Source organism: Rhinolophus hipposideros, assembly GCF_964194185.1.
Source record: "Rhinolophus hipposideros genome assembly, chromosome: 13".
NCBI lineage: Eukaryota > Metazoa > Chordata > Mammalia > Chiroptera > Rhinolophidae > Rhinolophus > Rhinolophus hipposideros.
In genome coordinates this window covers 1,024,004-1,093,416 of record NC_138059.1, presented here as the reverse complement: position 1 = coordinate 1,093,416, position 69,413 = coordinate 1,024,004, and the positions used below count along the sequence as shown (strand labels likewise).

The following is a 69,413-nucleotide window of genomic DNA, read 5'->3' as shown; positions in this document are numbered from 1 at the left end:
CAGCGGGCAGCCAGGGGACCACTGGAAAGGCCTGCCTTCACATGGCAGGGCTGGTGGGGCCGGTGGCGCCCACTGGTCGGCACACGGAGCCCCTGAGGGAGAGCCTGGGAGGCGGGTCCTCAGCTGGCTCTCCTCGGGGCACCTGGCCCCAAGGACTCCCCAGTGGGCTTGTGAGGAAAGAATGCACCAGATGAAATGCGAGTGAATGAGAGAGTAAGCGGGTGGATGGGTGGATGACGGATGGATGGATGGATGATTGGTTGAGCACAGGAGTGGAGAAGAAGCTTGAGAAATCCACCACCAAACCTCTGATCTGCCTGCCCCTGCACGAGCAGCTCTGGACACAGGAGCCGAGGGACCTGGTATCAGGGAACACACAGGCTCCTTCGGGCCTGAGAGGGAGGAGCCCCCAGCCGAGGCCCCTGAAATGGGTCGAGGGGTGCTGTGGAGAACCGAGGTGCTCTTCCCACTCCTGGATGGCCAGGGGACCCCAGGCCCAGGGCCCCACAACCAGGGCCCCTCAGAGGTGTGAGCCTGGGGTGGGGAAGAGCATCCCTCCCTGGGGTAGGAGCCTGAGGGAAGCGGGGAAGAGTGACAGGAGAGATGGGGACTCTTCCTGCCGGGGTGGGGTATGCCGGGAGCTGCACAGGCTAGAGACAGACCCCGTGCAGCTGAGTCCAGGCTGAGAGGGGCCAGGGGAGCCCTGGGCTGGCCGGTGGTGGGCGGGCTCACCAGGTTGCCCAGAGCAGCACCCACAGCAGGCTGGCCAAGGTGCTGACCCACAGGGCCCCACGGCCACCCAGCAGGCCCACGGCGGCACTGCGGTTGCACTGGCTGCCCTGGCAGCAGGAGACGGAGAGGGCGCGGCCGTCAGAGGACACGGTGCTGTTGGGGCAGGTCGGCGCGCAGGACTTCATCACCAGGATGCCGCCAGGGTTGGCTGCGGAGAGAGGGTGAGGGCCCATGGGGGTGTGCTCTGTGCAGCACCCACCCCGCCAGGCCCGGGGCGCGGAGACTGCAGCCTGCAGCCCGGCGGCACAGCAGGCACCACTGCTTCCAGGGCCCCTGGGAGCTGGACGTGGGTGTCCCAAAGAGCCTTGTGCTGTGCGAGTGTGTGCGTGTGTGCGCGCGCATGTGCGTGCACACAGAAGGGGGTCCTTCCTTGGTGCCTGTAGGCCTGGGGAGTCCTGTGTCCATCCTCAGACCAGCTCCTCTGTGACTTGTATGGCCAGGGAATGACTCTGGGGACGTCTCTGGCAGCTGGCCCAGAAGCCAGACATGGGGCTGGAGGGGCCTATGTCCAGGTGAACACGGATAATGAGAGAGCCAAGCTCTGCGGCTATTGGGGTTAACTGAGAGCGGTGTGGCATGAATGTAAGTTGTCAGTCGTGGCCAGTCAGTCAGTAGCAGTGCCAAGGGTTGTGGGACATTGTCCTTCCCGCTGAGGCAAAACAGAAAGACAGAGACACCAGCTCCCGAAAAATGGGAGCTGCATGCGGACGGCAGAGGCCAGGGGCCCCATGTGAGGGTCCTCGAGCAAAGGCTGATGGGCTGGCTGGGGTGGGCAGCAGTCCCCACCCGCTCAGGAAGCCACCCCACCGACAGACCATCCTCCCCAAGTCTGGGGCGGCGCCATGCAAGACACCACAATGTGGTATTTCTTTTCCTCTCCCCCCAGTCCTGAATTTTCCAACGGTCCCTGTGTTTCTGCAAATAGAATGTAACAGGGGCAGCCTTGACTAAGTTTCTCGGTGTTTCTGAGTTACTGTTGACGAGGCATGGGCAGGCATTGCCGCACGTCACCACCAGCACCTGTGACATTTACCCAGCCTGGCCACCTCCCTGCTGGATGGACTCTGAGCTCTAGGTCCCTGGCCTGAGAAATGGAGGACGGGATGGGAAGGTAAACCAGGGGCTGGGCCTGGGGCTCCGTGCGGTGTAGCAGTAGCCCCTGCTGTTTATCTCACCTGCGTCACAGGTGAGAGCTGGGAGGCCTGCAGCAGGGGATATTCCCAGAGCCCTTCTCACTAGAGCCACAGAAGCCTAGGCACAGGGTGGCTGGGAGCCTAAGACCAGAGGCAGCACAGCCCCGTCCCCACCCGTTGCCCAGGATTGGCTGTGGAAAGCCAGCAGGCACTTACACCTCCCAGCTCAGGGAGGGACAGAAGCTCAGGGAGGCCTTGCCACCTGCCAGAGGCTCTTTGGGTGGTGCAGGGAGTGACCGCCCTGTCACCGCCCAGGCCTGACTCACTGTCCAGAGGGGGCTCTGGTCCCCACACTTGCTGCTCTAGGACCTCTCCTGCCTCCCCTTAGGCCCTCCAGCTCCCCCTCCACTTGGGCAGGGCCTCTGCTCACTGCTCCTTCCAGGTAGCACCCCCTCCCCCCCGGCTGTCAGCCTGGATGCCCCACGACCACAGGGTCAGGCTTGTCTGACTGTCAGCATGTCCACCGGGCCAGGAGGGTGGGATGGCACCACACCCAGAATGCACTCAGGGAGTGCTGCCCAGCTGGACAGACAGATCCAGCAGATGGTCGGAGAGGAGCAGGGGAGGTGGGATGAGGCCTGAGGAGTCTGAGGGATGGGTGTCTGTCCTGCCCAGGCTGTAAGAACTGAGGCATCAGGGGCCCGTGGGGGTCCCCGGCATGCTGGGGTCAAGGGCCCCTGGGGGTCCCCCCAGTACAGCCTCAAGGCCAAGAACCCTGAAGTCCCCCCTGGTAGCAGCGTCAGAGTTGGCACGCACAGCAGGTGCTTGGGCCGTCACGCAGGTGACTGAAAGGGAAGAGCCATTCCTGGCTGTGGCTCCTGCATGCAGGGCCCGGCCAGAAGTGGGGGCTACCGCTAGCCCCTAAGAAAGTGACAAGCTTGTGTTTCTGAGCAGGTCTTTCTCCACCCAACAGGGAGGGACCTGGAGGCATTTGGGGGTGCACACTGTTCCCTCACAGAGTCCCTGGGCTGAGAGGAGGGTGAGGGCCAGCAGGGTTGTGGGGAGACAGACCCCAGCATAGGTCCTGGCTTTGCCATGCACCCGTGGGGGTCCTGGGCCAGACACTTTGCTACCCGTAATGGGGAGGGGGCCTCTGAGTCCCAGCTGGAACGACCTTAATCATCATTGGGGTTGGATTTATGGGGCACGTTGGCCCAGAGGATGGCCTGGGCCCCCGGTGGGACTGCCTGGACACCCTGCCCTCTGCAGAGCCCCTGCTTTGTGCTAGGAGCCTGGGGATGCCGCCGGGCTCCTCAGATGTGACCCAACAGTGGCCGCAACCTGCCGGGGAGAGGTCTAGTTTCCTCACAGAAACGGACACTGCTGCCTGCCCAGGCGCCCGTCCCTCACCCTGTCACGCCTCCTTCTCCCTCACCCTATAGCAGCTCGTAGCCCCCGCCTTCATTTCAGGCTCCCAACCTCCCCTGCCTTCTTCCAGCTCCCCAGGGTCACATCCTGGCCGAGTTTACACCTCCACGCCATGACTCTTAGGGCCCCACCTGCACCCAGACCCTGCCTGTCTCTGTCACCCGCGGGCCATATTCCACATGGACTCGCTCTAATTTAAGCTGGAAAGTCCATTTTGTAGCCTTGAGTTGCTGACAGGGCTCTGACTCTCACATCAACACATGACTATTAGAAGTGGGACAGGTTCGTTCCTGCCACCTACAGCCCCGCGGCTAGACTGCGCTACAGGATTCCCGCTGGAGGGTGGTGATGTCCCCAAGGGTCTGGCCTGGGGTGTAGTGGGAGCACAGGCGGGCTTTTGGGGTAGCTAGGGGGCATGGGGTACTCACTGGCCCGCGTGATCACACAGTACTTGTCCGTCAGGGCACACTCCACCAGAGACTCACAGTTCTCGTGGCCGCAGCACACGTGGCAGTGCAGGGCCCAGGCTGGGGGGAAGGAAGCACAGGCCCATCAGTCTGGGCTGGGGTCCAGGGGCCTGGCCTGGGGCTGGGCTGAGCGCGGCCCGCTTGCCGCATGGCCACGGCCGTCCTGGCCCCTCTGAGCCTTCTCTTCCTCCCTCCCGCCCTAACCTCCTGAGGTGTTCCTGGTCCCTGGGATGGGCCGAGAGACTTGGTGTGGTGACTGTGCCAATCTGTCAGAGGAGTGAGGGTGTAGGTGGGGCGTGGGTGTCCGCAGACTGCCCCCAGGACAGAAAAGGACATGGGCAGCATGGTGCCATACAAGGAGAGTCTGCTTCAGAGGTGATCTGCATCCTACTTCTCACTGTCCCTGTCCCTCTCCGAGGACAGTGTCCTCACCTCTAAGATGGGACCTGCTGCAGCCCGAGGCAGTTCAGTCTTGCCAGAGAAAGAGATGATGCAATGCCCAAAGCCACGGGCTCCTGCCCCACCCCCTTCACCGGGGCCCCCAGGCCTGGGACTCCTGCCTGGGACCAGATGGCCGTGGACCTGAGGACTTTGCACATAGTAGGTACTAGGAGCTGTTTAGTTAACAATTTAGTTAACAGGAAGGAACGGCCTGCCCTTCACTGCCTGGGGCTCCCGGTGACCCCGCCACAGACCCATCAGGGCAAAAGGCCCTGGTCCTGACCAGTTCCTGCACCTGTGTGAGCAGCCCCAATGACAAGGTCATGAGAACAAGCCTCCTGGCCTGGAGACCCCAAAGGCCGCCCAGGGGTGGCAAACCGAGGCACAGTGTGTAACCCCGAATGAGATGGAGTGGGGAGTGTATAACACTTTGTGGGACACCTGGCTGAGAGGGCAGGGGCCATCTGGGAAGGCTTCCTGGAGTGGGTGGCCCTGGAGCTGGACCTGGACAGATGGATAGATTTCTGTTTGTCACCTGGGAAAGGACCCTCCGGCAGAAGCGGCAGCATGGCGGTGGCCTAGCCAGCTGGGCCCAGGCTCTGACGACCCAGGAGCTGTGGGGTCTGGGGGTACCTGGAGGGGCTTTCTTGCAAGGGATACCCTTAGGACAAGGCACGCCTACTCTGACCTTAGAGCCCGTGCCTGTGCAATGGGGTGATGGCACTTTCTCCACGTGGGCCCACAGATGTCAGAGCCCTCTTCCCTGCATGGAGAGTAGGGGACGCTGTGGCTGAAACACGAGCAAGCAGGAGGTTAAGCTCAGCCTCACCCCCTGAGCTCAGAGGCCATGCTTCCCAGGTCAGGGTTCTGGATTCCCCAAGAAGAATAGGCCTCTTTGTCAGGGGGTGCAACTCATCCTGGGTGCTGGTGGGGGCAGGAGACGCTCCTATGTTCCTCTGAACAACAACCTGACAGTACCTCAGTTTCCCCCACGGGGGTCAGGATAGTCCCTATGTCCTTGGGCTGTGCTGAGAATTAATGGGTTAATCTCTTTAGGTTGCTGGAGCAGTGGCCCTTCTAGCAGGTGCTGTCCTCCCAAGAAAGCTAAGCCTGCCTCTCCTACACCTTCGACTGGGACACGGGGTGAGACCTCCAGGGGCCTCCCCAGCACCTTCTGCCTCTCCAGCCCCTCGTCTCTGCCAGGCTTTCTTCGGATACATGACCTTGCCCTCTGCTGCACCCAAGGCCAGCCTTGTGCCCTTGTCCAAACGGCCCTTCCATCTGTGTTTCCGGCCTCCCCAAGCTGGGACTGATCGCCAAAATGTCTCCTTCCACCTACGGGTCCCCTCCCCATCCCCACTCCACCCCTAGAGGCTTCCCTACACAGCTGAAGGCTTACCTCGTGCACCCCACTCTCAGGGGGGGCCATGGGGCTAATTAACCCTGGGTGGTTATTACAGCCTGATAATCACAGGCTGTGTCACTCCCTCCCCAGGCCCCATTTCCGGTGGCCTCAAAAGCCACAGGGGCTTTTCTTGTTCCAAGTCATCAAGTAGGGGCAGAGCTGGGGCTGGAAGGGGGCAAACAATTTCTTTCTCTGGTTTTACCACCTTCCAGGACAACAGGACCACTGGGACCCTCGTAGGACCTCAGGCCCACTGCCCAGCCCAGAGCTCCGCAGCCTCAACCTCTCACTGGGTCTTTCACCCCTACAAGAGCCAGATGTACCAGAAACTGGGCCCAAAGGGACACCGAGGTCTCTAGATCTGATTGGACAGGGAACAGCCACAAGGGCCTCCCCTCACTCCCCTCACAGCCCCCAATCCAGGCGGATGCCGCAGACCCCTCAGACCCCGTCCAGCCCCGCCTGGCACCTGTCTGTCCCCATCTCTTCCACCCAGGTCAGCGACCCTTACCCAGGTCAGTGCAGAAAGTGGCCAGAAGCAGAAACAGCAGAAGTGGCCTCATCGTGGGGCGTCCGCTACAGGGACTGGGGCGCTGCTGTGCTGGTGCCTTTATATGGCAGGCCGGCCAGGTCAGACCTAGTAATTTAGCTGGAGACAAGCTTGGGAGAGGGGCCTGCCTGACTCAGGGCCGAGGCTTCCCTTTGTCCTGCCCCAGGGGCCCCAGGGGACTCTCCAAAGGCCACTGCCTTTCTCTCCATCCTACACCTTGGCCTCCTTTTCCCTTGTCCCATGAGGCCCCAGGTGGGCTTCGGAGAAAAAGAGGCATAGGTACTCTGGAGGCTCGGGGGACACAGCCCTGACCTAGGGCCTAGTCTGGAGGACCCAGCCTGCCCACAGCTCTTTCAGGCAGGCACAGCCATCTCCTCTGGGCCATGGCAAGCAGGGAGGCCCCGAAGCCAATTAACGGGGAAACAAGCCCTATAGACTGAAAACGTCTGCATCCCCACTGTGCACACGGGTCACCTAGGGCTCAGGTAAATGCTGGTTGGGATTCAGAGGCCCGGCACCTGAGACTCTTCGTCTAACAAGCTCCTGGGGGTGCTGGTCTGCAGGGCCAAGCGAGAATCACAGTGCCCAGCACCCAGTGGGCACTCCATCACTGCCATCCGGCCTCCAGGCCAGGCTCTGGGGACTGAGGGTGACAAGGGTGCCCGGGGGGGGGGGGGACACAAGAAGTGGGCTGCTGCCAGTTTCTGTTTTGTTTGGGGTCTGGCTGGGGTTCCAGAGACTGAGAGGTTGGAGCTCACACCTGATATCCCTGCTCCAACCCCTCCCAGGCCACGGCCTCTCTCGCCCGGTGGCTGTAGTCCCCTCCCCAGTGACCACAGCTACCTTTCTAGAAGCACCTCTGATGTATCACAATCTCCTGAGAGCCCCAAAGGAGCCCACTCTCTGCATAACTCCGGCCCCTAGCCTCCCGTTCCCTCCAGCCTCCCCACCACCCTCGGTCTCCATGGCGGACTCCGCACATCCAGGCCCTGCCCAGGCCTGGCCTTGTGCCCGGGACACTCTTCCCTCCTTTCCCTCCCCGGCGGCATTGTCTTTGTCTGGAACACTCTAAGACCCCTGCCCAGGCCTGTGCCCTTCGCAAGGTCCCTAAGAGCCTCTCCTCCTCCCACCCGAGGAGGTGGGCTGAGATGCTGGGTACTAATCAGCACGCCCAAGGGTGGCCTCACTGAGGCCAGACCTGCTTCTCGCTCTCCCCACACCCCGAGCACCCAGGTGACCGACACTGGCCTCTGAGGGAGTGTGCAGCAAACAGGCTGGGAGGGGGGGAAGAGAGAGCCCTGGGCTCTGAGTGTCCCCTGCCCCAAGTGATGAGCAATCTGTGTTCGTTCAGGCGTTGCTGAACCCTACTCAGTGCCAGGCTTGGGTCCTCGGTGCTGGGGCTCAGGGATGAAAGGCTAAGTGTGGGGGGTATGGGGACCCACATTTACAGAGAGTAGTCAGGTGACAGCCATGGGTCCTGTGCACAGCCACCAGCCTCTGCCTGCAAACTGCATGGGTGAGCTGCATTTTGAAGTAGGGGTGCTTGAGGGCCTGTTGAAAGCAGAGGAGGAGCTGTTGGAAAGGAGTAGGGCAAGCTCAGCTGGTGATATGTTCCTCAAACTCTCTCATCGGCTGGAGCTTTCCCGGCAGATACAGCTTTCTCAAATTGGGGTCTATGTTCTTGAGGGTCTGTGAGAGCTTTTTTCCTCTAACAGGACAATCTGAGAAATGACCCTCAGGAATCTCAAAGAGCCTGTCCGGAGCAAAGATTCTGAAGCCCCAGGGGGCAAGGGCCCTGCGGAGGGGCCTACCAATTTGGGAGCTCCCTCAGGAGGGGAGGAGCAGGAGTGCAGGGGCTGCCCTGGGTGGGTGGTGATGGCAGAGGAATGCGACCCGAGTGCCAGCTGCCCAGGGGCTGGGGGAGGGATAGAACTGCCCCTCGTAACAAGGCATCTGCTACTCACTGTTTTACAAGCTGAGTGCTTTCCAATTAAGGCCCAGACTCACCCCAGGCCACAGTTAACTGTGGCCCCCGCAGCCTGGCTCTGGACTCCACTTCCCAGAGTGGCTGAGAGGGAGACACGGGGCTCCCTGTCCCACAGGTGTGCTGGCAGGTGAGGGAACTGGGGCAGCAGTGAAGCCCGGGACTGGATACACAGCATGGACCCTGTCGGCCTAGAGGGGCTCAATCCTGCCCTCCAGAAAGAGACCTTGACCCTAGTTAGGAACCCCAAGACTGCCACATGATCCAGAGCCCGAGTTCTGCTTTTGCCTTCCCCTCCTTTGACCCCGCTTTCCCTCCCTGCTCCTTTCCCTCCTTCCCTCCTGAACTCATGCCCCTTGCTGTCATGCTGGGGCTGGAAAAGGGGTGCTCCTGTACCTATATATACCACGGAGGAATCTGTGCCCTGCCCCTGATTACCCTGACCCTGGTCACAGGCTGAGCCCAAGCCTTGGCCATAGGAGACTGTTCTAGTCTTCAGTCCTATGAGAAGACTGTGGGGGAGGCAAAGAAAGCTGTTTGCTCAGGGGGTCTGTCAGAACATTTTTTCCTCTAATAGGACAATCTGAGACACCTCATGGGGGCTTAGCCAGCAGCTGGAGAGATCAGCTGGTGGGACTCTTCAGGTGTCATGAGCAGAAAGTTTGGTGTTCTGAGTGGTCCTGGCCCATTGCCCTAGGCCGGGCTTGCTGCCCTCCTCACTCAGAGCCTGGCCCCTGCCCCCGGCATGCTCCCTTCCATTTCCTGTAGCAAGAACACCAGCTTCTCTATACCCATCCAAGTCTCAGGGCACAAGGAGCTGCCGCTGGGCATGTCCCACTGGCCCCTCCTGGAGCCTCCCTGACTCCTTCAAGAGGAGGAGCTGGGGCGGAGAAGGAAGAGGAGGACAATCGGGATAATTTTCTCAGAGTCTTGGGTGGCTGGTTGCTCTAACTCCAACCTGTCTGGGCAGTAGGAGCCAGGAAGCATGGACGCCCGTGTTCCTGAGCGTGGGCAGCTGGTATTTCCCGGGACCTAGGAGGTGGCAAACTGGATAAACCAGGATGTCCCAGCTGTCAGCATCTCGTAAGGCACACCTGGGACAGCCCAGCCTGCTCTCCCCTGCAGGTCGGGGCTGAGCCGTGGACAGGGCCCAACAGCCAGCTCCACAGAGCGGGGGTACAGGAGGTGGGCCAGGACGGGCGAATAGGAGCTCACCAGCCAGAGCAGGGGCCCAGGTGAACAGGTCAGCCATCTGAAGGAACATCTGCACAGGAGCGGCTCCCTCTCTGACGACGGCACCCCTGAGTTCTGTTCTAGCTACACGTCATGGAAATTGTGGCCCATACTGGGCAGATCCTAGCCGTGGAAATTTCACACTCCATTGTCTTGTTTAACCCATTGCCAAGGATCCTCCAGCTCCTGCCCTCCAGGGCCTGCTCCCTCTAGCAACCCCTGCTGGCAAAGCAGAAATGCTGGAAGCTGAGCAGAGGGAGGGCGAGCCCCGAGCCGGTAACTCCACCAGCAGCACCTTCTCTTGCAGCAGAGGAATGCACTCCTCAGGGCTCCTGCAAGCTGTGGGGAGCAGTGTGCCCTGAGACCCCGGCCAGCATCTCACAAAGGCCCTGCAGCCTGGGAGTGTCTCCCTTCCTCCCTGCTCTGTGCAGAGGCTCGGGGGCCCTGCTCCCTCCTGGTACCCTTCCTGGCATCTCCCCAATACTTCTCGCACCTGGAATCCTATCTGGGCACTGGTGTGCATTCACGCAAAGCCCTTCACACTTTGAGAGCCGCCCCCACCTTCAGCCCCCACCCATTCTGCCCTTTGCTGCTTCTCCTGCCACATTCCCACGACACACGTGCACACACACATACACACTCACACGTTCCCACTCACACGCACTAATTCATGCTGACACACTCACACCCAGTGCGCGATCCTGAACGCACCAGGCTTGATCCAGCTCTGGCTTCTGTCAAGCCGTCACTCAGCAGGGCCGCTGTCTCCTGGCCTCTTGGCTGAGTATTTCTCCTTCATAAGGCTCAAGAGTGAAGGATCTGGGGAGCGTTTGGTGCTTCCCACAAGACTGACAACAGCATGGGAAGGTGGGAGGGAGGACAGCCCACTGCGGGGTGCAGTGGCAGCGCGGTGCCAGGAAGGCTCCAGCTTTGTGGTCCGCAGACCGGCTGATCCACCTTGTACGGCCTTGCCCTTCACAGCCTTACACTCTGTCAGTAAGATGGGGTAACTGACAAAGATAGGGTAACCCCTCCCCAGGGCTGTCCTGAGGGAAAGGGGAGCATTTAAGTTTGGAAATGCTCCTCAGTTTCCCGCTGGATGCTGCTCTAGCTTTATCCCAATGTTTTTTTTCAGTTTTTTGTTGTGGTTGGTGGTGGTTTTCTGACTTTTGTTAACTATTCAATTAAAAATACTTTAAAATTTCCATTATGCTGTCTTGTTTTGAGACGAATGCCTATTCTGTGATTGTTGGGTACAGGGTACAATATACATGTATTAAATCAGTTTGTTAGTTGTGTTCAGTGTTCTTCCTATTAAACTTTCGCCTTCGGGTCTGTCCATTACTGAGAGAAGTTGTGTCAATACTCCGCTGTTTCTGGTTTGGTCAGTCTCTCCCTGTAGGTGTATCACTTATTACCTTATGCATTTTTAAGCACTTCTATTAAATACATGTACGTTTTCAACTGTTAAAAAAAGTTTTTTTCCTGGTGAATTGAGCATTTAGTCATTTATGCTTTTAGGAATTTTGCTTTAAAGTGAATTCGTCTAAAATAATGTAAGTCCACTCTATTTTTCCCCATCTTTTATGATTTTTAGTGGTCTGATGTTTTGAGTGTCTTTTTCTGGATCGACACAAAAAGCTTCCATCTGATAGTGTCTTTGAGCTGCCAATGCTTCTTCTGCGGTTACTAAGGCATGCTGATGAATTTCTATCATCAGTTATATGTCACTTGTACTTCTATCCATTTGCACTCAATTATTGACTTTCTTCTACACACATGTAGAAGGTAAAACCTCCATTTCCATCTTGTCTAAATTCTATCGCATCTCCAGCCTCCTTGTGAACTATACAAAAAACCTTCCAGTTGAATCGCCTGCCTTCTCATGCCATTTGTGTTCTATTTCTGTATCTTTTCTTTAACCTCCCAAAAGAGGAATTATCGTTACTGTGCTGGCTAGTCCGTGTTTCTTTTGATTGATCTCATGTCTTAGTCGGCTCCGGGTGTTACAACGAAACCTCATAGCCCGAGGGGCAGAAACACCAGAACAAGGTTTCCAGCCTCTGCTCCCTAGCACCTCCATGAGCCCTCATATGGCCCGTGGCGTCCAGCTGTCACAAGGACTGGAAACTCATGTGGTTCCTGACAGACGCTGCAAGGCCCCTCCAGTCCCGGAGTACTGGCCAACCCGCATGGGCCCTCCCTACCCACTGTCCCCCAGGATGGACTTACGCCTCTAGTTTGGAAGGTTCCGATGTGACAGAGATGGCCCTCCTCCATGCCTCAGGGATGGCACAGAAACCACCCTCTGCCTGTCCCACCTGCCTCCTTCTGAAGCCACTGAAACTCTTTCTGGAAGGTTCCCAGGCTGCCTTACACAGCAGTCACCTTGTGTCAGACTAGGTGGGGGCTGGTCAAGGTGTAAGGGCAGAAAGGAGCAGGTGAGCAGTGGGAGGGCTGCCCCCACACCAAAGGGTTTCCGAGAAAGCATTTGTCTTGTGAACTTGGGTCGGCCTTTTTGGCTCTCTTTGCATAGCTGCATCTCAACTCACGCAGGAAAAAAAGCTGACCCCACTGCTGCCCACCAGGCCCAAGGTTCAGATGAGGACACACGTGAGTCCACACACCTGTGCGTTGGTGGGTGAAGTCCAAATGCATTCAATAAATTCCTTGCCTTGTCTCCTGGAATCTAGCAGGAAGAGCTGAGGAAGAGCCATGGAGACTCCCCCATCCGTACAGCGGTGTCCCAGGCTGATGTCCCACTACCCCATTCAGCCTGTCTCCTCCACTGGCCCTGGGTCCCCCAAAGGTCTGGAGCCTCTGAGCACTACTACTCCCCACAGGGGTGCCCAGCTCTCCCCAGCCCACACCGCAGCCCTGGCAGGTGAAGAGGACTAGAAGAAAGACCGGCTGGCAGCCAGAGGCAGTGACAAGGCTTGATTTCAAAGAGAGACACTGGTAAACAAAACTGCCCTCAGGAGCTCAGGGACTCACTCTGAATGCAAGCTGCGCGCCACAGCCACTGGGGTGTGTCCTTCCTCCAGTCCCAAGGTCCGGAAAGGGCAGACCACAAGTCAATCAATGGAAAACAACTTTAATGGTGCGGCTGCCTCCCCCCCCCCTCCCCCGTGGTGAGTCTGCTTCACTTGTGGGCCGCCCCCAGAAGGGCCGGCCTGCAGCTGCCTGTGGCTCAGGGCGGTCTGAGGACCAGGGACGCCGAGAGGAGTGTCAGGGGCACCATGAGCCCAGCACTGCTGCTCTGCATGTCCCCCGCTCGTGCGGATTGCCTGTACCTTCCTTCTGTGTCATTGATCTGTGGTGCTTGGGTGTTGCACAGCGAACTTCTACAGCAGCTCGCATACAGGAAGGGCGTTGGCTTCACGAGCACGAACGACTTGAAGACATATTCATTTGGATGTATTATTGGACAGTACCTCGTGCACTGCCTTGAAACATAGATGTAACGTACAAGAACTCCTAATAGGAAAGACAGACAGACGAGGAGAAAGGAATCAACGTGCACTGAACGCAGCGACACCAGCATTGTTTCTGTCTGTATCTGTCCAACCCTGACCCTTCTGGTGCCCCCTCCCCCACCCAAAGGCCCACACTGAAGAGGGGTACCTAGGGGGCAGCCACCCCGAGGAGGAACAGCTGCTTCTGGGGGCTACATGATGTCAGCTGCCCCCAGTCCCAACCTGTCCAGGTGCACCCGTTTGGGAATGTGCAGGGCGCTTAGGCCTCAACTTCTCCAAGACGGGACTGCTCACGGACAGACACACAGGAGCCAGGGACTTCCAGCCATCGTCCAGGGCTGGGAGCTGACCCGCTCAGTGAGCTGCTGCCAGGGCCCGGGTGTCAGTGCTGGGGACAGGGACAGTCTTACGACTTCACCCCCTCTTCTCTTCATCGTGCAAATAGTTTTCCCCTATTGTTATAACATCCACGTGAGGCTATGGAAGCTAATCCTCCACGCAGCACCCCACACATTTTCTGCAACATGGAAGGCCCCCAGAAGCAGCTGAAGAACTGAATCGGAATTCTACAGCCCTGACAATGCAAGGGGATGGGCGCCGAGCAATGCCAGGCCTTCCAGAAGCTCTCAGGCAAATTACGGACCACAGACAGGGTCCACACATACTAAAGCGTGCACACTCCTTTCAGAACGCAGTTTATGCCTATGCCCCGAGTTATGTACACCACCTACAAGCTGTTCTCAGGGCCACTCCGGAAATCACGAAAACTTAATTTTTCTTTTAAAACTGAATGAAAAGAACTGCACTACTTTCTTCCTACACCCCCATATTTCATCTTCACCAATGGGTGACGTGCGCTCCCTGTATTGGCACCGTCCTTCCATGAGCTGGCTTGCCCTCAGCACCTGCTCCCACTCCTGGTCTCTCAGGAATTGAGTCTTCAAATTAAAACTAAATGTCATTTACATGTTTGTCATTCTCTACGGAATAAAATGAGACAGATCTGAATTTCCAAAAGTTTTCTATGGACCTGCCTCTGGAACCCAGTGTCACCTGAGAGACAGCTGACCCTTAAACAACTCGGATCGGGTGCAGCACCCCCTTGCAGTGACAACTCCAGGTATAACTACAGCTGGCACCCCGCAAACACGGATCCCAGCAGTGTAGTCCCCGCTGTAAACACAGTTGGAACTGCACAGCTCAGCTGGAAAAAGTCCCCACAGAAGTGGTCCTGCACAGTTCAAACCCGTGTTGTGCGAGGGTCACCTCCACTTACTCACGATAACAGTAGCGCAATATTCAGAGTCCTGGGGACAGTTGGTTGGCTCAGCGCACTTGACAGTATTGTACTCCTCGCAAACGTGACACCTCAGTGTAGCTGAAAGGAGGAATAAAAGACAGTGGAGTGTTCTAGTTCTCCAGTCCTATGACAAGGACCCCGCCAGACTCTCCCTTCTCCAATAAGCACCTACCGGTGAGTCCCACCTTTCCCAGTCCCCAGAGCCACCCCATCCAGAGCCTCATGAAAGCATCCACAGGGTGCATCTCCCTCACACACCCACACCCAGACACACGGTATGGACACACACACGCAGACGTGCACCACCGCACCTGACAGAAGCCCATAACCTCGGGCACGCACACACACCCCCTGGCATCTCATATTCTACTTCTTTAAGGAAGCCCCAGGGTTTCAGCATCTGCTGCCACCCACCGCACCTGCTCCAGCTCCGTACAGCCCTGCATCCTGACTCCCTAGTGTACTCACTAGTGTACTGTCTCCTAGGGCGGGACTCGCTCCCTGAGAAGGAGCCGTCACCCTCTACCAGGTTTCCTGTTCTCAGACACAGCCCCAGAAGGCCCCACCAGGACCGGGCCAGGCTTGCCTTTCAGCCTGATGTCGCCAGGAAGGCAGGGTCATCGAGGGGACAGCAGGCTGCTGGGGAGTACACCAGGGTTCCAGCCACCACCGCCTGCCCTTGGGGTAGGGCTCCCCCACTAGGTGTCCAGGTCAGCTGCCACAGTCCTGACGCTCTCATGCGCACTGATTCCTGTGCCATGCACCGCCCAAACCCACGTGGGGCCATGGCAGTGTCCACACACAAAACGCCACCCCAGGCTCTGCACAGGCATTCCGGCCTGCCGCCGTCTCCCAGCCCAGGAGCCCGAGGGGCTTGGACTCACCTTGTCTTCCAGTCAAGGTGCCGTTTGTGTCCACCCGTGGCAGGCCCACGACCAGGAGCAAAGCAAGGAGCGCTGTCATTTCCAGGGGTGTCTGGCCCTGTAGGTGAGCAGCAGTGCACGTGGTCAGCGCTGCGGCCGGTGTGCCCAGCTCCACGCAGTCCTGTGCCGCAGGCGCCGGGCCGCACACGTGCTGTCCCCACTGCGCTGAGCCGGGGAGGGGGGGGCCCTCTCGCGGCGGGTGGCCCCCAGCGCGCCCCCCCCCCCAAGGCTTTCCTGCTGCCGCCCCCCCCACCTCCCACCTCGTGCTGCTCCAGGCCCCGGCGCCGCCTCGCGCTCCGCGCTCCCAGGAGCCCCCGCAGGACCCTGCCGCCCGCTTTCCGCCCATCCGCCAGCTCATCCCACGGGCGCCCGGAGCCTAGTGGGCAGGACGGCGTGGGTGCTCCCGCCGCGCGGGGCTGAGGCCGGCGGTCTGCTCCGGGGGCCCGCGGGCCTCGCCCCGTCCACGCTGCAGCCCGGCCCTTCCGGCGGCCCCCGGACTCCACGTGGGACGTGCCCCCGTCTGCAGCCCCGTGTCCACGCCGTGGGCAGGTGGGAGGCGGGGTGGGGCCCACCGGGCGAGGCGGACCGGGGCGGTGCTGCAGGCAGGGTCCTCTCACGGGGCCAGGGCCCCCACGCGGGATCCCCAGGCCCCGCCCACGCAGCCCCGCCCACGGCCTGCTCCGGCCCCGGCGGAGGGCACAGCGACCACCGCGCTCGGGGCATCCTCCCAGGAGCCCATCGGGCCGCGCAGTCCGGGTTCTTCCCGGCAGGGCCCCTGAGAACCAGGCCCACTTCCCATCAGGCTTCGCGCACCTTCTGGAAAGTTCTGCGTCCTCCCCGGGCTGGGCCGGCGCCCCTGGAAAGAAAGCAGTTGGAGGACAGGGCCACGCCCGCTGCTCTGTGCCCTCCCCTTCAGGACGCCTCCTGCTGTGCGACTTCCGGCTCCCACCCCGAAAGCACCTGGAACTCACCTGCAATGGCCGCTCTCCCTGAATGGCCTCCAGGCCCCACCAAGGCGGAAGGTTCCAGGTCTGGGCGGTCACCGGCCGGAAGTGCGGAAGGTTCCAGGTCTGGGCGGTCACCGGCCGGAAGTGCGGAAGGTTCCAGGTCTGGGCGGTTACCGGCCGGAAGTGCGAAGGTTCCAGGTCTGGGCGGCTCACCTGCCGGAAGTGCGAAGGTTCCAGGTCTGGGCGGTTACCGGCCGGAAGTGCGAAGGTTCCAGGTCTGGGCGGCTCACCTGCCGGAAGTGCGAAGGTTCCAGGTCTGGGCGGCTCACCTGCCGGAAGTGCGAAGGTTCCAGGTCTGGGCGGATCACCGGCCGGAAGTGCGGAAGGTTCCAGGTCTGGGCGGTTACCGGCCGGAAGTGCGGAAGGTTCCAGGTCTGGGCGGATCACCGGCCGGAAGTGCGGAAGGTTCCAGGTCTGGGCGGATCACGGTATTGCGGCGCTGAACGCTCCGTGACTGGGTGTCTCACGACGTGGGTGGAGCCGAAGGTTCCAGAAGGTCTGGGAGGATCCCAGGTGGGCGGCACGGAAGGCTCCGGGTCTGGGCGCGTTACCGACGGCGGCGTGGAAGGTTCCAGAAGGCAGGGCGCCACATGGGGTGTGTGGACCGAAGGTTCCAGAAGGTCTGGGCGCCGCCCGGGCGCAGGCCCGGCCCTCGGCGTCCGCTCGCCCCGGCAGGTCGCCCCGAGGCCCGCGGGCGCCCCCAGCGGCCGGACGCAGCCCTGCCTGTGACCCTGGGCCCGGCGCCCGGGGCCCCGCGTGGCTTCCCCGCCACCTGCAGCGCCCGCTTGTTCTGTTCGCTTTTCGGGCCCTTGGACTGGGCTGCCACTGTCTCGGCGTTGGAGGAGTTGGAGCCGCGGCGGAGGCAGATCGCGAGCTTTCCTCGCGCAGGTGTCCCGCCGGAGGCCCCGCCGCGCGGCGCGCGTGGCTGTTTCCCGCGCTCCCGGGAGCCCAGCCCGCGTCGCGGTCGCCTCCTGCTCCCGCCGTCTGCTCCGGGCCCTGCTCACGCCCGCCTTGCGAGCGCGTCGCCGGGGTTCCTGGGCCCCGGGGGCTGTGCCGACCCCGCGGCGCGACCGCGGCCGTGGAGCCGCCTTCCCTTCGCCTTCGTTTTGGAAGCAGACGCCGACTGCAGCAGGGCGGAAGGCTGGGCGACACGCTTCCTCCTCCCCGGCCTCGGCGGCTGGTGTCCCCGTGGCTCCTGCGTCTCCCGGGGCGATGCCACCACCGGCGTCGGTGGAAGGGACTGCGTGTGCCCTCCGGCCGCTGTCGGGGTTTTCAGACGTTAAAGCCCGTGTCCTGCGCGTCCCCTGTGCACCCACAGGCTCCTCCGTGTGTGCTCTCCACCCGCCTGGGGCCTGCACGGCGCAGGCCGGTGGCCGCTGCCCCTCGTGCGTCTTGGACGAGCCGCGCCCCCTCCCTCTCCGCACGCCCGCCCTGCCCGCTGGTTCCTGTGCCCAGAGGACACGTGTGGGCGCCGGGGACCGCCTGCCGGACAGCCCCTCCCTGCCTGTTGTCTCCCTGGCGGGCGGTCTGGACATTTCCATAGTCCTGCCCCCAGCTTTTCCATCGTTTCCTTTGGCTCCGTCTGGTTGGCCGCGAGTCTCACCTAACAGCCCTTACTTTCGGGTGTTGTGTTTTTCAGTTCTACGGTGTCTGTTTGGTTCTTTGTGGATGCCAGCTCTCTGTTGAACATGTTCATCCCTTTCAAAGTGAGTTTTGTAATCTCTGTCTTTTGCATATTCTCGTTCTAATGCGTTTAAAGCACTTGTATGCTGACATCGGCCTTTGGGCGAGTTGGGCATGGACTTCCACTTCAGCTTTCTTGCTCAGCAGTTCCCTAGTGCTCTTCTGTGTCCTGGGCTTTTTATGGAGAGCCCGGCGTTGTGCATCAGCTCGCTGTGTTGTTGGTGGGTGGTCTCATGTTCCCGTAAGTCGCACGAGGAGACATCTCAGCGGACGTCAGTGAAGGCCTTTGGCGGCCATTGGGCAGCGTCTTCTCTGGGCATTTGCAGTACCAGTGTTCAGGGTGGCCGGTGTGGCCTGCAGGAGGAAGGGCGCCTCCGTGCATTTCATCAGTCACTGGATCTCTGGGAGACTGGCCATGGAGCAAGTGTGAAATGAGGGAAGGAACGAGAGACATGATTTGGGCAAGATGAAGGCATGGGAGTGGCGAAGACTTTGAGTGGGGGAAGGCCTACCACCCCAGTCCCTGCCCGGAGAGGGAGGGATGGGCAGGTGGGGAAGGTCGCCGAAGGACACTGCTGATGGATGCTGGGAGGCCAGAAGGCCAGCGCGAGGAGCCATCGTGCTGACGTGCGCCCTGTGTCTCCTCACCCACAGGGTCAAGCTCCTGCACGAAATGATGCTCCTCCATGCTTTGCTCCTAGCCTCGGGGTTGTCACTGGTGGAAACCATGCAATCTGGGCGACGCTGTAAGTATCATTGTTGTCACTGTCTGGACTGGATGGGAATTCCCTGAGCCATCAGGGGTGGTTGGGACAGTCAGAGTGGAATTTCCACCATCTAAGCCAGCTGAGAGCTTATGGGCAGTTCAGTTGTTGGGCAGAGGGTGGATGTGGAGAGTGTGCCTGAGGAAGGGGAGTGTCAGGAGGGAGGAGGATTGTCCCCAAAGCAGCAGATGCTGTGGTGCCTCTCCAGCTGGGACACATAGGAGCGGCTGAGGACAGGGAAATCTGGAAGGGTGCCGACCTCTTACGACTATCAGGCCATCTTGGACAGGGGGCCCAATCTGCAGAGCGCAGGGCTCCTACCCATGGCTGCCTTCGGGCGCTCCCCAGGGCCTGTCTGTGGAACAGGCAAAGCTCCTGCTGGGCTTGGTTTAGCCCCTACTCGGAGCCCACCGAGTCCACCAAGGGCTGAGCTGTGGGGGTGTAAGGAACTCCTTGGAGGCTGGGTGGAGGGTGGAAAGTGCATGTGTTTCAGGAGCCTCACGCTGCTGTCTTTTCTCTCAGGGACCTACAGTCTGAAATGCTATGATTGTTCAACCATAAACGACTACAATTGTCAAAATATTCGGGAATGTGACTATGAAATTAGGCGCTGTTTGACGGTCTCCATTCGTAAGTACCTGCTTGTCTTTCTCACAACTTGGGAATTAGTCACCCACCTGGGCGATTTCAGGGGTGGGGCCAATCTGTTTTGTTCTTTGTTCTCACCCATGGCCCTTGGCTTGCGCTGTCCCCATCCTGACAACATGTCGTCAGGCTCTGGACTTAACCCAGGAAGAGCAGTGTCACTGCACTGTAGAACCACATGCTCTGAGGGGGGCTTTCCGTGGTCGCCTCTCCTGCGGGGACGGGAGCATTGCCACACCTCAAGGCCTCCACCCCTTGTCAGGCCCGGGTCATGTGTGCAGACGCCCCAGTGTAGCCTGGGTGATTCCTTGCTGCCCTTTTACGCTGGTTGTCTGGGAATGGCTTCCAGGTAATCAGACCCATAATGTGGATGCAATGGCCTCTTTAGGACAGTGCCAATCACACACAGATGCCAAGGCCAAGTGTGGGATCAGGGCAGAGCCTGACCTTCCAAGATGCTTCTGGCTCTTGCTCAGAGGCACTCACACTCTGAGAAAGGTGTCCCTCTCCCCAGGACCTTAACCTGAAGCACATGTACTGCCAGAGGCCAGTGAGTACTAATTAACCAGGGACGGTCTGGCAGGGAGCCTGTTCTGGGGCTTGCTCGGGGCCTATCTGCGCAGTATCTGTGAGTTCTTTGCCCTTCCACATGCCATTCATTCTGTGTTCAAAGCCCCTGCAGAACAACCTTTCAATGGCCCCCTCTCCCTTGTACCAACTGCCGTTTTTCTGTAGGCATCTGCTGATGTGGGACCCAGGCAGAAGCTGACTATGTGTGCTTTGTTCCTGCAGTACACACCTGTTTTTGTGCAGATTTCAGACTGTCAACATCCAGTGTTGGGACTCTACCAGCACTTCTGGTTCTTAACAATGATTGCAAGACAGCCCTCAGCAGTAACCATCAGGAGGCTTGAACAATGAGGCTTATTACTTACAAGTCCTGGAACTTCCAAGGCAGGCCTGAGGCACAGTGAGGTCCCTGTGGCTAGAGAGAGAGCTTGCAAGCATGGGCCTGGGGTTCTGCTCTTATTGGGGTTGAGGGAGCGTGGGGAACCTCTGGTTTTGAAGGGCTCATTCTTTATTGGGGAATTTAAAATGTAAGAATAGAAATTCTACTATTTGGAACAACATGGATGGAATTTGAGATTATCATGGTAAGCAAAACTGGTCAGATGCAAAAAGTCCAGACCCATATGATTTCAGTCGTGTGGGATATAAAACTGAAAGCCACAAATGAACAAATAAACAAAAACTCATAGACACAGACAACAGTATAGTGGTTACGAGAGGGAAAGGGGATTGGGGGCAGGTAGAAAAGCATAAAGGAAGTCAAATATATGGTGATGGAAGCAGATTTGACTTTGGGTGGTGGGAACACACAATGCAATGTACAGATGATGTATTACAGAATTGTACATGTGAAACTTAAGTAATTTTATTAACCAATGTCATCCCAATGAATTTAATAAAATGAAAACAACCTGGAATTTAAAGGGAGTGGAGAGATAAAACAAGAGACCCAAATCGTCAGCATGGAAACCAAGCAAGATCTCTAAAAGAAGGAGCCTGGGACCATGGAAAGGGGCCGCCTTTATCTAGTTTGTCATTGACCTTCTGTTTATTGGAGATCACTCCCTTTGAAGTGGTTGTCTCTTTGAAGTGGATCCTTGCCAAGCAAAGCTTAAGTCAGGAACATGCATTACAAAAAGGAACAATACTTGTCATGGCTGCCTTTGGGAGACCACTGTTGGGATTATGGCTCCTGAAGGGAGCTGGGAACTGTGTTCCCCAGAATCTCATCCCTGTAGAGCTCTGGGTTCTACTTGACCCAGAGAGAACATGTGTGAGATTTGCAAGGTGGACGTGACACAGAGACCATTACTCCTGAAGATTGCGTGCAGTGTTTTGACACAGTCATAGTGGCTTTACACAGTGATGGATACCAGGGGACCCCAACCTGTCCTCATTCTTATCCTGCCTCAGTCCATCCCATCATCTCCGTTGCTGGGCCTTTCAACCCAAAGCAGATCTTAAAACCCCAGCAGATGCTTGACTGCTGGTCTGCATAGGTGACATGTGCTCCAGGGCACACATCAGACCTGTCTGCAGGAGTCGCCTCTGCGTGGGCCAGAACAAAGGACAGTGGTGCATGGCTTTGATATTTTCCTGTAAAGTTTGGCTCTTCCACCCTGCCTGTGCTTCAAGTGGCCCTGGTTGTAGAGTACCCCTCTGATCTTCAGCCCCCTGACAACTTCCATTTCTCCACTCCTCCTACAGCCATGGAAGCTGAGTACCTAGATTTAATAACTTATCCCCATAGAGCTTCAGGGCTTCGGTTTCCTGAATGACCCTGATGGACATGGAAATGGACACCAAATTAGTTTTGTGGGGTCAGGGTCAGGGGATTTGGGTGGAAAGAGGCTAGTGTGTCCATATGAGGGATAATGGTGGTGATACAATTTGTTTATTCTCACCATTTGGAATGGCATTCCCCTAGTTCGTTGTGATGTTGCACAAAAGTTCTGAGGCTGTTACCATTGGGAGGAACTGAGTAAAGGACTCACAGGCTCTTCCTATGTTTCCTGCAACTACGTTTGAATATACAGTTATCTCAAAGGTAAATGTTTAACGGAAAGACAATTTAAAACTAACACATCATTAATTATATAAATTTGCTACACTTAGGAACCCAAAACTTTTGGGGAAAACAAAAAATAATAGATCTGTTTACCAGAGACATGCTTGAAAATAAAATACAGACAATGGTATACAATTTAAACACTGACCCAAAGAAGCTCTTCTGTGTCCACTGGGGCAAAGTAAATAGTAGGACAAGACCATTACTCATGAAGAGTAACATTTTTTGGAGATGAAAGGATAAAACTACCAGGAAGATGCCACTGTCTAAATCCATAGCTTGTAGATAAGAGATCAAAGAGAGAAAACTTATTACAGCTACAGATCAGGGGTCGACAAACTTTTCCTGTGAAGAACCAGATATTATAGTAAATGTTTTCAGCTTTGTAAGCCATCTAGTTTCTGTCATAACTGCCCAACGCTGCCTATATGGGAATGGAAGCAGCCGTAGAGGAGAAGGAAACATGCTCATCCCTATGTTTCAACAAAGCTTTATTTATAGACACAGTGGACTGGGTTTGTCCCATGGGCTATTGTTTGCCCACCTCTGCTATAGAAGGTCTGAGCAACGCAACTAACAAACTAGGAATAATCACCATATATCAGAGCAGAGCCTGAAATAAATAACCAAATGCACATTTTCTACAAGGTTGCATATGACATTTACAATCATGAACTCATGCCATGACAACACGCATCCACAAATTTCAGGTGATTGAAATTATGTAGAATTCTCTGTCGCAGTAAAATTGAGAAATCATACTCAGACGTGAACTAGGAAATCTCTCTAACCATTTAGTAATTATGCAGAGAATTTCTAAATAACCAGTTTCACAAAGCAGAAGACACAACAGACATTAGGAAACATTACATCTGAATGATGATGAAGATACAACATGTCAAAAATGAATGGAAACCAGCTGAAGGAGTACTTACAGCAAAACGTAGAACATTACAAGCACCGAGTATAAGAGAAAAGGGTGAAAAAGATCTAACCTTCCATTCAAGAAGATAGAAGAATTGAAAATCCACCCAAAGACAAAGAACCAGATATAAAGAGGATCGCAGAAATCCTTGAAATAGAAAACAAATGAACAACAGATAAAACCCACAAAACGACTAGTTGGTTCTTTGGAAGGATTCATAGCATTGGTAAAACAATAAGAGAAATTAAAGACAGAAATCTAAAATTCACATTTCCAATATTAGAGATGGAAAGGGAGGCATCAGTCAGACCTTATCAAGAAAATAAAAGGCTATTATGAACAGTCTTCCTGTGAGAAATTTGAGATTGCTGATGAAATGAAGAATAACTTGAAAAACAGAACTTAACCACACCTGACTCACAAAGAGACTGAAAATCGAAGTGTCCTGAATTCTTTCTGAAAATCCTACACCCAGAGGTTGCTTCCCGAGCACATTCCTCATAGTGTTAAGGGGAAATCACCCCCATCTCACATATGGTCCTCCAGATAATAAGCAAGGAGGAGTCACACCCCAGTATTGCATGATGACAGCTGACCCAGCAAAGAGGCTGGGAGAATGGAAGCTCACACACGGTCCTTTCTAGTAACTGGAGATGCAGAAACACTAACCAAACCTTAACCAATAAAATCCTAATGTACATAAGCTATACCACATCCAACGCAATGCTGTGTCCTGGATGAGATCCTGGAACAGGAAAAGAACGTGAAGGGAAAAAAACGAGTGAAATCTGAATAAAGTGTGGAGTCGAATTAAGAATTTGTCAGTGTTCATTCATTCCTTGGGACAAATGCACCTCATAATGTAAGTAGTGAGAGCCAAGAGGGACGGGCTGTGAAGGATGTATGAGATCTTTCACTATTTTTGCAACTTTTCTCAAAACCTGAAACTTGTAAAATAAAAAGTTCATCTTCACACATGCATGCACACACACACATCCACAGATCATAAGCACTACCTCATGGATTTCAACAAAGAATTGCAGTGTAGTTTACAATTTGAAACCCCACTAATCCAATTCACCATGTTCATGAAGAAAATGGGCAGCATCATCTAATCACGATCAAAGATGCTGAAATGTTTAAATGGTATAGTTTTTACAAATTTTACTTTCAATTTCTTTGTTGTTGGTGCATAAAAATGCAACTGACTTCTGAATACTGATCTTGTATCCAGGGCCTTTGCTAAGTTCACTTATTATTTCCAAAGTGTGTTGTCTAAGTGAATAACAGCAGTTTAATTCCTGTCTTTCCAGTCACCATGTATTTCAGTTCTTCCTCCGGCCTCACGGTAGCAGCCAAGAACTCTGCTTCTATGGGGAGTAGAAGTGGTGATGGCAGGCGTCTTACCCCATTTTCTTCTCAAGGGAAAATCTTTCTAACATCCTCATTAAATTATCATAGTCTGCATGAGATCAAATTTCCTTTCTGATTCTATTTCTGTACAGTTTTCCTTTAACTTAGGAAAAGGTGTAGGATTTCATTTTCATAAAGTTCAAAAATAGGCAAAACTAACGTATAGGGTTAGAGTGCAGACACTTCTTATCATTGACCTTGATGCTTGTAGTACCTGAATGGAGGACCAGAACAGAGACTTCAGAGCTTTCATCCAGTTCTGTTACTTGAACTGGATACTGGTACATAGTGAGGCACACTTCATGAAAATCCATTAAGCTGTCAACTTATAGTCTGCTTTTGTGTAGAGCGTGGGATTTCCTAAACTCTTTCCTTGGAAAATAAGAAAGAAGCAAGTGACCGGAATTTAGTCATGAGTTCCTTCTGGGGTTGGGAGGCAGCCCCAGAGCCATGAGTGGCTAACTGTCCTGGGAAGGCCCAGGGGGAAGTCGTTGTGTGAGCGCTGTGAGGCCATGAGGGGAACACGATTTGGGAATGGAGCCCAGGACTTCCTAAGGAGGCTTCAGAGGGAGCCATGGTCAAGTAGCATTGGTGGACAGAGGCCACCAGGCTAGCTGGCCTGGGAAGGTCAGCACAGCAGTTGTGGGACCCTGCTTGGGGTGGTGCATCAAGTCTGAACTGGCAAGTAGATTAGCATGGAGGCGCGTCAGCATTTATGTGTTAGGCCCGGAGCTGCGGACTCCAGGCTGAGCGGCAGAAAACCTAAAATTGATGATTTTCATCTCTACTTCCTTTTCAGGTTTGAACCCCCGCGAACTACTCATTTACAAGAACTGTACAAACAACTGTACGTTTCTGTATCCGTCCCAAGTGCCTCCTGAAGCCCCTAGAATCGTGAAAACTAATAATTTCTATTGGGTTCTTTGTTGTAACAACATGGTTTGCAATGATGGAGGACCTAGTCTGGAGAGGGACATCTTATCCGATAAAGTAATTGAGGAGGAGATAGAAGGAACTGTGTCCTTGGGGGAGTCAACGTTTCTGCTGAGCTTTGCCTCCGTCCTCGTCAGCAATACACTGACATGAGAAGCCCTCTCATCATTGTCCCCCCACTTCCTCAGAGCAAGTTCACGTTCCTTTGCTCTCTTGTGAGCCAGAGACACAGACCCCCAGGGCTCCCATTGGTGAGTTACCCATTGGCGTCTTATTTCAAGTAAAAAATAAAGAGCATTATTGTTTGGCTGCTGCACACTCAGAGATTTCTTTGTGGTGTCAGATTCGATCTGGTTCTTCCCCTTTAGCCTTCCTCTCACACGTAGACGAAAAACATCTTGCCACTTCAGCATCAGAGATTGAGTATTTTAATCAAACGCAAATCAGTTACAGGGACAGTCTACGTACGTACACGTTACATATGTGCCAGCTGAAAGAGAGGTCCCAGCTATACTCAGACCACAGGTACCTGGGGCCACCTCAGACTTTGTCCTTCCAGCTCTCTGGCTGGGATGACGGCAGCAGCTACTCCTCATTCTTGGCAATGAGGAGGCACGTGAATACTCAGGGCCAGACACTGTCCAGCGCGCCGTGTGGTCACTCCAACAGGCTCGGCCAGAGCAGGAGTCATCTCGAAATGTCGCCTGGCTTCATAGAAGCAATGGAGTGTTTCCCCAGAACTGGCCCCTGTGAGGGAGGGGCCCTAAAGCAGCTGTAAGGCCTTGACATTGCAGGGAGGGTCCACGCTGCTTCTGTGATTCTCACTGTACCTGTGTCCGGAATCGGGAAATGTGTAGAGGGGACAAAAAACCAGGGCTCCCATTGTCCTCTTCCTCCTCCATTTTCTTTAATTCAAGACCGCATTTTAAATCACTGAGATAAAACTCACATAAAATTCATCATTTAAAAGGGTGTAGTTCAGTGTGTTTAGTACATGCACAACGCTGTGCAACCATCACCACTAATTCCAGAATACACCCCAAAAGGAAACCCCACATCACAGAAGCAGTTACTCCCCGTCCATGCTGTCCACGGGCCTGGCCGATCACTAGTCTGCTTTTGGTTTCTGTGGCATTTCCTCCGCTGGGGGTCTCGGGCGGAGTTCCTCAGAGGAACAGAACCATAGGAGCTCTGAGGATATGTAGTGAGAAGGGAGGGAAGGAGAGGGTGGAGTGGAGAGAAACGAAGGAGAGCAGAGAGACGAGAGACGTAATCCTAAGCAGCACAAATGGAAAGGACTCCTATGGAGACTCGACAGAGTACAACTGAAGGACACAGAAAGCCAAGAAACCATCCCAAAGCAGCCTGAAATTCAGTCGGCTCACATACCGGGGAGGGCAGTTCCACTCAGGCAAGCTTGCAGGATGCGCAATGCAAGCCAGACAACAGCGGACTAGGTGTGAGTTCACGCTTAGTGCTGTGACGAAGCCCCAGAGGGGTGTGTGGCTCCACCGTGAATGAAGCTTGTTCCTCACATGACACGTAAAGCGAGCATTTTCTTGCCTATTTTTACTGCTACAGGAAACTACTCGCCCAGCTTTATTGAGACACAACTGTCATGTAACTCTCTCTGCAAGTTCAAGTCTACACATGTTGACTTGATACACTCCTTAATGCAAAATGAATTCTCCACCACAGCGTTCCCCAACAGCTTGAACCCTTTACGTAATTTCTTGTTCATGGTGAGAACATTTACTATCTACTGTCTTAGCGGCTTTCAAGTATGTAACTAGAGTCCCAATGCTGTGATTCCCAAAATGTGCTCTTCTTCTAACGCGAAGTTGTTCTAACGCCCTCTGACCAGCATCTCCCATTTCCCACCTCCAGCCCCTGGCGATCACCAACTGCTCCCTGTCTCTGTGAGTTTTGCTTTCCTTGAGTTCCACGTGTAAGTGACAGAATACAGTATTTGTCTTTCTTGGCTGAGTCATTTCAGTTTGCATAATGCCCTCAAGGTGTTGTGTGTGTGTGTGTGTGTGTGTGTGGTCGGACAATTAAGTCATGAACTCATCCTAGAAAAAGTGCTCCATACCTCATTGCTGAATATCACTCTGGTCACCTTCAAAACACTCCCCTTGGGAAGCTATGCACTGACGCCAGTGCCTAGTCCACACTTCAAAGCAGTTTGGAACCGTTTCTGGAATGGCCATCAGAGCTGTCCTCATTACCCTTGATGTCCTGAATGTCATCAAAATGTCTTCCTTTCAATATTTCCTTTATCTTTGGGTAAAGAAAGAAGTCACTGGGAGCAAGATCAGTGAGTAGGGAGTGTGTTCCAATACAGTTATTTGTTTCCTGGCTCAAAATTCCCTCACAGACAGTGCCGTGGGAGCTGGTACATTGTCGTGATGCAAAAGCCATGAATTGTGGGTGAAAAGTTCAGGTCGTCTAACTTTTTTCTGCGGCCTTTTCAGCACTTCCAAATAGTAAACTTGGTGTACTGTTTGTCCAGTTGGTAGAAATTCATAATGAATAACCCCTCTGATATCAAAAAATGTTAGCGGGCCAGCCTAGTGGCTCAGGCAGTTAGAGCTCCATGCTCCTAACTCCGAAGGCTGCCAGTTCGATTCCCACATGGGCCAGTGGGCTCTCAACCACAAGGCTGCCAGTTCAATTCCTCGAGTCCCGCAAGGGAACTTTTTCTGCCCCCTGCAACTAAGATTGAACATGGCACCTTGAGCTGAGCTGGCACCTTGAGCTCATCTGCTGCTGAGCTCCCGGATGGCTCAGTTGGTTGGAGCGCGTCCTCTCAACCACAAGATTGTCGGTTCTACTCCCGCAAGGGATGGTGGGCTGTGCCTCCTACAACTAGAAATGGCAACTGGACCTGGAGCTGAGCTATGCCCTCCACAACTAAGACTGAAAGACAACAACTTGAAGCTGAACAGCACCCTCCACAACAACTTGACTTGGAAAAAAAGTCCTGGAAGTACCACTGTTCCCCAGTAAAGTCCTGTTCCCCCTCCCCAATAAAAAAAAAATTCTTTAAAAAAAATGTTAGCAACATCATTGCCACAAGTTTGCAAACTTAATTGTCCAACATTGTATATACCGGGGGTGCTAAAATAGGTACACACATTTTAAGAAAAGAAAAAAAACTATTAAAATTACACTGATGGTAACCCTTTTAAGCACCTCTTGTAATTGCAGAAGTCAAACATGACTGGTATTCAGCTTTTATTATGGTATATGTTGAGTATTATAATTTTAACAGTTTTCCTTTCTTAAAATCGGTATACCTCTTTTTGGCACCATCTGTCTATATCTATATCTAAATGCATATGTATATATATCACATGTTCTTTATCCATTCATCTGTAGAGGGACAATTAGGTGGTTTCCATTTCTTGCCTATTGCGAATAATGCTGCAATGCTGGGGTGCAGGCGTTTCAGCATTCTTTACACTTCCTTGGATAAATACCCAGATGTGGGGTTTCTAGATCATGTAGTAGCTGTATTTTAACTTTTTTGAGGAACGTCCCATACTGCTTTATGTGGTGGTTGCACCATTTTCCATTCCCAGCAATGGTGCACGGGGTTCCCTTTTCTCCCATCCTAGCCAGCACTTGCTATCTCTTGTCTCTTTGACGACAGTCATTCTAACAGACTTGAGCTGATATCTCAATGTGGTTTTGGTTTACATTTCCCTGATGAGTAGACATTGAACACCTTTTCATGTACCTGTTGGCCATTGTCTATCTCCTTTGAAAAAATATCTTTTCAAGTTTTTTGCCCATTGTTTTTTTTTTTTTTTTTTTTTTGGCTGTTGAGTTGTATGAGTTATTTATATAATTTTGATATTAACCCCTTATTAGACATGTGGTTTGAAAATATTTTCTTCCATTTCATAGATTGCCTTTTCATTTTGTTGACTATTTATTTTGCTGTGCAGAAACTTTTTCATTTTATTTAGTCCCACCTATTTATTTTTATTTATTTTTTTAATTTTTTTTTAAAGATTTTATTGGGGAATGAGAACAGGACTTTATTGAGGAACAGTGTGTACTTCCAGGACTTTTTTTTTTTTCCAAGTCAAGTTGTTGTCCTTTCAATCTTAGTTTAGCTTCAAGTTGTCATTTCAGTTAGTTGTGGAGGCGCAGCTCAGCTCCAGGTCCAGTTGCCGTTTCTAGTTGCAGGGGCGCAGCCCACCATCCCTTGAGGATGTGCTCCGACCAGCTGAGCCATCCGGGAGCTCAGTGGCAGCTCAGCTCGAGGTGCCCTGTTCAATCTTAGTTGCAGGAGGCGGAGCCCATCATCCCTTGTGGGACTCGAGGAATTGAACTGGCAACCTTGTTGTTGAGAGCCCACTGGCCCATGTGGGAATCGAAATGGCAGCCTTCGGAGTTAGGAGCACGGAGCTCCAACTGCCTGAGCCACCGGGCCGGCCCCTTATTTTTACTTTTGTTGCTTGTGCTAAAATGAGAATTTCTAATGCTCAAGTAGCTCTCCTCCCCCTAGAAAATTCAATGTGTGGTGTCTACGCTCTCCAGGTCAAGCTGGTGGAAAGAGAAAGGACATACAGGACCACACATGGGATGTTTTCCTGGACTAGGACCAGAAAAGACACATATGACATTTGCCCTCATCCCATTGTCTGATAAAACTTGGACACATGATTCTACAAGCTGCGAAGCTGGCTGGGAAGTGTAGTCTATTTATGTGTCCAGGAAACAGAAGTCAGGTGATTGATGGGCAGCTAACATTGTCTGCCACATCTAACATCTTCAAAGGTAAAATAAAAGTGCTGCCTAACTGGAAACAAACACTCTGTGCAGTGATCACTGAAGACTGAGGTTAAAATAAATCTCCAGGGGCCGGCCTGGTGGCTCAGGCGGTTAGAGCTCCATGTTCCTAACTCCGAAGGCTGCCGGTTCGATTCCCACATGGGCCAGTGGGCTCTCAACCACAAGGTTGCCGGTTCGATTCCACAAGTCCCGCAAGGGATGGTGGGCTCCGCCCCCTGCAACTAGAAAACAGCGACTGGACCTGGAGCTGAGCTGTACCCTCCACAACTAAGACTGAAAGGACAACAACTTGAAGCTGAACGGCACCCTCCACAACTAAGATTGAAAGGACAACTTGACTTGGAAAAAAAAAGCCTGGAAGTACACACTGTTCCCCAATAAAGTGCTGTTCCCCTTCCCCAATAAATAATAATAATAATAATAATAATAATATTTTTAAAAGAATGAGGGGAGATATTTAAAAAAATAAAAATAAAAATAAAAATAAAAATAAAAATAAAATAAATCTCCAGACCCGTAATTCTGAGAGTGATGTCTACCAACAGAAGCTTATCCACAGGTGTTTACAAGAATGACCTCTAGGAAGAATAGAGTTTATCTGCTAGGAGACTTTTCAATATAGAAAAGAATAGTGAGCAAAGAAAATAGTAAACATGCGAGTAAATGGAAGCAAACATTAATTGTATCTACTAATTGGTGTTAAAGAAACAAAATACAATTTGAATTAAAAAGAGCTCTAAAGTTTCTGCCTTTTTTGTGGAGAAGTTATTGAATAACTTTATATTTAAGTTACAAAGCTCCCTTTAAAATGTCTAAGATGATGACTAAATTGGTAAAAATGGAGTATACATCTTCTAAAATGGGAAAGAAAGGAAAATGGTATTTAAAAATGGAGAACTTGGGAGACAATTAAAACAGAATATAAAGTATAAATAATCATATACATCGGTTGTACAATAAATGTAGATACTAAATTTGAGAGTTAAAAGACAAAGATGGTCAGACTGGATAAAACGAAACACAATATGGATAAAACACAACACAATACAACAACACAATATGGCCATACAATATTTAAGGGAATAACATCTACAAACAGTAGTATAAATGGAGCGACTTTAAAATGGAGCGGGAGCTGCCGTGCCAGGGGAGCTGCTTTGCCCCTCTTAGTCCTTAAACCTTTGGAATGTTGAAATAGGGCAAAATAACCTTTGCACCAGATCTTAGCAAACGTGTGTCCCCAAGAACTGTTTGCAAAGATATCAAGAAAGTAGATATGACTCCTGGACAGATAACTAACGGGCTAAAAATTAAAAACATTGGTTAGACTTAGCAACTGCGTTAACTTATCTGCAGCAATAGCAACACCTTCGTTCTATGGATGTCATTGCCCCCTTCCCCTTCTCATAAACACCCCTTGCCTTTGTCTCCTAATCAGAACACTATTTGGGTTTCTTTCTGAATCAGTGCTTCCCAAATAGCTATTCTTATTGATCTCAAATAAATGCTTGTTGCCTCTCATTTTGATTTTTATTTTTAGGTTAACATATGTAAAGTACAAGTTGTGGAAAGGTTGACAGTCACATAATTGAAAACTAGATCCCAGGCAAATATTGACCCAAAGGAGACATCTACACCCATGATGTTTCGATAAGAGACACAAGTGTGTTTTAGCAGACAAGGTGAGGACCCCCAGGGGCAGCGAGTCAGCGTGGGTTCCTCCTGCCACCTGCCCAGTAGGCCACCTAGAGGAATGGAGGGGCCAGAGCAGCCACAGGAGATGAATGTGTCTCACAATTCCTCGGTCTTGCAGAGGTTTCTCAAGTGACCACCGGGAATAGAGATACATCAAGCGTAGTCGAGGGCATTAGGAGAGATCCCCACAGAAGAATCACCCACTAGAGAAAGTGTCACTTCTAAACACCTGCCTGGTTTAGAGAGTGTGAATTCAGCTTACGATGGCAACATTGAACAAAACCTTTCTTACCCTCTACGCTCCACCTCATCTCAAACTGACCAGCAGGCTGGGTGGCAGAAGGAGAGAAACAGGAAGAGGCAAAGGCTCACGTGTGTGCTCACGTGCGTGCACACACACACAGACACACACCACTGCTCGTTCCGGCCTGACAAAGACCCAGGCTCAACCAGTGAGCTTCGCATTTTTAAATGTGGAGGACAACAGGGAGAATATGAACAAAACCTAGAATCACAGCGGTAGGAGATGATCGGGGGAAGGAACAGGAAGTGCAAAGGCACAGAGGTGTGGACCTGCCTTTAGTTCCCAGAAAGCACCTGGGGTCCAAGGTGTCACCGAGCCGAGTGAGAAGGGGCACAGGGAGCCGGGCAGCAGCAGGTGTCTGTGCAGAAAGGCTGTGGTCAGGGTGAAATGCATACATCTGTTCAAGAAGATTGGCTGAGCCTTAGCCCAGGTCAGCCCTGTGATCCTGAGGCAGGCCAAGCTCTTGGTCCAGCAGGGCAGAGAGCTGTAGACGGCCCACCCGCAGGCTGAACTTGGAATCCCTTTCTTTCCCGAGCTGCCCACAGGAGCCGCGCAGACTGCCCTGACTCAATGCAGGAGCTGCAGGCCAGTTTCTGATCCACTCTCTTTGGTGTGTTTTGCCGGTTGGTTTCCTGAAGTTTATCACACTGGAGCGTGAGCTCCATGTGGGCAAAAGCTGCGTGTCTGCTTGGAGCCCTATGTATTTCCCCTGCCTCCACAGTAGTGTGAACCGTCCTCGCGCCGTGACCTTGGGGACATCCACTGTACGCAGGTCGCCTTGCCCTGTGATGCCTCTGACCTGTGTTCTCGTCCATACAACACCAGCACACCCTCACCAGAGTAGAGAGCGTCAGGGCTGGCCACTCTGCACGCTTGGGGGGTGTGCTGGGCCCTTGCCCCACAGCCAACACAGATTTTCTCCCCAGGAAGCCCTGGCAGACCTATCGGGCCGCAGGGTGGCACAGTGGGCGCGGAGAACCCCTCACCTGTCTTCCCTGGTGATGAGGCACTGCGAGAAAGCCCTTCTGGCACCTGCCTGTTGGCTTCAAGGCTGGGGTCTGGGAAGCACCGGAGTCCCGCACAAGTACAGCAGCGTTGGTGCTGGCTCCATGTCACAGCTGTCTCTGCAGTTCCTCTGCGCAGGAGAGGGCGGCTTCGGGCCGACTTGTATCTCCAGCTTCCTTGGGGCACGCTGTGTGGGGACATGGAAAGCTGCCGCATGTCTACAGTCCCAAGAGCCCCAGGAACAGACCAGGAGAGGCCAAGAGGGTGTGGGTGGAGGGCACACAGCCAGGGTGGCAGCGAGAGGAGTCCAGAAGGCTCGGGTGGGTGCACCTGCTCGTCAGGGCAGGCTGCGCTCCAGCCACGTCCCTGCCCAAGGACAGCTGTGACAGCATTTGGGGCTGAGGTACATCATACATCTCAACTGGCTAAAGAGGCCTTGGCGGAGTCTGACTCATCACCCTGGCTGAATAGTCCCCAGGGAAAGGTCAGAAGCGGGCAACGGATTAAAGTAAAATAAGAAACGACACTCAGATCTGGGGTCTCCCTGCTAAACCCACTCACTTCCTTCTTCCTGCCTCCACGGCCTGAGCCACGTCCCCCATCACCCCATCCCCAAATCAAGGTCAAGGCACATAGGCACAACTGTGAAGTGCTGAGGAGCCAGGCACTAGGGCCCCCCGACACGCCAGGGGCCTTGGGAGGTCACAGAACCCCTGGGCCTCAGTGTCCTCATCTGAAAATGGGAACAATGCCAGCGACACCCACCTTGTGGAGGAATGCTGCCAGGCGTCGGTGAGAAGACAGGGGGCCTCACACATGGGCCCTCCCTCCCAGGTGGGCTCCGCTGTGTGCCTGCTGGAGAGTCCCGGCAGAGTGGGGAGCCCCCAACCACAGGCCCCAGCCATACACTTCATCTTCCCGCCCTGGGCTGCAGCTCTGAGTCTGCACCCCTGAGAGCTGGCTGTAGGGTGAGCAAGGAGGGTGTGGGCCCTTGGTGGGCACTTAGCACACGGCCTGTGTGGGGCAGGCGTGGGCCAAGGCACGCTGCACCGCTCATCTTTCGGCCTGAGGAGTGGCTTGCAGGCCACCCCATCAGTGAACCACACCTCCTGTGTCTTCACTGCTCCTTAGCGGAACCAGACAGACAGACAGGACCCCGGCCGCTTCAATGCCACCCCCAATTGTGTCTCTGGATTCCCCTAACTGCCCCAAGGGAACTGAAAGTCCTCACTGGGAGGAGCCCTTGCTGGCCTCTGGCTCCACTCCCCACAACGAGCATGAGGCCTGGGGAAGCGTCGCTAGAACACGCGTGTTAATGGGAGGGGTGCATAGCACCCCCACTCCTTCCTGTCCTGGTCCTTGTGGGAAGGAGATAAAAATATCCAAGGCTTCCTCTCATCTCTGGATAAGATAAGGGGCCCATCCATCTTGCTCCTTTCATCCACGGGAGAGGACAGAGAGGCCTCCTGTCCACCCCAGCCCCATTCAGCCCCCATTCCAGACCCGCACCTGCTCTGGACTCCCGCCCGCCAGCAGGCCTTGCGTAACTGGGCGCCCATCTATCTCTTTCCTCCTCCTTTGCCTGGAGGCCTCCGGCCCTGACCCCTGCCCCGGGCCTCCTGGCCTGGTCCAGGGACACTTTGTCCCATGACGTGATTGGTCAGCCTTCCGGGCCCCCAGGGGAGATAAAAGGATTAGACTGAGAGGAAGTGAGGGACACTGGCATGGCGCTGTGGGCCAAAGCAGAAGTGTGGACGGCAGGGCCCCGGCTGGCCCTGCGCTGGGCGCGCAGCCTGGCCACCAGAGCGGCTGCGGCCCGCAAGGCGGTGCTGCCCTTCGAGGCCATACCTAGGTGTCCGGGCAATAGGTGGCTGAGGCTGCTGCACATCTGGAAGGAGCAGGGCTTTGAGGACCTCCACCTGCAGATGCAGCAGATCTTCCAGGAGCTGGGGCCCATTTTCAGGTAAGGCTCCCAGGGGCCACCTCGGTGAGAACACTCTGCACCCTCTGTCCTCACCACCTGCTCAGTCCTCCCAGGGGGCCTGCTCCCTTCGGCAGGAGGGTGTGGCTCTCCCTGAAGATGGAGCAGTCCAGAGCTTGCAGCTGACGGACGGGCCCCACACACGAGTGGGAGAGGCTCCAGGTGGACAGCTGGAGGGTCTGCCTGCTCGGGGCCACAGTCGGGAGATGGTCTGGATTGGGGAGGACAGCACCGGCAGGGCTTGGACTTTGTCCCACAGGTATGACGTGGGAGGGAGACACACAGTGCTCGTGATGCTGCCCGAGGACGTGGAGAGACTGAAGCAGGCGGACAGCTATCTACCCCATCGGACGGTCCTGGACCCCTGGCTGGCCCACCGACAGCATCATGGGCATAAATGTGGCGTGTTTTTGCTGTGAGGGCGAGTCTGGATGAGGAGGGTGGGGAACAGGCAGCCTGGGTGCAGAGACAGGCAAGACAGGGATGAGCTAAAGCAGGCCTGCCCTATCCGGGCAGGTGGAGAGAGGGTGACCACAGCTCCCAAGGAGTGCCCACCCCAGAGGGTCACGTGCGCCCTGGGCTTGGAGGGGAGCAGGGCCAAGCCAGGGACCTGAGCACCGGCCGTCCTTTAGCGTGAGAGGAAGAGGCAGCGGCCGTTTGGGAGCACCCACTCTGCGCGGGCCTCGTGGGCTTCTCTTGCAGGCTGCTCGGCTTCTGCCCTCCTACAGGTCAGGAAGCCAAGGCCTGGAGAAGGGGCGTCACAGGCCAGGGACACACATTAACGTGTGCGAGGGGCCCCGTGGGTCCTAGAGTTGAGGCAAACTTCCCTTAGGTGGGGAGAGTCCCGGGGCCGGGGACATGGTGGACTGGTTGCCAATGGCACCTTTGATCAGAAGCTAAGCTTTAAGTGGGTGCCTGTGTGGGCATGTGTGTGTGTCTGGTGTGCACCTGTCTGTGCTTGCCTGAGTATATTTGTTGTGTGTGAATACGTGTGTGCGGTTGTTATATGTGTGTGATGGATGTCTGTTTGCCCATGTTAATGTGCTAGTGTGTGCTCGTGCATGTTCTATGTGTGTTTGTGCATGTGTCCCCACATGCTCGCATGTGTGCATTTCTTGCTTACTTTGTGTGTCTGCATGCACATGTGTCTGCATGTGTGTGCATGTTTTTGAGTGCGCTGTTTCTGTTGGTGTGTGTTCTCTGTGTTAGTGTACAGGCATGTGTGTGCTGTGTGTTTGCCCTTGTGTGTGCTCTGTGCATGTGTGTGCACATGCCTGCCGGCGGCTAGCCTTAGGAAAGCCACTAGTCATGCTGGAATGTGGCCAAGAATGCAAATCCCCCTTGTCCCCTGGGGGACATCCGAGGAGCCCCCAGGTGCCTGGGCTCCGTTTTGAGTATGTCATGAGCGATATGTTTTGGTTCATGCCATCGAGGAGCTGGAGACCCCGTCGGTAGAGGGGTAGGTGCCACCGGCACAGAGACAGCATTCTCAGGACCGGGGAGGGTGGGGAGATGAGGGTCACTCAGGGGCCCGGTGTGAACAGGGTGGGCATAGCTTGACAGGAGGCCCAGCCTCCTTCCTCACAGAAAAGGTCTCCACACCAAGGGAGGGCCTGGACGGGCGATGTGTGTGCCCGGCACACAGCCTGCAAGTGGGCATGAGCACACTCAGTGAACCCATGTGGCACATTCAGGCAGAAGCCCAGGTCTCAGCCCCATAGCAGACTTGAGCGCCCTGGGCCTGGGGCACTAAGGCCTCCCCAAAAGAAAGTGGAGCAGCCGGGGCTGAAGCGCAGGCCGCCTGCCCTTCAGAAGCAGCAGGGAGCTCCCTGCCTCGCCGTGTCCCTTTGGGGATGAGAAAGATGGGTGCAGAGCTGGGGGCCAGATACCGACTCGGGCTACCCTGCAGCTCACTGTCTGTGCTACAGAAATGGGCCCGAATGGCGCTCGGACCGACTGCGGCTGAACCCAGACGTGCTGTCGCTGCAGGCCGTCCAGAAGTACCTCCCCATGGTGGACAGCGTGGCGAGGGACTTCTCCAAGATCTTGCTGTCCAAGGTGCTGCAGAACGCGCGAGGGAGCCTCACCCTGGATATCCAGCCCAGCATTTTCTACTACACCATCGAAGGTGTGGGGTCCCGAGGGCAGCTGCTGGGGCGGGGAACTGGGCAGCCCAGGACCAGGGCCGGCGCTGGGCTGCCGTTCGCTAAGCAGCGCCCCCCTCCCCACAGCCAGCAACCTGGCCCTTTTTGGGGAACGGCTGGGCCTCCTGGGCCACAGCCCGAGTCCAGCCAGCCTGAACTTCATCCACGCTCTGGAGGTCATGTTGAAGACGACCGTGCAGCTGATGTTCATGCCCAGGAGCCTTTCCCGCTGGACAAGCCCCAAGGCGTGGAAAGCGCACTTTGAGGCCTGGGACTACATCTTCCAGTATGGTGAGGGCAGGGGCCGGCAGTGCTGTGTGGCAGGGACACGGGGGCCACTCAGCAGAGGACGGAGGCAGTACACAGGGCCTTCTTATCAGTTCTCAAGAGAGTTGGCGGTGAGGCAGCGCTGGGCGGGGCTGATCCCAGGCCTTGGGTAGGAGATGGAGATGGGGTGCTGAGGGCTGCCGGGTAGGAGGACGACGGGAAGCAGTGCCTCCCAACACCAGGCCCAGGGCTCTGTCTCTGTGCCCACAGCCAACAATTCCATTCAGAAAATCTACCAGGAGCTGGCCCTCGGCCGCCCACGGAACTACAGCGGCATTGTGGCCGAGCTGCTCCTGCATGCAGACATGACCCTGGATTCCATCAGGGCCAGCTCCATCGACCTCACTGCTGGGAGCGTGGACACGGTCAGGCCAGCCACCAGCCCTGCCCTTAGAGCATAGAGCCTCCTGAGTGCAGGAAGCCCTCCCGTGCCGAGCGTCTCCTGCATGGCCCTCCCCAGTCTGTGCCTCCAAGACTTCTAGTCTTAGACCTCAGCTTCTGAGCTGACGGAAGGCTCTGAGTGGAGTGCACCTGGGAGCAACTCTTGAAGGGGAGGGTTTGCAGTTACTCACGTGGGAAGCCATGCTCCAGGCAGACTGCACAGTGACGAGGCCCAGGGACATGCAGCAGCACAGGCCACATTCAGACCATCAGGGTTTGGGAAAAGGGGAACGGCCGACACACAGCTGGACCACAGCACAGGGGACCCTGCCCGGTGACAGAGTACATTTGGCTTTCATTCAAGATCCCACGTCGGTGACAGGCTGATACAGGAAGGGCAGCATAGTGCTCCAGCTAGAGGGAAGAGGAGATGGTAACACAGCACTATGGGCAGGGCGGGCCCTGGGGTGTGGAGTGCAGCCAGCTTCCTCCCTCTAGAACCAACCTTCACCTGCCAGCGTCTCTGAGGGCTGCTCTGGGCCTGGCACCCGGAATGCTGTGCAGAGGCACAGACCCCTGGGGGAGAAGCTCCCTGAGCAGAGGCTGTCATGTGGCGAGAGAGCCCAGGGGAGGACATGGGCCTCAGGGGCAGCTCTAGGCAGGCTTCCTGGAGGCAGAGGACTTGCAGCTGAACGTGGAAGAACCGCACAGAAGTTATGCATGCCATGAAGAGGAGTCAGGGAGGGCAGCAGCCCAGGGTGCAACAGCAGACAGCAAGGGAAGGCAGTGAGGCTGAGCAGAGGGCAGATAAGGGCAGAGAGGTCAGGGCCATGAAGGGAAGGTGCTCGGGCACCAGGCCTGCAGCCAAGGCTAGAGGATTCCAGTGAGGGGGCCTGTGGGGCAGACTTTTGCTCCCTAAGCATCCCTCATGTGCCACAGGGCACAGCATGGACTGAAGCAGAGGAGCAGCAGAGAGCCGCTGTCACACATCAGGAGATGCCTGGGCACGTTGCCGTGGGCATGGGGTTTAGGAGCTAACGTCTCCCAGATGTCCGACCTAGCCCGGGCTGCCTCTCCCTGCACATGGAAATGCCCGAGGAGGAGGGCCTGGCTGTCTCTGCCCTGGCTGCAGATGCCCAGGGAGATAACTCACTGGGCGTAGATGGACCTGGGGCCCCAGACCCCCACCCCAAGTAGAGAGCAAGGTTGAGCCCCTCCTGGAGCCCAGAGGAGGGTGAGAACCAGCCTGAAGTGACAAGAGGAGGCCTGGGTGTCCCCGAGACTAGGGATGCCTTCTCTGAGGGACACAAGGAGAGTAGAAGAGGTGGGTCCTGAGGTCTCAGCGTATCCTGCTCTAGGTGTGCACACCACCGTGGGTCTGAGATGACCTGTCCCCAGGGGAAGACCACCTTCCTGGGAGGGGTGCCCCGGGGGGCTGCGGTGCAGGGCCTGGGCCAAGGTCTGAGCCCTGCACCATGGCTCCTGCAGACAGCCTACCCCTTGTTGATGACCCTCTTTGAGCTGGCCCGGAACCCTGACGTGCAGCAGGCCCTACGTCAGGAGAGCCTGCTGGCTGAGGCCAAGATCTCTGAAAACCCCCAGAGGGCAAGCACAGAACTGCCACTCTTGCGGGCTGCCCTCAAGGAGACCCTGAGGTAGGTGTGGCTCCCTGAGCTGGCCTGGGCTCTGGAAAGCAGCGCTCACAGACAGATCCTGGGCTACAAGCAGCATTGCCCAAGGATACATCCGCCCCCCAGCGCCTCCTCTTCCTCTCTCTAGAGGGATGGGCGCTTTGTCCTCTGGATCCCACTTCTACCTCCTGGGTGCCGTCCTGGGCCATGCCCTCCTTGGCCGAGGGCTGCTCAGACTGGAGGAGCTTTGGCTGAGCTCAGGAGGGGCAAGGACGCACCCAGTGCCCAAGGGACCTGTGAGGGCGCAGGGGCTCCCTTTGGCTGGTGTGTCCTGGACTAGGAAGGCTGCGGAAGGTCCTCCAGATGAGGACCCTGTCGGATGCCCCCATCCACAGGCTGTACCCGGTGGGTATCTTTGTGGAGCGGCAGGTGAGCTCGGACTTGGTCATGCAGAACTACCATATCCCGGCTGGGGTGAGTGAGGCCACACAGCCCCTCCAGCAGAGCCCAAGCCTGTTTTACTTCTCCCACGGGGCAGCTGACCCTGCCCTTTCCCCCACCCCACCCCACCGCACCTTCTGCAGACACTAGTCCAAGTACAACTCTACTGCCTGGGTCGGAACCCCACCGTGTTCGCTAGGCCAGAGCGTTATCATCCCCAGCGCTGGTTGGACAACAGGGGCTCGGGCACCAGAATCCCCTCCCTGGCCTTTGGCTTTGGCCCCCGACAGTGCCTGGGGCGGCGCCTGGCCGAGACCGAGATGCTGCTTCTGCTGCACCACGTGAGCGGTCTGGGCGGGGCTGTTGGCGTGACGCGTTTGCATTGGACCGGGATTGTGGGTGGGGAGGGGACGGGGCGTGCTGGGAGGCCGGGCTGGGGACCACAGGCCTCTCCGTTTGCTGCGCCGCCCGCGTAGTAGGACCCTGGCAGGCGGGGGAGGCTGGGCCAGGACTATGGAGCTGACCAGCTGGCCAGGCGCAACCCTCGCCTCTGTCCTAGGTGCTGAAAAACTTCCAGGTGGAGACGCTAACGCAAGAGGATGTAAAGATGGTCTACCGGTTCATACTGATGCCCTCCACCCTCCCACTCCTTACTTTCCGGGCCATCAGTTAGTCACATCACCAGAGCTGCACTGCTGCGCCAGCCACACCACCATCTCCCACCCCCTTCTGCCTGACCCCAGGTCACACGTTTTCTCCAATGGGTCCTGCTTCCTGAGCCACGTCACTGTCCAGCCAGCAACTTGCACAGATGGAACAGCCCAGGCACTCGGAGGCCAGGCCTTGCCAGGCTATGCAGCAAAACTAGGGCAGAGCTGGGGACGATGTGGGACCTGGTTATGTGCCCAGTCCCTTCTCAAGCAAGGATCACAATCTGAGGGCCTGTGACCCCCTTGTCACCCCAGCACTAACTCCAGGCCCATCATACCTCCATCTAAGGGGCTTCTGACCCTGTCCCTTGCCTCTCTGGACAGTCTTATACGCTCTCTGTACTCAACTCTTCCGCCACGCAAGAGATGACACTGTAGGTCCCCCGTCCTGCTCGTTGAGATTTCGCATGCTGTGCTCCTTGTCTGCAATCCTCGTGCCTAGAGTTGACCTTCAAGCTGGGGTGTGATTCATCCACCTGCCTTTTCTACTCAGTCCACATGGGCTCCTCCCGGCTGTGCCAGTCGTCTGTGATTGTGGCTCAACCTCCCAGCCAAGGGCCTGGATAGGCAGGTCAGCAGCAGTGTTTACGAGAAGAATGGCCACAAGGGAGCCAACTTAGACATCTGGGCCAATGATCCCCATTTGAGAGCAGAAAGGATGGTGAACACCATTGTCTAGCATCAGGGTGACTACAGAGAAGCCTATAGAAGAAGAGGATGAGAACACCTTAGGCACGTGCAGGCTCATGCTCCCTTTAATAAAGCCCTTTGTCTGAAGTGCCGGCTGCCCTTTCACACTGACCCACAGGAGAGGGGCCACTCTGACCTCATGGGTAGAAGAGGCTTTGAACAGCTGAGAGCTGACTGGGGTCTCCTAGCTGGCAGGAGCAAGCAGTGTCACACACCATTTAGGGCCAGGTGACACCCCCACACACACGTAGAAAGGTATCGTGGAGGCAAGACGAGGTGGAGGGCTTGCTCCATTCTCCCTCCCCACAACCTTCTCATCTAATGAGAACCAGGCGCTCAGTTCACACCAAGGCAGTAAGAGAGGAGGGGCCGTCTTCTGGCTGCACCAGCCCTGCCAGCACCAAGCCACCGACGGCATCCTCTTTGGTCCCCAGATCCCTTCATGAAGAAGAGCTTGCACACTCCCCACCATTCCAGTCCATCACAGCAAAGAAGACCTGCTGAAATGTTTCTCCCTGACACCCCCGCCCCGTCCAATCTGGTCTAGGGCATAATTCTGCTGCCCTTCTCCTCCGCCCTCCAGGTACGCCTCCTACACACTGGGCTCCGCTCCCCCACGAGAACCCCAAACCACGCAGCTCCACCAAGCCTACTCCCTGCTGCTTTTAAAACATTTTTAACTTTTCATTTTGAAATCAGTTCATACTTACAAAGAAGTTTCAAAAATAGTACAGTTCCTGTATTTCCCTTGCCCAGCTTCTCCAAATGTTAACTTCTTACATAACCACATCTCCAAGGTCAAACATGAGAAATTAGCCCTGTGGCCAGACTCACACCGAACCCCATACAGACTGTATTCACATCTCTCCCACTGCCCACCAGTGTCCTTTCCTTGGGTCCAGAGCCCAGGCCCAGAGCTGGCACAATTTCTCCCATCCTGTCCACTGGTCCCCTTGCGGTGGGATGTCCTCTACCCCCATCTCGCCACTGTGTACTCACTCAGCTCACTCGCAAAGGTTTATGGCCCACCCATAACTCTGCCCATCTCTGCCCCTGGTTGCCTCACCCCATCCTGAGCACTTCTCCCTCTCCCCCACCTCTGCCTGAGACCCTAGCAGCTCATTGTCTGAGCAGCCCCTATGGCTCACGGGGAGGCTGGCATTGACACAAGTCTGTCCATCCCTGAATGGACACCAGGGCCCTAAGTTCCTTCAGGACGGGAGCTGGTTCACTGCTGGATGTGGGAGCTCCTCGAGGGAGGGCAAAGGACCAAGGGGAATGCCCAGAGGCTGCCTGGCTCCATGCCGTACCCCAACTCACACGTGCACACACACAAGCCTCCTGAACCCACGGGCACAGTGGACAACACAAGAGAGTCCCCGGGTGTGGGCATCTGTGGGGGCTCCCACGTCAGGCTGTGGAGATCCATGAGACACCCCCCTCTGCACAGACTCGACCTGGTGGGTGGCCAGGTCCCATCTCCTATGGCCCAGATCAGTTCATTTCCATTAAACATTCACTTTCTTTCTCAAACTTAATGCTTTAATTACATTAAAAGTGCCTGTTCCCTTTAGAAAGTCCTAAGAAGTCATCCGAAAAATAAACGTCCGGGACTAGGGGCTTTTTTGGTCTTTTCTGAACTATGGGTGGTGAAATTGGTTTAGTGGTTTTTGATTTGGTGTTTAATGAAAAATAGAGTGAAATGAGGTAACCCTAGGTAGAACAGAAAATATCGAGTGCCCCCCATAATCAGGATTTATATGCATTGGTCAGAATGACAAATACATTTCTTACCATGGGATTTTGGCCAAAATGTGTAAAAGTGTGCTTGCTATGGCATGAGTCTCCTGGAGGGGTGGGAGGGATCCCAGCCTCCCCAGGAAGAGGACGGCGGTGGCTGGACTAGGTGGGGTGGGGGCCTGTCCTTGCCCGTGGTCATTGGATCACCGACCAAGGCTGGGCCTCACCCACAGCCGGCGTCCCACCCATGGCCCAGAGAGAACTCTCCATGGGGACCCAGGCTGAGGCCTGGCCCAGGGGTGTCAGGGACCTAGGGAATCTCCCTCCTCTTGCCAGACCCTTAAGTCTTGAAGTGCCATGCCACATATAATAGATTAAATATCGTTATGACAAAGCCATTTCTAAAAGATTTCCATCTTCCCTTCTCTTGCATGGAATCCAAAGGAGTCCTTTGGAGAGACAGCCTGTGTGAGGAGTATTTATAGCAGCCCAGTCCTTCGTGCCAACGCCCCTGCCACTCCCTCCACTGCTATTCAGGGACAGGCGCCAGGCCTGGGCCAATAATGCCAGCACCTTCCTGCTCTTCAGTGGCCCCCAAGTCCTGGCCACTCTCTCCAGCTGCTCTCCAGCCCCTGCTTTCTCCCCCCAGGCCTCCCTCCTTCCCTCCCTGCTTCCAAGGGCTCCGCAGGCATCCCATTGGGGCCAGAATGCTCTTCCATCTCACCCTCTCCTCCTCACTTATCCTCCACAGGCACTCCTGCCAATGGGCTCCTGCATCTCTCTGTCTCCCTTGCTGTCTGCTTCCCAGAGAACCCAAACTGACATCCTCCCCACCCCTCCCTCCCAAGTCCCTCCTCTCTCCTCCCTGCCCTTCCCGAATGAAGAAGTCAGCTGGGGACATGGGATGGTATAGGGAGCCACCCAGTGGACCCTGTGACCAAGCACAAAGAGTGTGCAGGGAGGAGCATAGAGGTGGCGGAACACTGGCAGTCCCCTCTCAGAGGACAAGCTTTCTACTCCATCCAAATGGCCAAGGGGCAGGGCGTGAGGACAGCCTAGTGACTTGCTCCTTTCCCATTTGGGAAGCTGAGAGGTGAGTTTTCTGCACTTCCTGGTAGAATTTTACAACTAAGCTAGTCTGCAAAGGTCTGATGCTAGCAGGAAATGACAACTGCGTCTCCTGCACTAATGATCCCGACTTCTCACTTCTGGGGCTCACAGCTGTTGCCCCCTGCTGACCGAGTGAGGCAGCCACAGAGCGCACCATTCCATCTCCCCTCAAGAGAGCCAGGTCCGACGTGGACAGGGCTTGGAAGGCTGCTGGAGCGTGGCCAGCTCTGCCCAAAGGGAGTCTCCTCTGATGGCCCCCCGCTGGCCGGGCTGAGGGTTTTTAGAACTGTGTTGATGTCAGAGTCCAGGGTGGGTCTGCTGAAAGCAATGGTCTGTGTAAGCGGCACCTCCAGCCTCTGGCCATTTAGGGTCCCGGTGGCCACAGATAACTGATTTCAGCCCCTCAGGTGGTACATTCTGGCCTTTGCTGGCTGCTTTCTGTCGGAGGAGCTCAGAGCCACACACGGCTCTCTAGCCTAGCTGGGCCCGGAAGAGCTGCAGGGTCCCGGTGCCAGTGCTTGACTGGGTATCCAGGACCCACTCCCCAGTGGGACAGCAGCACGTGTCCCCACGGAGGGGCTCTTCCCCGCCCCAAGGACACCTTGTGAAACTTGAAGCAAGTTTGCTTGTGAGAGGAGAGGAACCCTAAGACTCAAGTTGGGAAGATCATCTATGCCTGGCCGGAGTCACTGACCAGGGCCCAGGGCAGAGACCGCCTGGAAACTTCTGAGATAAAAGCAGCTACAGGAAAAGAATGAAGCTGGCCTGTCCCCGGGACCGAGTGAGTGAACCCCCTTACTGTCCAGGAGAATGGAGAACCGGTCGGCCGGGCTGCCCACAGCCTCCCGCTGGACTGGCGGCGGCCTCGGGTCTGCAGGGTGTGTTTCCAGCTCCGGCCACCAGAGCGCGCGCGAGGGCCGCAGGGAGGGCGCTAGCACCAGGGACAGGGACGTAGACACAGGCCCTGCCTCAGGCTGGCCTGGAGAGCGTGCTCACCGAGGCCACCGCCCGTGTGCAGGAAGCCGGGGGCTGCCGAACCCCGAGGAAGGCGGAGAGCTTAGTGGAAGGTGGGGTCGGGACGGCCACTGCCTAGCTGAGGAGGGAACGCCGGACTTCAGCCCCGTAGGACGTGGCGTCTTTTCCATGCACTGGGGTGCACGGTTGGAGGGGTACTGCTGTGAGGGAGGCCCCTGGCCCTCTGTGTCTCCATCAACCACCCACACATGTCGGCCTCCAGGTCGCCAGCCCCAGCCGGCCTCTCTGGACCACCGTCTCCAGACAGGTAAGCCAGCTCTGCTACCTGCCACTTTCCTACCTCCCGAACCAGGAGACACTGACAAGATAGGTCTCCGCTCTCAAGATCCTTCACCTCCTACTAGGACAACCTATCATGAGGAAAGGGGTCTTCGCTGCCTTCTGGAAACAGTACCCTGATGGACTGCAACATGTGCTCAGCTCCCATTGCAGGGAGCCTGACGTTGCTAACTTACAAAAGCCAGCTCACCCCTTGCGGAATGTCACAGGGGCTGCTTCACCGGCTGCCCACGAGGCCATTCAAGGAGGGTCTCTGGTTGTGCACGCAGAGAGCCTGTGGCCTTGGTATAGAAAGGACCTGGGAGACCGTGGCCCCCCGCCCCTCCTTCCTGCAGTGCCATCTACAAACATGGTGCTTCTAAATTCTCAGTTTGTGGCTTCTTGTCCCCACAACACCATCTCTGAAGCTGCATTCCCATTCAGATGTACTCATCCAGTTATTTATTCAGCACCACTACACGCTAGGCAGTGTTCAAAGATGGGGGGAAGTGCCCGGTGCTTCCATGGCAGGAGGGGGCAGGGCGTCACCTAGGGAGTTGGGGAAGATCGCCCTGACATGCGCACCTGAGCGGAGAAGTGAGGGCACAGGCCAGGGATATCTGGAGCGCACTTCCTGCTCCAGGATTGGGAACAGCCGTGCAAAGGCCCTGAGGTGGGAGTGTGGGTTAGAGGAGGAGCCTAAGGCTCCAGTGGTTGGAGCAGAGGCTCTGAAGTCATGGCAGCGCTTGGGCCTGTTTTCTGCGAGAAGCGGGGAGCCAGCCTGAGAGGAGTGTGCTGAGGCCCCACTTTGAGACTGGGAGCTGGGCCCAGAGAAGTCAGGTGGGGAGCTCAAGGTCACACGGTCAGCAGAACTTCATGGGCTCCTCAGGCTGCTGCCCCTGCACCCTGGGCCGCCAGGTGGGCCTCCCTCCCAGCTAGGGCCGAGAGCAGCGGGGGCCCTGCCCAAGGCCTACGTGGCTCAACCAAGAGACATGGGCAAGGGAGCAGACATTCAGGAGCCAAAGGGGGTCACTCCAGGGACTCCTAGACCAACCTGGCTAGTGAGGACCCAGGAGCAAGAAGCCTGGGGAGGGGCAGTGGGTGCTGCAGGTGGTGCCTGGGCCCTTTGCAGGAGGGCAGCACCAAGCCCTAGGAAGTGTTCGTGTGGGGAGATACTGGGCCAAGTCTGCACCTACCCTCCCACTGGGTCCTGCTCAGGACAGCAGCTGTGCGGCAAATCAGGAGAAGCCAAAGCATTGTGCTGGGGGTAGGGGAAGGGAGCTTCAGCAGTTAGAGTGCAAAGCCCAAAGAACATGAGGACCCAAGAGCCTCACTCTGAGAGGAGTGGAGCCTGCAGCCTTTCCAGCAGCCAGCCCGGCCCGACGTATGCCTGGTGTAACAGAAAACCAGATGAGATGTCAAATTCCTCCTGGATACAACCCTGAAGTCCCTGAGGAATGGCAGGCCCTGACCACCTTCTGGACATCCCGAGAAATCATGTTCTGCTTGGGAAAAGGCGTTCTTGGAACAAGCAGTCCTTAGAAAGCACATCCTTAGGCAGGGACTGGCCCAGACAAGGACAGACTAAAACACAGGATGCTGACAGGGGACGTGGGCCCACAGCCAGACCTCAGACAGAGAAAATCCATACAACAGGGGGCACGGTGGCTAGGTGTGACACTGCCTGGGCTGGGGTGTGCTACGAGTCCTCCTGTCCACCCACGGATGAAGCCTGGGCACCTAGGCCCCTCCAGGTCATAGCTTGCCAGGTCACCTGAGACCCTGTGAGGTGGAGAGATGGAGAGAAAGTTCCAGCTGTGAGCCAAGCTCACCCTGAAACTCCCCACCCACATCAGATGTCTGAGATGCCTCAGAGTGACCCACAGGTGCCACTTGGTGGCCACAGCAGTCTGGTTCATCACAAGACTGCTGGCTCCCATCCAAGGCACAGCTGATGGCCTCTGTCACCAGGCAGATCCCACCAGAGACCCAGGTAATCAAATCTCCTACTTGCATTCCTAACAATGTGTGTGCCAGGCCCAGGTGGCCAGACGACACACCTGGCGAGTTCAGACCTGCCTCCCAAACATCTGAGACCTAGTTACAGGAGTCTTATCCCCCGCAGCGGAAGCAGTGGTGGGCAAGCAGATACCTGGGGTGTGGGGAGCAGGCCCACAGAGAGTCTTAACTGCCCCATCACAAGACACAAGAGCCCTGAAGGTGCTAGCCTGCAGAATAAAGCCGGCGTCCTTGGGACTCCTAGGGTTTGTGACACATGGGACTGGAGCACAAGGTCCTGCTGGATGCTGTTCCTGCCCAAGGAATGGCCTACTGCATGCTGTGTCCCTGGGGTAGCAGGGCCATCACCCCGAGAGCTGTGGAACCCCCATGGATGTCACCACACCTCAGCTGGAGACATCTCATGATACAGTCTGATCCCTGCCTTCAGCATCCAAGGAAAAGAACCCTAGAAGCTTTCTCAAGCTGATCTTTCCCATGCTCCTGTCATCCCACGTCACAGATCATACAAGGAGCTGATCCAGAGCCTGGAACTCTGCAGACACAGGGTTCACTTACACACACACACTCACACTCATTCACATGTACACACTCACGTACACACTCCACACCCATTCACACCCCTCACGTGGTACCTAATGGACTCCTAGACCTTGCCCACAGGACTAGTCCCTATCCCAGGGTCCCTTTTCTCACCCACCTCCATCCTGGCCATCCTGCCTCAGCCCCTCCAGTCCCCTTGCATCACCCCCACCCACCCCGTGCATATAGTTAAGAAGCCCCTTCTCCTGGGGCCCTCTGTCACTGTTCAGAAGGGCGGAGTGAAAAGGTCATGTGTGACAGCTCCCGATAGGAAATGTGCTGTAGGAGTGTGAAGTGTGAATCTCCCAGAACACACAGGTGGCAGAAACACACAAACCCACAGAGGGAGCTCTGCAGCAAGAGGAGGAAACCACCATGGGTCAAGTAGAGGGGCCGCAGGCAAACAGGAAACGTGGCCAGAAACAGGAGTGGGCTTGGGGTATTGCTGGTGCCAGGATGTTGCGTAGGGCAGGGCTGACTGCTGGAAAGGTGGGGCTGCAGGTCCAGGTCAGGGCCACACACAGCAGGTGCTCTGTGAATATTCCCTGAAGGACAAGGCACTGAATGGGCACCCGGAGACAGTCCACATGGAAGGGAAGCCGTTGATGTCAGGCCAAGGACCCCAGCTTTATTCTAACAGCTGGAACAGCACGTGAACTTCATTTCTGTAGCATGACTTTTCCTTAATTCAAGCTAGCTTTGTTCAGTCTAACAGAACTATGACGCGCTTGCTTGCTTTCAACCAGGTCCTTCCACCTTTGCACATACTGCACGTCTGCTCCCTTAATCATTAAGGCCTCAGGAAAAGGTCCTGGTCTGCGTCAAACTCCCTTAAGAATGAAGCTCAGGTCAATCGACCGTCACAAAGATACAATAACCAGACCCCAAACTAGAGCAAAGTTTCAAACAAAGCTGGACCTCAGTTATGTTTCAGCCCCCGACCCATGAAAGCCCAATGACCCCACCGACCACATCCTCACAAAACCAGACAGGACGCCGCCATGGCTGACATCAGGAACTGATACAATGGTCAACTGCCCCCTGCCCAAACCCCCCCCCCTCAGTAGAGACCATGACCCCAACTCCCTTCACTACCAGCCTGATGATTCCCCCTATATAATCTATCCTCTAGTGGCCATCCGGGACCCAGGTCTTTGAGTACTAGCTCACCTGTGTCTCCAGGCTTGATGCCAATTCCCCAAACAAGCCTTTACTTTCTTTGCTGCACACCCCTATTCTTGTCTCTCGGCTCTGACGCGTGCAGGCCCCGCCCACCAAGTCCTTCAGCCGGGTGCCACTCACACAGGTGCCTCTAGGTTCTGAGCCCAGGGTCAGGTCAGGCTAGCTTTGTGAGTGGGCCCCCTGGCTGTACACTGGGGGGGGGGGCCCCGGGAGCACACAGTAGGCTCTTGGATCTATCCTGGGCTGAGGGTCTTGGTCCAGCTGTGGGCGCCACATAGGAGGCGGCCCTGCGCCCAGGGAGAAGAGGGGCCCGGGGCCTGCAAAGATGGATGGACGCTCAGAGGGCCAGATCTCCCGCTGGGGATCCCTGCTGCCCACACCACTGCCAGGAAGCCACAGAAACCAGAGCCCCCTCCTCCAGCCTCGCGCGGCTTGCCCCGTCACCACCGCTCCCCCAGACATGGGAGGGCTAACCGCTCAGCCCCCGGGCGAGGACTGGCGCCCGAGACCTCCGGGAGCCCAGGCCGAAGACCTCCTACCCACCCCTCACCTTGCCCACCCCGCTCTGCAGAGAGGACTCCCACTACTGCCCCATCGGCTTCCTCGGACGCATTCCCCCCAGGTGCTCAGCCCCTCAGGTGTCCGGCCACCTGTGGGTTTCGGGCCGCGCAGGAGCCCCTCCGCACACACCCCCGCCCGGCCCGCTGGGAACGAGCGCAGCCCAGCCGGGGACCGGTCCTGCGAAGCCGGGCCGGGAGGAGCGTCCCCTGGTTCCCCGCCCCCGCCCCCTCCCGCCTTCGCGGGAAAGCCCGGCCCCGCCTCCCGCCCGCGGCTCCGCCTCCCGCCCGCCCCGCCAGATGCCCTCGCCTCGGCCTGCGTGCTAGTCCGGCTGGAGCGGCTCGCCGAGGCAGTGGAGCTGCGTCCCCGGCGGTGAGTCGGCTGGCCCGGGCAGGGTGGGCTGGGGGCGCGGGCTCGGCGGGTCTGGCGCCCCGGAAAACACCCTGCAGGGCGCGGAGGGGGGCGAGCGAGCGGGCCGCCGAGGAAAGCACAGAAGCGGTCGAGGAAGGCTTGGAAGTCGGAGGTGCGGGTGGGCCCGGACGCAGGGGCCTGAGCCTCCACTCCCAGCCCCCCAGCCCTCCCGAATATTTCCAGAGATCTGGGGCGGGAGCGCGCGGAGACCGCCGCCATGCGCCCTCCCTAGCTGGCGGCCCAGGGCTGCGCAGGCACTGGGGGCCTGTCACCCAACTCTGGGTTCCCCTGGCCCCTCCCGTGGAGACTAGGGAGGGGCAGCCCTTCTTACTTGAGAAGGGGCCGGGATCTTGGAGCCGGCACGGAGAATTGACTGCTCTGGTGAATCACGCTGGGACAGGAGCCTGCCCAGCAAGCGGTGAGCACTCTGTTTGGCATAGATTACGCAAGCGTACGAAGTACCTAGGAGCCCAGGCCCCCTGCGCTGGGCCACCCGGTCCCTTCTCATCCCTGGAGACCAGGGTAGACTCCTACCTCTCCTGCCCGCCGAGAGTCACGGATGCCCGGCTTTCCCAGAAATCAGCCCCTGAGCCCCGGGGAGCAGTTCGCAGTCTGGGTCCTGGATGGCACCGCCCCGGAAGCGCACTGGTTGCCCCCGGGGGCTCCCTTCCTCCGACCCTACTCATGCCTGACTCTACTAATGCCGGTCCAGTCCACTCCAGCGACTCAGCCCAGCTGGGCCTGCTTGGTTGGGTTCCTGGCAAGGGATGGTGGGGACGCTAGCTGTGACAGTGGCTATTCACACCAGAGCTTCTGAGAGGACAGCTCAGGGCTCTTCCATGCCCAAACCTAACTTTAGGGAAGAGGCGGAAACAGGCATTTCCTCCTGGAACTGCCTGGATCCAGGGAGAAGCCCCAGCTGGCCGGCCACTGTTCTTGAATATCCTTAGCTATTGCTCCCGGATCCCAAGCTGTCAGCCCAGGCCCAGGGCTGGGCAAGAGAGGCCTGGGGCCCATTCATTCTCAGGGTCTCTACCAGCCCCCTCCCCAGGTCTGTTTTCTCCTTGCTGTTCTTCCCAGTGCCTGGGAACTGGCTCTCCAGGCCCAGAATGCTCCTCCCCCGCACAGGAGTCTGCATAGGCCTCAGACTCTAACTCCCACACTATGCCTCCTGCTGAACACGACCAGAACCCAGCTGGTCACATTCAAAGTGCTTTCTCCACCCACTGCCACGGGTGGCTGGCCAAGGTGTCCTGGTGCAGAGCACAGGGCAGCACCCACCGACTCATACCCACCTGGCAGAGTCTCCCACCTGGTGGAGACTTGCCAGTAGCCTGTTTCCCAGCCACAAGCTACTTACGAGGACTTCGGCACTGAATAACATACAGAATGTTTGGGTCTCCCCAACACCGGAGCTGCCCTAGATAAGCCAGCATGCGCCCAGCCCAGCCCCTGGGACCCCACATGGAGCTGGTCCATGGAAAGTTCTGGAAGCTGGTTTGCATTCCTGGTCACCATCCCCCATCCCTAGGACCACAAGCAGCCACTCTGGCCTTTCTTTCTGTGTGTTTCTAAGAATGTTAATGAGTTCCCTTATCTGGCTTCCTGTACTCCCCTCCACCAGCAACAGCCACAGGCTCGGGCAGGGGTCTCAGCTAGGGGTCTCAGCTAGAAGGAGTCTGCACTGAGTGAGGGGAGGTTAGGATGGAACAGAAAGACCCCTTGTTCCCCACTGCTAGAAGTTGCAGGTCCTGCCCCTGTCTACAAAGTGGGGACAGCAGGCTCCCAGAGCCACTGGTACTGCTGGGTGCCAGGGCCCTTCCCCCTATGAGCTATGTCTCTCTAGAACACGGTTTCCTTGGCGTTGTGACACCCAGACGGGAGCCTGTCCCCTCCAGAATGAAGGTCTTCCTGCCCGTACTGCTGACCGCCCTTCTGGGTGTGGAGCAAGGTGAGATGCCTTCCCAGATTCCCTGTCCCCCTTCTCTCAATGGGCCCAGGGGTCCTTTGAGTCCATTTCCGCTGCTCTGTGCAACCTAAGAGGCCCCTCTCCCAGCGGTCACTCCTCCATCCTGTTTTCACTGGACGTCTCACCCCTGCTCCCAAAACCCTGCATTTGGATGTCACCTACAGCATGTCCCCTCCTTCCACAGCCCACTCCCTGGTGTGCTTCTCTTGCACGAATCAGAAGAGCAATTTCTACTGCCTGAAGCCCACCATCTGCTCCGACTCTGACAACTACTGTGTGACCATATCTGCCGCTGCTGGCATCGGTGAGTGCTGGCCCGGGCGGCCAGGCCTCCAGCCGTGACCCCAGCCCCGTCCCCTCTGCCTCTCTGCTCACAGCCTCGTTTTCCGGTGCAGGGAACATGGTGGACTTTGGCCACAGTCTCAACAAGGGCTGCTCCCCAATCTGCCCTGCCCCCCCGAACGTCAACCTCGGCGTGGCCTCCATGGGCACCCACTGCTGCCAGAGCTTCCTGTGCAACTTCAGCGCGGCCGATGGCGGGCTGCGGGCCAGCGCGGCCGTGCTTGGCCTCGGGCTGCTGCTCAGCCTGCTGTCGGCTTCGCTGCGGCTTGGCCCCTGACCACCTGGACCCTGTGCCTGGCCCTGCCTCCAGCAGCTCAGGAAGGAAAGCCCAGCCCTACCCAGACACTTCAGCTCCTCATCCTGCCCAATCCCACCTCCTTGGCCCAGCCCCCACCGTCGGGCCTGCCCTCTGCACCTACACTTGCCCCCAGAGGCGCCAGCTACCCTCACTCCCTCACTTCCGGGATCAATGATACGACCTTCCTCCGGGAACATGGGAAGGGATAAGGGTCCACCTGGAGCCTGTGGGTCCCAGAGTCAGAACTGAGTCACACTGGGACGGGTACATAAGCCCCGGGCCCTGTCCGTCCCCAGACAGTGGTGTGTGTGTAAGATGTGCACTGTCTTAGAAGGGGCAGCGTGCTGTGGTTGTGGATACCCCCAGCTGTGTGGGCAGGTGTGCCATTGTGTGGCCTTGTTGGCCGTGCTTGGGGAAGAAGTGGGGGTAAGCAGCCCTGAGAGCCCCGAGCTCCGACACCAGAGCCATTCTTGGGCATTCTGAACCGTACATTCCACTCACTCAATGGCAGGGATTCCATTGTTTCCAGGTCTAGGCTTCTGGGCCCAGAAATCATCTCTGACCCCCAAATCCAGCTGCAGCCCCCCACACACACACTTGAGCCCTCCTGCTGCTTTGGTGCTTCAAGTAAACTCGAATGTTCCCACCCTTCCTGCTCTCCTGTGACTGCCTGTGGCGCCCATGTCTGGTAGCCCTCCTCCCAGCTGTGTCCTAATATGGGAGGCCTGGGGAACCCCTGTGGTACATACAGCCCCTCACTGAGGCCCACTTGGGGACCGTGGGGTAATGAGGTGTCCCCAGTCCACAGCCAGCTGCTTGCGAGGCCTGGAAGGGAACCTCCACCCCATGTCTTCCACTTTCTCCTTCCCCAGGCTAAGCAGGGCAGGCAGGTCAGGAAGCAGGGAGGGACGTCAGCTTGCTTCTGGGGCAGGAATGGATTTGGGCAGGACAGAAAGTGAGGGACCTGCAGGCGCATGCTCTGGGGACAGGCTGTGGCACCTGGGGTTCTGGGACTTCGGGTCAGGATGCCAGGGCTAGTCAAGCCAAGGAGGACACAGGAAAACCTAGCTGGGCAAGCAGGAGCTCAGTGAGTGCGTGAGCAAGACCTCTGCCCCAAGGTCCTGTGGGAGGGGCAGCTGGGGGCTTCCCTGGGGAAGGCCTTGGACCCTGGCTGGAGTGCCCATTTCCCCTTGGCAAGCCTACTGTGGCCTGCAGGGACCCAGGAAGTGTGGGTCCACCAGGCTAGTGGTCTACGGGCCTGCTGTGGGGGAAGGGTGTTCCAGCCAAGGGGCTGTTTATTACTCAGGCTGCTCCGGATTGTGGGCAGGTCCAGCGCCACTCAGCTCCCCACCCGTGTCGTCTCAGGCTGCCCAGAAGCTCAGATATGCCTGGGTCCAGGGCCCAAGGAACACTGTCCAGTGGGGTGGGACCATGACCACCACAGGGGCTCAGGATTCTGACCCATCTGGGGTCCCTGAGATCAGGGACAGGTGCGGAGCTTTGAACAGGGAGGTCACTGAAGTGCATGAATGCAGTGTCATCGACCTCACTACCAGGTGATAATCTGTGATTAGTCTTCCTGCAACTCCAGCAGTGAGGGAGCCAGAGAGAGGAACAGCCCCAAACAGGCAGACAGAATGGGGTCTGCCCTGGGAAGACAAGGGGTCCCAGCCAACGACTTGGGGAAGGGTCCAGAAGCACATCAGAGCAGCCTGGTTGAGACTCAGTGGGTAGTGAACATGTGACGCACTTGAATGGGTCTGACCAGCATTGCATGAAAGAAAAGAATTCAAAGGGCTAGAAATCAGAATGTCCCCAGAAACACATTCTGGGATCATCCGTGTTCACAGTCTTCACGTAAAAGGCATTCACTCAAAATAAACTGCACATGACTTTGCTGAAGGGACCAAGACCAGTGAACCCAGAGAGGCTGGGTAGTGTCTGGGTTGGGTGACAGGAAGGTACATGGGGGGACTGGGAAGTCATCGTCAGGAATTGGGAACTGGGAGCCGCGGGGCCGGGGCAGTGGCAGGACACCTGTAAGAGCTATTCCTGCTGATACCTAAACTCCTACGCTGGCACCTACGACTTTCCACGTGACACTCATCTGTTATTACTCTTCCGATAACTACACTGAGAGGTGGCTATGGTTATTATCCCGTTTACAGAAGTGGAAACCAGCTGAGGGTTGTAACCACTTGCCCTGCTGCTCTGGGTTGGAGGGCAAAGTCCCTCTAGGGCTGGGGTCTGAAGCAGCCTTGACCTCCTGGGGGTGGCTCCAGGTTCCTGCTGTCCCTCTCTGGGGGGGCAGGAGGCTGTGCTGAGCCACAGGGAGTCTGGGTGGGGCTGAGGAGAGGGTGGGAGGAGGAGCCCTGGGCTCCGAGTTTCGAGTTTCGATTTCCTGCAGCCTGGGGGCGGAGAGGAGAGGGGTGTGGGGACACTAGAAGCTGAAGGGGAGTGGAAAGGAAAGCTGGTCTAGGGCTCTGCCCCACTCGCCTCCACCCTAGCACCTGCCCAGGCTGCAGTGAGGCCAGGCGCAGTGCTGTCCAGCTGGGCCCGCTCTGGTCAGGAGTTCAGACTCCCCAGGTGTTGGGGTGACGCCTCTCATTTCCCTGCATCTGCCCATAGGTGTGTGGCCAGTGGGGGAGGGGGAGGCTCACAGCAGACCCAGACAGCCCCGTCCCTCCCAGGCTGCTCCAGTCTGTCTGAACCCTGGCCTCAGGGACGGGGAGCCAGCTTGCCGAGGGCACCGGCCTCCTCCTACTCCTTAGCGCCTTCCCCTGTCGCCTGCCCCTTTCTCCCCTGGGAGGAGGCGGTGCCGAGAACATCCGGGGGCTGGGGGCTCAGGCATAGCACAAGCACAGCAGAGGGAGACCGCGGGCAGGCCCTCTCAGAGCCCCATCCCGGGGAGTTTTCTGGGACCCCTTGTGCAGAAAGGTAATAACCTCATCAGGCGTGGTTCGCAGAGGGCAGCCACCTGGAGAAACATGAAATACGTGCAGTCTTTGGGTGGAAAGCATTGAACATGTGGGCAGCAGGCAGGAAGTGCAAGGCGAGAGATGTGAGAGTGAAGAGAGCACCCACATTCTAGGCTTGGGGAGCTGGGGCAGCTGAGACAGGGAGATTCAGCCAGTGTGGCCACTGTCTTCTGGGCGTCCACGGGTGGCATCAGGAGAGCTGTGTGCAGTAACATCTGCCCTTACACCTCGAATACAACAAGCAGGGGCAGATTGGGCTGGGATACACAGGAGGGCCGAGAGGGGGTGGCCCCAGGCTGAGCAGAGCCCGCCCCACCCCACCCCTCTCACGTCCTTTTCACAGCAGACCAGACGTTCAGCTTTTAGTCTCCCAGTCAGCCTGTCTGTCCTGCTTTTGTACAGGGAGGGTCTCCTGGAACCTTCTTTAATGTTCAACAGGAAAAGCCCACTCCTGACATACCTGGTCTCCTTCCTGAGAGCTCTGAAGACACCAGCACTGAGGGCCCTCTCAGGCCCTCTCATCCCCACCCCAAGACCACTCCCCTTCTGCCCCCTCAGCCCTCAACTATGCTGCCCACCCCCAGCCTCAGAACCCTTCCGCCAGGGAGCCCGTAAGCCGGGGGGAAACTGAGGCAACCAGAGAAGAGCAGCCACCTACCCCAGAGCCCATCTGAGTCTGGGATCAGCCAGAGGAGTCCCTGAGCTCTGCTCCCAGGCACAGTTTTCACCTGGTTGGGGGGCTCAAGGCAGAACCCCTGGGACTCTGCCCATGGGAGTACCCCATCTACCACTCATGTACCCACACACTGGTTCCACGTTGACAGTCCCAGTGCCAATAGGAGAGAACATGGATCACAGGCCAGTGTCCAGGACTTGTGACACTGATAGCACTCCAGGCCAGAGCTGGGGGTCGGGGAGGGGGCAGGAGAGGGGCTCAGAGGCTGGATGGGAGGGTTCCAGTCACTCTTATCTAACACAAGGCATAGGGGTGGTCTGGCTCCCTCCCCACATTAAGGCCTTGGGTGGACACTCTGGGCCACTCATTGGAGTCTCTGGCTGTGCCTGCTAAAGGAATGAGCAGGATCCCACTGGAACCAGAGCCCCCACCATCCTGAGGTCTCACAGGAACTCATTCACACACCCATCCTTGTCCACCCTCCCCTATCTCACCAGGCTCCGTTTGCTGCCAATACTTGGCTCAAGACCTTCGTGGCCTGGGGTCTGGAGCCACTGAGAGTGGAAAGTTTTAGAGGCTCTGGGCCTGGGGAGATGTGGACGTCAGACTCCCCCAACTGACCCTCTGCCCTTCCCTGGAGACCTGGGAAGGGGGCTAGGGGCTGCGGGCCTGCATTTCTCCTGTTAATATACAGCCTGTTGACCTAACAAAACAAAACAGCTAGTGATGTTACCAGCAAAATGGATTTACTCAGGAATACAGAGGAATTGATTGCAATTTGGGATGTGTAAGCTATAGTGAACCCATAGGCAAGTCTGGAGAACAAAGGAGGCGAACATTACAGAGAAAAAAGGGGAGTTAGGGGGAACTGTTATGAACAAAGTGTCCATTGGAGGAAACTGGGAGTTCCAAGTGTAGTGGCTACTGTCCACTGAGCATGAATCCAGGAGGCTTTGGCTAGAAATAAATGATAAAGATTTATTCAAGGGTTTTAGGATTCGCAATCGGGATATACAATTCGGCAATACCTGTGGTGTTCCAAAGAAAGAAAGAAAAGCTAAGAGTTCTTATAGTAAAAAATACGTTCTTGAGAAGAATTAGTCGTGCATTCTCAGCGTGGATTGGTCCGAGGTGATGCAAGGCATGCCTCTTCCTGTGAGGTCTATAGTTGACCTTGAATGACCCTACGTGAGAGCTCCCTTCAGGCCTCCTGGCTCCATTCTGGTGAGGCTTCCTTTAGTCAGTCTCACAAGCACCCCTCCCAGGACTGCAAATATTGGAGAGGGAGGGACTTCAACCCAACCTCCCCCATGCTCCTGTTGGGGCAGTGGGTGGGACCCTGTCCTGCTCTCCTTCCTGTGCTTGTAAGGGTGGGGATCCAGCATGTCCTGTCCTGGCACTCCCCAAGGCTCTAAGGGCTAAGCATTGTCCACTCCCCATGCTGCCTTCCGTGCAGATCTCCCCACTCCCTTGCTAGTGGGATGGTGATCCCAAGATTTGGGTTCCCAGTAGTCCTTTGGGCCCTAACCCTCCTGACCCCAGGGCCTGGTGAGAGCTGTGGTCCCTGTGTGGCCACAGAGGAGGGCCACCCAGCAGAAGGGGAGACTGAGGCCAGGGGAGGACAGGATGACCCAGGCCACACTATGACGGTGAGCCCCCAGCCAGTTCTCCACACCTGTCCTCCTGAGGACCTCCAGAACCACCAAGGTCAGGGACAGGACAAAGACCCCTGTGGGGATGAAAATAATTGTCCCTCTGCCCTTCTAGGTTTTTGGCTGAGACCACCCGCTTTCCCCTGTGATAAAAGACAGATTAACAGGAGAAAAACAATAGATGTTTAATAACATGGACACCTCCTATATACATGTGTTGCTGAAAAAACATCCAGCCTAAGAGAAAGCTTATAAGACCTTTTTTGAGCCAAACTGATGACAATTGCCGGGAAGCAAAATCTCAACAGAGTGAGAAAATGCTCTGCAAAATGGCAGTTTGAAGCTTATTTTATACATAGACCCTAAGGAGGAGGGTTACCTGAAATCCACTGGTAGTAGATTAAGGGGGTGGGAGAAAACAAAGGGGGGGGGGCGGAAATCTCTGAGTTTGGACAAAAGTAAATTAGAGAGACAGGTACTTATTGTACATAGGTGAGTACAGGACACCAGTTAATAGTTTGCTGTTTTACAACACATACAGATGGTAATCAGGGGACCAGAACAGTTTCCTGCTCTGGTCCGGAAAAGGGATTACTGACATTCCAAGCGCCTGTTATCTCAGATGCAAAGACAATAGACAGGCGCACTTGAGATAGAGATTGACCTTTGTCAGGGCAGCTACAGATTATAGAGATATGACTTGCCACCATGGCCCACCTGTTAGGAATTTTTATGTTCACACCATCCTATATGGTTACTTTCAGTCTCCTAAGTTTGTAGGTTTAACCTGTGGCCCCTGTTCCGTCCACACGTGGGAGAGACACAGGAGAACTGAGTTACTCCCCAAAATGGCCCAACCACCACCTTTACCAGCATCTCCAGCTAAAGAGAAAAGATGTGTGTGGGGGTCGGGGGTTCAGTTATGGGAGGTTTTCAGGAAAAGCACAGCAAGAGCGTGTGGTCGTTATGCAGGTTTAAGTCTAGAGCTTTTCCGTTGATCAGTTTTTAGAGATCAGAGAGGGAGGCACCGTTACAAATGGAGATTTCCCTTAAAAATGTAAATATCTGTTACAAACGTGTAACCTCCGCTCAGAGCTTCTCCGTCTGCTGTTTCCTAAAATTAATCAGGCTAAAATAAGAGGCATATTTGGGGTGACAAATTCTGCTCCCCTCACCGCCTAGGAAGCCCTGGACCAATTAACTCCATTCCCTGTCGGCTCCGCCCCCTCTCCTGAGCTGGCACTTCCTACGCTGAGTTGGCTCCTGCCCTCCAGGGACCATCCATCCCAATCTGTTCATCGTCCAGTTACCCTTTTTTTTTTTTTTTTAAAGGAAACTTGCTGCATGTGTAATACGTAGGTGAAGACCGTCTCCTCCATCCTCACATTGGGCTGGAGCTGAGAGGCTGACGCCCCTGGGATTTGCCCCGCCTACAGGAGCTGGGCTCCCCGTCTCTCCTAGTGTATCTGAGAGGCTCAGGTTCTTGCAGGGAAGAGGGAGGGGAGGGGTGCGGGGAGGAAATGGTGTTCTCTGGGGGATGACATTTTTCATACTGACTCATGGGGGAGGAGGAGTGTGGCCTCAGGGAATCTGAGTTTCAGTTTCCTGGGCACTCAGTATTCGAGAAAAGCAGGGCCCACAGCCAGCAGGACGCTGTGCAGAGTCCGCCCGGGAGGGGCCAGTGCAGGGGCGTCTGGTCTCTGAGGCTCTGGGCCAGACTCGTGCTCAGGGATGGACAAGCTGGGAGCCGGGAGTGGGGCCCTATGTACAGGGTGTGTGGGGGAAGAGGGAGCTCCCTTGACGAGGCCCAGCCTGTTCTGTCCTGTCCACTCCATATCCCATCACTGTCCTTCCAAGGACCCCCATCTATGTGCACCCCACTCTCAAACTCTGCTTCTCAGAAAGAGCAGAACACCCAGGAGGTAGGCCAGGATGGGCCACAGGGTGGGCTGGGATGACTGTGAACCCTCTCCGAGGTGCTGACAGAAGGGAAAAGCACTATCTGGGATGAGGGGACAAAGTCCTGAAGGCCCCCACTTGAGAAAACGGCCTTGTCCCTGGAGAGGAGCTCCTGGTGTGAGAGACTCAGAATTGGACCTTGGGTGGGCCGGCGGGGTGGGGGCGGGGTGCCAGGGCTGGGAGTGGAGTAGGAGAAGAAAGCCCTCCAAACAGCTCTTCCCGCCCAAGCAAGAGCCTCCTGGCTTTGAGAGTGACAAGGAGAAAATTCTGAGATGCCCTAAATTAAGTTACAGGGGCCAGAGGGTGGAAGGAAGAGGCAAGAAGGGGTTAATCACTTAACAGGCAAAATCAACAAAAGACAGCTCACATTCTTTAGTGTGTTTCTCATTCCTGAGGTAGGGCTTTGAGTCCACTTCCGCTGGTGTCTGCGCTGACCTAAGGGAAGAGCCTAAGGGAAGTGCTGGGGCCATGGAACACCTGCAGCCTCCCCCTCTTGCTCACACTGGAACTTTCCAGCCCTTGTCCACAGTCCGTCGTTAGGGACTCTGGCCGTCCCAGAGCTGGCCCCGCTCCACCTTCTCCCACCCCTTCCTCTGTACCCTGCGTAGTACATTCCTTCTGGCCGACTGCGTCTTTCTCCCCTCCTCGCGGTATCAGAAAGCCGGTGGACTCCAGGACGGCAGACATGCGGCCGTCCCACCTGGTGTGCGCTGGGTTTAGACTCCTTGCCCCAACCTGGTCCTCTCTTTCTTGCTGGCCCAGTAAACCTTGTCTTTCAAAAAGGCTTTCAGCCATGGAAGTTATGTTTTTGTTTTACAAGAGGACGGAGAGTCTGCCAAGTGGCGGTGGGTCCAGGTGGGATGGATGCCATCTGATAAGCGGGGAGGAGAAGGGCAGAGCTGGAGACCCAGGAATGACACGCCAGCTCTGGCCAGGGCCCAGGCCTGCAAACAACTCCTAAGTGCCCTGCAAGTCACCCCACAGAGGACATAGGACATTCAGACATGAGGGTCAGTGCCAGCTGGCCAGCTGTGAATGGGGTTTCTCAGCTGTGCTCAGGGCTGCACTGGTCAGATGTTTCATTCTGTGCAATGTCCTGATGATGGCTCTTTGTAATGTGAAGACGCTTCACTCCTCTCTCACAGCGCCCTAAACTGTCACCTTATTAGTTTCCTCCTGAGCCCCCTCCCCCTCCCCCAGTTGCACTCAGTGTCAAGTGAAGTGGGGAGATGGAGCCTCTAGTGAGGAGACATAAGAAATCCACTTGTGGGGTGGTGGGGCACAGAGAGCGGGGCTGGCGGATGCTGGTAACCAGGGCGGGGGACATAGGTGTGGAGAAGGCTGCTGCCACCATCTGACTACAGCCATTGAGAGACCCCAAGGGAGAGCCACCCAAGCTGAGCTGGCTTCTCCCCCAAGATGTGAGCAATCATCAGATTCAGGGTGACCAAAGCAATGGGGAAGTGGATGAGAGGCTGGCTCCCCCTGCAGGGTCCCAGGAACATGTTACTCACCTGAACCAGAGTTCGTCTGACCAGGAGCACAGCTCAAAAGCAGTGTACGAGCAGAAGTTTATGGTGAAGAGAATACATTTATTAGGATTGGCACCAATACAGAGAAGGGGTGAGCTCGTGCTCCAAAATACCCGCCTCCCCAATGGCTCACGACAGAAGGTTTAGGGGGCTGAATCCTGCATAATCAGAAGAGTGGCTCTCAGGTCGGGCGTCTTGTTGATTGGGCAAGAGTGAGGCAAGAGCAATAATTCCTGATTTCAGACCTTGAGGTCTGCTTCAGATCGGTTCCTCTGTCCCATTGGTTTCAGGAGGATGTGGCTAGGGGGTCGTTCTGCTTTAGGGCTCTGGAGCTGAAACACAACTCAAGGCATGATGTCGTCTTTAGAAGCCACACCCTGTGACAGGCAGAGCCTGGCTGTCTCAGGGAGTGAATGAATGTAAGGGAGAGGACAGGCTCACCTGAGGGCACACCTGAGGACACAGCAGTGAGCACTGGGGCCCTGGTGTTAAAAGCATCCACTCGGTTTCAGATAGTCTGTCCCTCCACCTTCAGCCACTTCTCAAGCAGCTCCCCCAGGTGTCCCTCTCACCCCCCTACCCTTGGTCTGCAGTTTCCCCAGTCCTGCCCGCTCATCTCCAAATAAGACGCTCAGGGCTCTTGCTCCCAATTTCCCCAATTGGGATCTGCCATCAGTTTTCTGCTGGGAGCTTGACTCTCAAGGTGGGGGAGGGACTCAGTCCATCTCAGCCCCTCCTGAGGCAAAGGATAAACTGACAACACCTGGGAGTTCTCTGGAGAAGGGAGCTGAGCTGGACCCTGCAAAGAGAAGAGAACAACAGCAGAGAAGGGTGCCCGGCCTTTCCCAGCTGGCCTGGGTTAGGGAGGCCTGGCTTCCAGTAGCTGCCCCAGGGTGTGACCCTCTGGGGTTATGGAAGCAGAGAGGTCAGAGGTTGGCCCACAGAGGTCAAGTTGACCAGGACTCCAGGCCTCCCTCCATCCCTAGGAATGAGATGAGCCCTTTCAGGGTGGAGTTAGATCATTTTTGTTCTTTGGGTTGTTTTTCAAATTACTTCAAAACCTCCTACTGCAATTTCAAATGTATGCTCCCTTGGAACGTTGTAAGTCAGTCTTTATTTCTACTGTGTTTCCCTGAGAATAAGCCCTAGCATGATTTTTCAGGATGACATCCCCTGAACATAAGCCCTAATGCATCTTTTGGAGCAAAAATTAATATAAGACCCCGTCTTATTTTCGGGGAAACACGGTAAGCTGTTCTTTCCGTTTGTCTTCCATTTCTTTCCTTAATTTGCTCAGTTCTCATTTCTATTTTCCTTTTTATTGCCTGTTTTTGTTTTGAGGTTCTGCATTTCTGATTAAGGTGTTTTTTCATATCCTCAAATGTTTTAATTCAGGTATTACAGATTTATTCTGCCTCTAATTGGTTTCCTGGGACTTGGTCATCGACAGAAAGGTTTTGTTCTCGTTTTTATTTTTCTCCTTACCGCGTGTCCTACCCGGGATGCGGACGGCAGTCGTGTGCGGACCGTGGGTGTGCGGGCTCCCAGGATGCCCGCTGCCAAGATCGCCCTCTTCTGGCGGCACAGTGAAGTGCAGCGTCAGTAAGCTCGTGTCGTCTGCGGTCTGGCGGCGGCGGGGGGGGGGGGGTGCCCTCCGAAACTATGATTGTTTTGTTCTGCAGCACTTAATTTCCCCTTCCTGTTTCCTTCTTTCCTTTTACCCCCAAGTCTCAAAGGGTATACCCTCCTATTGGTCAGCTCCCCAAGAAGGGATGCATTTCCAGCTGCCCTCTGCGTTCCCACACACTCAAGTGTCGCCGGTAGCCAGTCCTCTGACCACCAGCCGTCAGTCCAGCTGCCCGCGTCCCACACCAGGCGCCAGGCCTTCTCTTTCTGAGGGTGGCTTTTGCCCGTGTCCATCACTCTCGGGCTGTCATTTCCCCACTTTCCTGTCTCTCCAGTGACAGCCACTCTGCACAGCAGGTGGCTCAGGTCCAAAGACAGCTTTGCCAGAGGTTTGCCGTTTTATTTTTCTCCGGAAAGGTAACAACTCGTGGTATCTTCATCTCCTATGTGTACTGAGGTCACAAGAAAGGTGGGGTTCCAGTGCCTCTCCCTGGTGATCTGCATTCCTCTTCTTGCTAGAAAGAGTAAATGGATTTAGATATAGACAGCTGAAATTAACCTGGGACAGCCCAGAATTCAGTGGGGGGGGGGGGTTCTTTTCAGATTTTTAAGATTCTAAATTCATTGTTGCGTGTATATAGAAATACAGTTGGTTTTTCTATACTGATCTTATAGCGTGTGACCTTTCTAAATTCATGCACTCATTTCAGTGTTTGCTCTGTGAATCCCATTAGACTGTCTAAACTAAAAATCAAGCACGTTCAAGTGACCAGAGATTGACTTCATATTTTACTGATGGCCCACTTGTTTCTTTTTCCAGCACAGAGTGAATAGAAGTGGTGATAATGGGGACGTGTTCCACATTTCACCTTAAGGAAGATGCATGTTATAGCCTGTTTTATAAGTACTTCTTATCCCATTAGAAAGGTCTCTCTTCTATTCCTAGTTTGCTGCAAGAGTTATCATAAACTGTTGAACTTATTAAGTGATTTTCTGCATATATGGGAATATATATAGCATGTTTTCCTTTTTGTTGGCCACCAGTGATTTTCTGGTATTATTTTTAGGGTACATTTTCATGGGAGATTGCCCTGGAATTTTCATTTCCTATAATACCTTATCCATTTTTTTAATTTTTAAAAAATTTATTGGGGTGACAATTGTTAGTAAAATGACATAGATTTCGGGTGTACAATTCTGTATTACATCATCCAGAAATCCCATTGTGTGTTCACCACCCAGAGTCAGTTCTCCTTCCATCACCATATGTTTGATCCCCCTTACCCTCATCTCCCACCTCCCACCCCCATTTTTTAATTTTAAAAAGATTTTTATTAAAATATAGCTAACATACAACATTATATTAGTTTCCGGTGTACACTACAGTTATTCAACATTTACACACCTAAAGAAGTGATCACCATGATAAGTCCAGCAACCATCTGACACCGTACCATGTTATCACAATACTATTGACTATTCCCCATGCTGTACATTACATCCCCATGACTTATTTGTTTTATACCTGGAAATTTGAACCTCTTATTCTCTTTACCTTCCCCCATTTTTTAAAATTTTCAATTACAGTTGACATTCATTTTATATTAATTTCAGGTGTACAGCACAGTGGTTAGACATTTGTATAATTTAAGAAATGATCCCCCGACTAGTCTAGTACCCACCTGGCATTATACATAGTTATTACCATATTATTAACTATATTCCCTGTGCTGTACTTTATATCCCCATGACCATTTTGTAACTACCAGTTTGTTCTTCTTAATCCCTTCACCTTTTATACCTAACCCCTTCCCATCTATCACCCCAATAAATCTAGTACCCATCTGATACCATACATAGTTGTTACAATATTATTGACTATATTCCTTATGCTATAATCTACATCCCCATGACTACTTTGTAACAATCAATTTGTATTTATTAATCCCTTCCCCTTTTCACTCATCCCCAACCCCCCTCCCATCTGGCAACCATCAACATGTTCTCTGTATCTATGAGTTTGTTTTATTTATTTATTTTGTTCTTTAGATTCCACATATAAGTGAAATCACATTGCATCTGTCTTTCTCTGACACATTCCACTCAGCACAATTCCCGCCAGGTCCATCTATGCCCGTGTAGATGGCAAGAACCCATTCCCTTCTCTGGCCAAGCAAGATTCCGTTGTGTATATGTACCAGCTCCTCTTTATCCATTCTTCCGTTGACCGACCCCCAGGCTGCCTCCACATCTTGGCAATTGTAAACAAGGCTGTAAAAACATATGGACGCACACATTCCTTGAATTAGGATTTTGGGTTTCTTCAGATAAATACCAGAAGTGGGATGACTGGGTCCTTCACTGTCTCTTGTTATAGCCTTTGTTTTAAAGTCTATTTTGTATGGTATCAGTATTGCTACCCCAGCTGTTTAATTTTTTTTCCCCATTTTAATGAAATGGAAAATCCCTTTACACTCCATCTGTGTGTGTCTTTCAATCTGAAGTGAGTCCCTTGTAGGCAGCATATGTAAGGGTCTTGTTTTCTTATCTATTCAGCCCTGTATGTCTTTTGATTGGAGCATTTAATCCATTTACATTAAAAGTAACTCTTGATAGATATGTAGCTATTGCCATTTTGTTATTCATAATTTTTGTCTCCCCCCCTTAAAGAGGTCCCTCTAACATTCCTTGTCATACCGGTTTGGCGATGATGAACTCCTTGAGCTTTTTCTTGTCTGGGAAGCTCTTTATCTGTCCTTCGTTTTTTAAATGATAGCCTTGCTGGGTACAGTAATCTTGGTTGTAGGTACTTGCTTTTTATCACGTTGAATATTTTGTACCAATTTCTTCTGGCCTGCAAAGTTTCTGTTGAGAAATCATCTGACGATCTTATGGGAGCTCCCTTATAAGTTACTAGTTACCTTTCTCTTCCTGCTTTTAGGATCCTTTGTCTTTAACCTGTGGCATTTTAATTATAATGTGTCTAGGTGTGAGCCTGTTTGGGTTCATCGTGTTGGGTGGGATGGGGTCTCAGTGAGTCAGCAAGGTGAAACTGAGGAGCTCACCAAGCCAATCAGATTCAGATTTGGACGTAAGCGTAGGGGGAGGGCTCAAAACAAGAAAGATGGCGCCTATCTGCTGGCTGCTGGGAGGACACTCCTCCCAGGGAAAATGCTGACTGTCCTCCAGCCGTCGCTCTGACGCGTCCCCCCCCACCCCCGAGTTACTGTCCCTCCGCTGGAATCCAAGGTGAGTGCCTGGGAATGAGGGAGTCTGTGTGAGGGCCCTTTAAGAGGACACCTGGGTTTCCCGCGGCCTCTGTCCCACCTGGATGGTTGCAATTGCCACTGTTTTTCACAGCCATTTGTTGTGGGGGTTCCTCTTCCTGGCACCAGTACTCTGGGCTGGGCAGGCTGGTGTGGGGCTGGGGTCCCTTGCTCCTCTGGGGGGAACCTCTGTGGCCAAGATATCCCTTCTGGTTCTCACCCACCATGTGGAGGCTTGGGGTTCTGTGTCTCCGCTCTTCCTACCAGTCTCAATGTGGCTTCTTTAAATCCTTAGTTATAAAACTTCTGTTCAACCAGATTTCAGATGGTTCTCCAGGTTGATTGTTCTATAATTTAGTTGTAATTTTAGTTTGTTCGTGGAAGGAAGCAGGCACAGTGTTTATCTACATCACCATCTTGGATCTCCTCTATTACCTTATCCATTTTTTAAAAAATCAAGATTATGCTACCTTCTTAAAAAGAATTAGGAAATCTATTTTTTCCTGTCCTCTGAAGGAGGTTCTGGAAGTTTGATATTATCTTGTCCTTGAACGTTTGGAAAATTAACCCGTGACAGCGTCTCAACCTGGAGTTTTCCTTTGTAGAAAGTGTCTTTTAAATGAGCTTTTTAAGGTATCATATGTAACATAAAATTCATGAGTTTTAAGTATACAGTTTCCTGAGTTTGGATCAACATGAGCAGTCATGTAACCACCACTATAATCAACATAGAGACCCCCCCCCAAAGAGGTCCCTGGCACCTTCCTGCAGTAAGAGCCCTCCGTCTGCCCCCCCACATCCTGGGCAATCACCAATTTGATTTCTGCTACACATACTGCATTTTCCAGAATTTCATATAAATGGAATCACGCAGTATGTATGAAGTTTTTCCCTCATCTTCCCTCTTTAACTTAGTTGAATGCTTTGCCATCTATCCATTTGCTGTGTGTCCCTGTACATTACTGAGCACTGTTCTGTTGTGTGGATGTACAGATTTGTGAGTAAAGCTGCTGTGGACATGTACTTACCAGTCTATTTTCATTTCTCAAGTAAAAGCCTAGGAGTGGGATTGCTGGGTCACGTGGTGAGAGTATGTTTAACTTGATAAGAAGCTGCCCAGTTCTTCTTAGTGGCCGTGCCATTTGCGCCTGCACCACAGTATGTGGGCTCCAGGCTCCATGCCCTCGCTGGGACTGAGAACTGTCTGTCTTTGCTTATAGCCATTTTCTTAGTAGGTGTGCACTGGTGTCTCATTGCAGTTTTAATTTACACTTTCTTAATAACTAAAGATGCTGAATATCTTTTCATGGGCTCATAGCCACCTGAATTTGGTGACGTGTTTATTCCAATCTCTAGCTCATTTATTACAGGCTGTTTGTTTTCTTTTTATGAAATTATATGCACTATTTACATATTCCAGACACAACTGCTTATTTAAATATATTCAAATATTTTCTCCTGACCTTGGAATGCAATTTATTTTTTTTAAAGTATCTTTCTAAGAGCAGAAGGTTTTAATTCTGATAAAGTCTAATTTGTATTTTTTCCTCTTAGAGTTCATGCTTTTTGAGTCCTAAGAAATCTCTTCGCCTCGCCCAAAGTCATAAATATTATCTCCTACATTTGTTTCTGGAAGTTTTGTTGTGTTGGCTCTTGTGTTTAGGTATTGGCTCCATTTCATAAACGATAAATAGAATCAATGCATGAATATGGTTGGAATATGGGTTGAAGTTTGTTTCTCCCATGTGGATGTCAGGTTGTCCCAGCAGCATTTAGACAATCCTCTCTTCCTACATGCCCCCTTGGGGAGACAGTCCTCTCCCCACGAAATTACCTTGACGACTTTATAAAACTCAATAGACTGCATGTGTGGGGTTATTTCTGAACCCTCTATTTATTTCTGTTACATTGACCCATATGTCTACCCTGATGACCGGTATGTCTGTCCTGATGACACATGTCCATCCTGATGACCCGTATGTCCATCCTTATGCCCAACACTCTAATTTCAATGCTGTAGTCTTGCAGTCAGACGTCAGAGCAGATAGCACTGTGTCTGCAGATTTGTTCCTCTTTTTCAAAATCATTTTGGCTGTTTTAGGTACTTTGCATTTTCATATAAGTTTCTGAGTGACCTTACTAATCCCTTCACAAAAGCCATTTGGGGGTTGACTGAGATTGCATGGAATACAGACCAGTTTGGGGAGAATTTAAACCCCAACAGTACTGAGTCTCCCCTTCCAGTCTCCGTACATGTGTCTTAATTTCTTTTGCACACACACTGCCTCCCTCAGCACAGTGCTCAGAAGGATGTGATCTAGGAAATGACGCAGGCAGGAAAACAGAAAGACCTTCCCGATGATGGAAACACAGTGTGGAAAGCTGTGTGGTGCTCGCGTCGGCAGCACAAAATCAGAATGGTACAGAGAAGATTAGCATGGCCCCTGCACAAGGATGGCACGCAAGTGCATGAAGGCTTCCGTGTTTTTCTTCAGGTGGTGAGCACACAACAGAGTATAAAGCTGTCGTAGTGAAAAGATGTCCACCTGAAGCTTATATGTTGTTATCAACCAGTGTCACCCCAATAGTGCAAAATAAAAGAAAGGAACAAGAATGTGGGATTCTAGGATGAAGAAAATGACTGCTGAGGTGCCAAAGGAAACTTTGATAGCACGAAAATAGGATAGGCCCAAGACAGAGGCTTGGAAATCATGTGTAAGCGGACTTGCGGGAGCCACCGGCGTAAAGGCAGCCACGGAAAGGGGGCATGTAGGAAGAGAGGCTGGAGGCATCGGCAGCAAACTGGGAGGGAAACGATTTCCAGAATAAAAGGAGAAAACAGGGCCTTATTGGGGGGCGGGAAGGCTGGGTCATAGCTACATCTTGCTTTAAAATGTCTGTTTTAAACCCTTTTTGTTGCAAAGAAAAAGAAAGAGAGAGAGAGGGAGGGAAGGAGGGAGGGAGG

At 54.7% G+C, this 69,413-nt stretch overlaps 4 protein-coding genes across 6 annotated transcripts; 3 read left to right on the top strand and 1 right to left on the bottom strand.

Moving 5' to 3' along the window:
* Positions 1-728: 728 nt before the first annotated feature.
* Positions 729-6,229, bottom strand: LOC308506958 (secreted Ly-6/uPAR domain-containing protein 2-like; the record flags this gene model as incomplete). Its single annotated transcript, XM_081071020.1, has 3 exons — positions 729-940; positions 3,782-3,880; positions 6,178-6,229. 3 exons carry the CDS (start codon positions 6,227-6,229, stop codon positions 729-731), a joined length of 363 nt encoding a protein of 120 aa, XP_080927146.1.
* A 12,320-nt stretch (positions 6,230-18,549) lies between these two features.
* GML (glycosylphosphatidylinositol anchored molecule like) lies at positions 18,550-25,293 on the top strand (the record flags this gene model as incomplete). The annotated part of the gene is made up of 3 exons (XM_081070887.1): positions 18,550-18,568; positions 19,109-19,216; positions 25,007-25,293. 3 exons carry the CDS (start codon positions 18,550-18,552, stop codon positions 25,291-25,293), a joined length of 414 nt encoding a protein of 137 aa, XP_080927013.1.
* Positions 25,294-34,664: 9,371 nt separating this feature from the next.
* CYP11B2 (cytochrome P450 family 11 subfamily B member 2) lies at positions 34,665-40,528 on the top strand (the record flags this gene model as incomplete). Its single annotated transcript, XM_081070644.1, is given in 9 exon segments — positions 34,665-34,913; positions 35,191-35,346; positions 36,860-37,059; positions 37,163-37,366; positions 37,613-37,767; positions 39,272-39,438; positions 39,810-39,973; positions 39,976-40,196; positions 40,415-40,528. Coding segments are annotated over 9 exon segments (1,620 nt in total). The 5' UTR covers positions 34,665-34,674.
* A 9,455-nt stretch (positions 40,529-49,983) lies between these two features.
* On the top strand, positions 49,984-53,410 carry LY6E (lymphocyte antigen 6 family member E). 3 transcript variants are annotated; one of them, XM_081069776.1, is made up of 4 exons: positions 49,984-50,111; positions 51,997-52,101; positions 52,304-52,423; positions 52,515-53,410. In XM_081069776.1, the coding sequence occupies exons 2-4, from the start codon at positions 52,050-52,052 to the stop codon at positions 52,736-52,738; spliced, it is 396 nt and encodes a 131-aa protein (XP_080925902.1). In that variant the 5' UTR covers positions 49,984-50,111; positions 51,997-52,049; the 3' UTR covers positions 52,739-53,410. The 3 variants fall into 3 exon arrangements, with proteins under 3 accessions (XP_080925902.1, XP_080925903.1, XP_080925901.1); XM_081069777.1 differs by having other exon boundaries at positions 50,052-50,111; positions 52,028-52,101; XM_081069775.1 differs by having other exon boundaries at positions 50,069-50,568.
* Positions 53,411-69,413: the final 16,003 nt, after the last annotated feature.

Bases quoted from the DNA above. Each gene is read 5' to 3' on its own strand.
- LY6E (XM_081069776.1), top strand. From the start codon at position 52,050: ATGAAGGTCTTCCTGCCCGTACTGCTGACCGCCCTTCTGGGTGTGGAG. The intron at 52,102-52,303 runs GTGAGATGCCTT...CTCCTTCCACAG, and splicing joins CCTTCTGGGTGTGGAGCAAG to CCCACTCCCTGGTGTGCTTC. The intron at 52,424-52,514 runs GTGAGTGCTGGC...TTTCCGGTGCAG, and splicing joins ATCTGCCGCTGCTGGCATCG to GGAACATGGTGGACTTTGGC.